The 64,896-nt window shown below is 32.1% G+C and overlaps 1 protein-coding gene across 1 annotated transcript; it reads left to right on the plus strand.

Moving 5' to 3' along the window:
• The first annotated feature begins 11,882 nt into the window (after positions 1–11,882).
• Positions 11,883–36,626, plus strand: LOC132699757 (uncharacterized). Its single transcript, XM_060666639.1, has 3 exons — positions 11,883–11,970; positions 35,671–35,784; positions 36,030–36,626. The coding sequence occupies exons 2-3, from the start codon at positions 35,677–35,679 to the stop codon at positions 36,261–36,263; spliced, it is 342 nt and encodes a 113-aa protein (XP_060522622.1). The 5' UTR covers positions 11,883–11,970; positions 35,671–35,676; the 3' UTR covers positions 36,264–36,626.
• Positions 36,627–64,896: the final 28,270 nt, after the last annotated feature.

Genomic DNA, 64,896 nt, shown 5'->3' on the forward strand with positions numbered 1-64,896 from the left:
TTAGAAAATAGTGAAGGCATCACATCAAATCTTATACGAGCCTGTGCGAAGGAAAGTGGTGCAAGTTAGCTGTATTTTTTTAGGGTCAATGTCACTTTGGACCGCGAAAGGCGATTCATAAACAGTCTCAATGGAATTTTGAATTAAACAGCAATATCCTGTCGTGTTATGTTTTGGTATTGCAGTTTCGGTTTATTGATACCAAAAAATTGTCTATCTATCTATCTAGCTGGTTTTATTAACGATATCATTTTAATTTATTAACATTAATACTTACATTTTTGGAGAGACATTGGATTTCAGGTGCTTTTCAGGTGTTGTAGACTTTGTTATATTTGAGGTGCCGGAAAAATATTATCCAAGAACGGGGCACGAGATAAAATTATAAAATGTTTGTGTTGTATGGATTGCACTATGCCTTTTCAGTGTTCGTCAAAAGTGAATTTGTGCTCAATTCTGCTATATCTCCGGTTTAATTTATAAAAAATAACTGTATTATTTAAACATTTAAACACTGTGCATTAGGCAGTTTTTAACTCAGAAAAAAAGTTTTTTTTTATTCAAACCATTTTATAAATATTTGCTACAAAACTAACCAATACCAAGCAAATACTGAAGAATTTCACAAATTTGTGAAAATATTCACTAACAATGTAAATAGAAAATAGATGTAGATGTAGCCCTCCGTTGTTTTAATTAACTATTAAATTTGATTAAAATTGGTCAAAATTATAAAAAAACCTTTAGCGACTTTTACTTTTCGCAAAAATGGTAATTATTTTTTTTTGTCTATTTTGCAAATTAGGGCTATGCCAAAATCAAATTCGAATTTGCCTTTAATTTAAATAGAAGAAAGAATATGTTTAGCTCCCGTATCTAAACAACGTAGACCTTATGTGCCCACGTTTCTATGAATTTTTTCCACAAAAATTAATCCTAATTAACGTATAATATTGGTTATGAGACAAATTCTATCAACAAAAGAGTGGACGGACAAGGGTTATTTATGATGATTGTAAGTGTCTTGGTATTTTAGTTGGACAGGGGTTGTTTATATTTTGCACCAAATCTACATTCTAATCTTGAAAAATTAGAATCAAAAATTTATATATTTATTTATTTTATTGATTATTTTTTGGTAATTATAAAATATAAGAAATGCTTGCATTGTTTGAAAACATCATATATGTTAATTTATTAAAAAAAAATTATTTCTGATTTCAAGAAAGTTTGCCTATATTAAATTGAGCCGCTTTTTCAATATTCAATTTTCTAAATTACTAAAACTTAAAAAAAATCTGTATAACCACGAATTCCGTTAATATGCATTTATTTCCAAATTTATATAGTCATATATTATTTTATTGTACAGTGTGTCCCACTTAAGAACACCGCTCTAAGATCTTTGTTTATAGTTCGATTTTGATAATTTTTTTGTTGGATATGTCTCTGAAAAATGCACTAAACCATGTTTCAATTATTGTTTCAACCTAAAGGCATGGCCAACTGAGACTATTTAACAAAAGACAGAGAAGAGAGAAGTACTCTTAGGGATTTTAAAAAAAGTAAATTGGTAACAAATTCCTATTCAGGAGTACTTAGAACCCAACTGCACCAATTTTTATAATGTTTCAATACAGGGAGTTTGAAATATCGTTTGCTTAAGGCGATTACGGTTTGATTTTAATTTTTTTTTTGTTGGAAAGATTTCTTAACAACGCACTAAAACCTTATGTTTGTTAATACATCAACTTGAAGTCATAGCTAACTGGGACTAATTTTTGATGTCAAATATCGAGAACGGCTACTATTGATTGCTTTAAGAATAAAATGTCAACGAATTCTTACTCAGGACTACATAAATCCTAACTATACTAAGTTCTAATACAGGGTGCTCGAAACCTCGTTGACGCCTCGCTTACCCTTGTAGAATGTTTGTTTATGGCTCAATTTTGATAATTCTTTTTTGTTGGATAGATTTCATTGAAAGACACTAAAAATTTTCTTAAAATTGAGTATGATTAGATATAAACAAAATAGATTTTACAACGCTATATTTTTTAAATTAAAAAGGATTTTTAATTTTCATCTAATAATGACAAACTCTTTCCTTTGTAAAACCAAGTTTGCCATGGAGAAGCGAATATTCGACAGTGAAATTCACTGGCTAGTTTATTAATGCTGTTGTTTTAAGATGATACTAAAAAATTTATGTCCCTTAAAAAGTCTTTTTTATAATTATTTCTGTAATTTGTATAATTAAAATGTGTAAGATCTTAAAATAACATACAAGATGATCGTTATTTATAAGGTTAACAATATTTATTTCTTTAAAACATTAAAAGTTTTGGTCATTGGTTACTTTTATTTATATATTTATTTATTAAAATTGAGCCATAAACACACATTCTACAGGAGTAATGTTTAATATTTCGAGCACCCTGAATTTGAACTTGGAAATTAGTATAGCAGGGTTTTATTCTTAAAGAGATCCGTAATAGCCCTTTTCGATATTTTACTTCAAAAATTAGTGCCAGTTATCCATGACTTCAGGTTGATGTAATGAGAAACATATGGTTTTAGTGCGTTTTAGGAGAGATCTATCCAACAATAAAAACTATTAAAATCCTACCGTAATCAGCGATTTTACAACGATGTACAGCCGCTTAAGGGTACAAACGCATTTCAAACACCATGTATTGAAACATTATAAGTACCCCTGAATAAGAATTTATTTTTTAAAATCGCTTAATAGTATTTCTCTCCTTTCTCTCTTTTGTTAAATAGTGTCAATTGGCCAGCACTTTAAGTTGAAGCAATAAGCGAAACAAGGTTTTAGTACATTTTTGAGAGACCTACCCTACAAAAAAAAATCTAAATCGAACCATAAACAAAGATTTTACAAGGGCGTAAGTATTACACACTGTATATTATATATATATAATTAATATAAATAAAATGTCACATTCTAGTCGCAAAAACTGCCAAGCAATGCGATTATAGAGATTTACAACTTATTTTTTTCTATTCTATAACTACTAAAAGATACTATGTTCCACATCTTTTGTATTTCACAATTTTTTCGAACTCTTCGTGCAAAATAACAAACATCTTGTCGGTATGCATTCATCAGCAATTAGAGAAAATACTTTTATCGTGCCTGCAGAACGCTATAATTTGTATAGTCATCGATATAGATTGGCAAGGATTAAATAGTACACCATAACGGCAGACATAAAGGCCATTAACGATTAACGATTATATCCCATTTCCTCTAATTTTATTTACTTTAATATTCGCCTTACATAACGGTTTCATCCAAATTCAATTTGCCATAACGCAAGTCGTAGGTTAGAAGCCGGGTCGAAAACAAGCCTCCGTCGGAAAACTCTTTATCCGCCCACAAATCCACGGTGATAAAAAACTTTTCGTACACGTTGCCTGGGAAATTAAATTGCATTATTTCACGTCCCATGTATACGCATAGCTTCGATGCGATTTACGAAAATCTCGAGCTGGGAAAGAAAATGAGCCTGACATTGAGTGAAATTTAATACGAAACTTTACCCCGTGCAATCGGCATTGTTCGAATGTCACAAGGCAAATGTGAGATAGTAACAAAAACAAAAATAATATTTCAATCAGACGCGGGTTATCTTGTTGCGACGCGGCAATTCGAGAGAAAAATAAACGCGAATCGAGTTGCCGATACGTGTGAAAAACAAAAAGGTTGCCATTTTTAATTTGAAACAAAAGGCGGCAGCGGGCGCGTGACGTTGCGTTGGAGAATGAAATATAAATTATACAGCGCAGTCTAATAATTTCGCAATTCTCAAAAAAACATCCGTGTCACGTTACACCACGTTGTGGTGTGAAAGTGTTATTTCCCCAAAAACTATTTTTTTAAAATGATATTTCACCCAAAAATTTAATAAATTAATAAAAGTAATTATTCTCTTTAGTTTTGGTTAGTTCATTAGATTTGTATTCATTGTTAAAATTAAGGTTTATAAATTCGCTAAAAGAGAGATTTGATCTAATTTAATTTTAGATTGTTTTTGATCAGCTTTAGCGCAATTGCCCAAGTTTGGAAGATTTTATAAATAAATACGGGGAGAAAATTTTATCAATATTACTGAGCTACCCAACTGCCTAATTACTGTTTGTAAGGTAATAATAGCATTATGTCATAATCAAGGTTGAGAGTTAATACTCCAAGCTCAAGTTTGAATTGCCCCTGGAACTCCTTAATATTGAAACCTTGAGGCAAATGGTAAATACGTGTTCAAATATGAAATCAATGATCAGAAAGGTTCAATAAAATTTGTCGTTTGATCCAGATTTCTCTGATGAACGACTCTGCAAATGCTCATACCTGGTTTGTAAACGCGAACAAACATATTTCTCTGCATTGGAGTCCATGTACTTGTTTTGCTATTAACAACGGAGGTTCAGGTTTGAGCATTTTTCATCAGAGAAGTCTTAATCAAATGGTAAATTTCGTGGAAAATTTCTCATCTTTTAGTATTGATTTTTAACTTGAAACTATATGCCTCGACTCAGAGTTCCTTCCCCGACTAAAGAGAGTAACTGAAGTCGAAACAAGCCACCCGAAAACGCAATTGACTGGTTTTTTGTCATAAAGATGTTTCACTATGTGCGGTGCATTTTGTTTTGGTTATGCCTTTTACTTTTTCACTAAAACTTTGGGTGATTTTTCATTGCATAACGGAAGCTTTTGACATTTCTGGGTTTCATCAGTTTCGAGAAGAAATGAAAATTTTGGTTTTATCTAAAATATCTAGATTGTAAGCCTTTATTTATTATATCTTGAATATAAAGCAAATAAAATCGAAATGTTAACCAGGCGTACAAGGAATACCGATTTATTTCAGCTGTAAAATTGAATTGAAAATAGAATATTAATCTCTGTTATTTTCACAACAATATTTTGAAAAATAGTTATCATACTTTTGGAAATTATGTATTTTGAATAAATTAGAAACATTTAAGGTGAACTGCTGAAAATTGATCTCACTTCTGTTTAAATTTAATTTTTATTTTGCAGAGGAGCAAGCTTTTACAAAAAATTGTAGGTTTTTTGGTCCAAATAAGCCTAAAATTGATTATTATATTATTGTCGTTGATGTCGTTTTGCAACTAGAAATACGCCGAGATGTTGACGGTTGATGCCTTGGATTGAAGCTACAGTACGTTATTGACCTAGCTGACCTAGCTTATGTTGAAACGCTAAGTTCCTTTTTTAAATCTTTAGAATATTTCGTTTGGTGCTAATAAGCCTAAATTTGATTATTATATTATTTTTATTGAGGAAAAAATTTGCAACCAGGAGATGTTGATGGTTAATGCCTTGGATTGAAAGAACACTATTTTATTACCTAGGTTATGATGAGGCGCTATGTTCCTTTTTTAAATGTTTACAATATTTCGTTTATGAAGTGAAGTTCCTGTTTATTTGTATGGATATATATATATATATATATATATATATATATATATATATATATATATATATATATATATATATATATATATATATATATATATATATATATATATATATATATATATATATATATATATATATATATATATATATATCCTTTTTGTTAACTTCTATGTAAGTCACATTATATATTTTTTTTACTATTATAATAAACGTAATCCCAAAATATGAATAAATGTCTTTCCGTAAAAAGTATAATAACAAATTTTTTTCGAGCTCTTTAGTGGTCATTATCAGATAAAAAAAATTTGATTCAGGTGAACGAAGACCATCAATTATGGCATATCGACATTTATTTGAATTGTTGCAATTTTGGTGTGCATTTTGTCTCTGGTAAGTTTGTTAAACCAATAATAAATTATCTGAGTCATTTTCGTCGAGCAAATTGGTTTAGTCTGAGTGATCGCCAGGATGAAACGTTTTCTTAGCTGTTGATGCCTACTGAAGCGATCGAAACATATTTCAACAAAAGAAAAATTGTATCTATAAGTTTGCTATGTCTTTAAAATATTACTGGAAAAACAGTTATTCAAAGCAACAAAGAAAACACTGTTCAAAATATACTCGATCTGACATTCCTAAGATTTTGGAATGGACTTTCTCTGTCTGCGAAAAATATTAAAGATTTTTCTCTGGATTACTATGCCGCTGATTTATTTCAAAGTTGGTTTAAAAACAAACTAGTTCCAAACATTGCTCCTAATAGCGTCATTGTAATGGACAACGCAAGTTATCACAGTAGACAGTTGACTAAAACTCCTTCCTCATGTGACACAAAAGCAACAATCCAAAACTACATGTATAATAACGACATTTATTTTCACGAAGATTACACCAAAAAGCAATTCATTGAGGTTCTACAAAGCTTGAATCTACAAAAGGAATACGTCTGTGTTTTTCCCCATCTTAACTCCAATATCCCCAAACTTAAAGAAACCTAAGTTTTTAACATCCCTCCACAAAGTTGGGCAAATTCTTTTAACCATATAAAAAAGCAGAACAATCGTAAATAATAATATAGAACAAATAATAACTAGAACAGGCGATGATAGCGGTAGTGATACTGCTATATTATGTGAATAATTTTAAGTAATTTAAGTAGGTAATAAAAATAATTTATAATTTTATTTTAGATATAAACATAAATATATACATAAATAAATAAATATTGTTTAGTATCTTTCCTAACAAAACCCCAAATAATTAAATTCTAAGCAAAGTACGGATCTGTTCGGCCATATTTCGTTCTTACAGCTTGCCCGGGTCTTTCCTTAATTCCTATCAGTTAGTCACTTTCTTATATCTATGAACAGACTTTACAGTCTGCCTCAATCTTCATAGTGTTGGCTTTCGATGGACCCTCAACAATAAAACTTTAACGATGTTATTATCTATTGCTATTGTGTAATCCCATTAACGAAAAAATTGACAAGTGACAAGGCAGTGGTGGGCCAGGTATATTTCATCCTTTCTGATATAATTCCCTCAGTGCTGACTGTTTGTGACAGTGTTGAATAATCGTTTTAACTGTGCGTTTCGAAAAAGTTATTTTACGAGAATATAAAAATGTCGCGTCGAAATCATTTGTCGCTTGATGCAAAATGTGTATCAAACTTCAATCAGTAAAGGAATTATTCAACAAGAAGCTTTAAAAAAAATTTTTTTCTTACAAAAAAACTCCAATATCGTCGATAAATTTATTACTTATAGTGGAGAATTGAAGAAAATAAATAAACCTAGTGATTTTCAATTAGGACCTAATAACAAGGAAAATTTATTGTCTTTATCATATGGATAAACTGAAAAAGAAGCGAGAAGAAGATGAAACCAATATAAATATAAGTTGTGCCACCCTGCATAGAGTTGTTTGTAAAATGGGATTTAAGTACCGCAAAATAACCAAAATAGGCAAGTAGATTAAATATTAATTAATTAAATTACATTCAAGAAATTAAAAGATATACATTAGACAATATATCCATATATATCCTTGAAGAAATGAAGAAACATGATTCGATACACGCCGCACTCTATCCAAAGGATTGTTTGATTCCAGTTAAAACGAAAGGAAATAAAGGAAAGCGCCTCACCATAATACACGCTGTGTCAGAAGAAGGATTTGTCCTAAACTGTTTAATGTTGTCTACAAAGAATATTAAGGATTCTAGCTTGAATTACAAAACAATCTTTTAAACAATATTCCCAATAACAGTGCGTTTGTCGTGGATAACGCAAGCTACTACAGCCGTCTGCTACGCAAAGTCCCAGCCTCATCAATATTTGTTAGAAAAATATATTTATTTTTTATTCATTTATAAAAAAGCGCAACTTTTGGAATTTCTAAATTCATATGCAATTACAAAACAGTACGAATGCTATAATTTGGCTGAACAGGCTGGTTATCCTGTTATGTTTCTCCATAACATTGCGTGTTTAACCACATAGAGCATTTGTGGAACCAAGCAAAATCAAAGGTCAGAGCAGAAAATATCACTTCTACTTTAATTCCCAGTGCTATAAATTTGATAAAAACATTATAAAAATTGAGGACATTTCTATACAAAACAACATAAATCATATTATAATTAATATCAATGACGACTCTGATAGTGAAATTGAATTAGATTTGCACATTTAGAATAAAAATGTAATTATGTATAGATATTCCTAGCTATGATTTTTTTCTATATACATTTAATGTCATTGTTATTTCTTGGTATAATTTAATAAGATTATACCCACCTAAATAGGGGAGGAGACCCCGTATCATCTGCTCACCGAGTGCCCTGCCTTGACATGGGCAAGATTGGGAGTCTTCGGAACGGCCCTGATCGATCCGGACTCAGTGCACGGTATTGGGCTAAAGGATTTGCTGACCTTCTACAGGAGGGACGGCATTCTGGACGCCCTCTAGAGCGGCCTGGGGGCACAACGGGCCCATCTGGTGGCCTAAGTGCTTGGACGCCCGCGAGGGCGCCCCCCTTTAATACCAATACCAATACCAATACCAATACCCACCTAAATAAACATAAAATATTATATTATTACCAAAACCTTTGAGAGTTGACCTACGAGTTGAGTTTTATTGCCGTCGGCAGGTAACTTCCATAATTGCGGGCAAAAGTCAGCACGATGGAGATTGAGACAGACTATACAATCTCAGTCGGTTTTGTTCCAATCTTACACGTGAGTCTTTATTGCTTCGCAGAATGTGCCCACTACGACTGATTTAAAATTCCTTACACCATTAACTTTTTCGCAACTGCAATCTAAGTTTTCTTTCCGTTTTATGTGGGGGTACGTTTAAAACAGTTGCCACGGGAAAATAGGGTCAACTACATTTTATATTTATGTGTGCGCCGCACCATTAAATTTATTGGCATCAAATAATGGTCTATCAAACTAACGTCTCTAAAGTAGGATGTATATTAACCAAGTTATATATGAATTTAAGGACTATATTGTCCGTACATAGAGGGCGTTAAAAATTAGTGGAGACAATTTTTGAAAAGACCTTCGTAAAAGTGAAGGTATAAAAATTCTGATCCAAAAATTAAAAAGATATCAACAAAACAAGAGTAAAGAAAATATAGGAAATTTAAATATAGGAAAAAATCTAAGGAGAAATTCCTGTTAATAAATTAAAGTAATATAAATGATAAATAAAATAGATAAGGATGGTAATATAATGTAAATTTTGAACAATAGGAAAAGCTCCACATTTTTCAATTTGTATAAATGATCATCCAATTATGCACGATTGTTGCTACAGTCCCAGAAAACTACTATTGCCTGATTTGCAAAATATTTAATATCTCACAATCATGGTCAACGAAATAAATGAAAAACAACGGCGTTGCAATCGCTTAGGTAAATCCTCTCTTTGACGGTTTCAAAAAGCTTAATTAAACCAGCTTCCATCGCTGAAGCATGAAAATCAAACATTCCAATTTAAACTTTGTACTGCTACAAAGAGTTGTCGATTAAGAAAATTCGTTGCTAATTTAGCGAGAAACTGATTTAAACTTGGTGCGCGTTCCGCAGCTCTATTTCGATGATATTGTGCTAAACAGACGTGTTGTTACCAAATTCTCAGCGCCACACTGATCAAACTTGAACTGTTTGAGTACAGCTTACTACAAGAATTAATTTAGTTTAATTACCAATTAAATTTTATATTATCAAACCATCTAAAACAGTTTTTTATCCTTGATGTTGACCAAACATTTTATACAGGATGTTTCATAACAAGATCCGATTTCACGTTCTTTTTTCTGGTAATTTTCAAGCTGAAAATATATTTTTTTTATCATCACTTCAATAAATTCCAAGCATCACCAATAATTTTTAGGGTGCGTAGTCTTTCCCTGCATGATTCAAATCAGTGAAAATTGAACAAATATTTGTAAAATATACATTCGTATTAAAACTAATTTGATTTCTGTTCATCGGAAGGGAAAGGGTCAAGAAACCGAATTCACCCCAAAATGAACGGATATTTTAAAATTAAACTTTCACTTAAAGGAAAAATAGTAATTAAAACTGAAAAATCTTCTGCGTCTTAACGCACAGTGGACAAGTGTAAAATTTCTAAATATATCCATTAAGTTATGAAATGAATGGTCAAAAAAAGATTTTTGATCCTCCAATCTCAACAAACAACAACAAAAACCGAACATTATGCAGTGTCATGTCAGCAGATAACAATTTCCTACTGAAAATGCTTGTGTGAATTTAGGCAATCATTGTTCTATAGATTTTCGCGTAATACAACCCACATTATATCAACGTGGCAAAATACTTTTTTCCTAACATATTATTTTCTATAGCTATTATTTTAATAAGAATAAGGGCAATAGAAATGGTAGGACTTTTTTGGAACTCCTTGCTGTTACTTTTTTGAAACATAATATTTGCAAAAAATCAATCTAATCAACAACGGTGAAGTTTATTATTAAAACCTAGAACTGGCTTTTACTTGATGAAAATCCATTTATCAAAATAAATAAGAACTAAAAGTTCAGATTTTCAAGAAATTATATATTTTTACATAACAATTTTTACGAAACACTTGTCATGTAAAAATATATAATTTCCTGAAAATATGAACTTTTAGTTCTTATTTATTTTTTATTAAAAACTCTTTTAAAGAAAGAAAAATTGATACAGTATATGAATTTACGAAATGGATATATCAAAAATTGTCCTTTTACCGATGGAAGCTAATAATTATCTAAGTCTTTAACGTTTCTGTTGCATAATACGTTACTTGCATTATTATCTTCTTGAAAAGAATCACTATCATCTTAAAAATTGACATCGGAACAAACCAAAACAGACACAAAAATGCAATCATAAAATGTGCAAAACAATATGGTTTGATTCCATTCTTGTGGCGACAGAACTGATTTTCCGTATTTTAATTCAGTCAATCACGTTCTACATTATAAAATGTAAAAACTGTGCGGTGTCACAATTGTTGTAGTTTAGCACTAAACAGCGCAAAGCCATTTTATTTGTTATTTATTTATTTATTGTTACCAGAAAATAAAATGCTTCTTTAAAAAAAGGTGTGCACTAAATACAATCAGAAATAAGAGAGGATTGATCAAAAACAAGAAAAAAGACGCAACTCCATATTAAATAACTGTTTAATTAGTATTTAGAACCAACACGCTTCTCAAATCGAATAATAACCAACTGCAAAAAACCAAATTTTACGTCCAAACTCTAAATATCAAAAATCCTAAAGTGCCTGACATCTCTTCTGATAGGTCGAAATTCATCATAGTAAAATGCCCATGTTTTTCTTGGATATAATGTCTTTCATTAGAACTAGTCGGCTATTGCTAACCAAACTAACCAGAACTACTTAGTATGTTCATGTATTTATTGTTTAGGTAACTAACAAAAACAGCTTCCTGGTCGAACAACAGGGCTGGCACAAATCGGACAACTAAGTAACATAATTATTTTGTGCAAAGAATTTCTTCTCCTTTCGTTTTACTTTCTCATGTACAGAGCTTATTTCAGATTCGTGCTTCTAAATTCTTGATCCCTTTTTGTCTTGCTACAAATTGTGTACTTCTAAATTTTATGTTTGCTTAGAGCTCTGTAAGAAAAATCAAAGGTTGCGGTGAACTTAAACTTATTTAATTTTAAACGTGAAAATGTATTGCTGGCGTAGGGTTTCTTGAAAAATATCATCTTCGTCCCACATATGGACACCAAAAATTAAAATGGCAAAGCGTAGGTATTGGATGATAAGGGAACTTCGTCAGGCGCGTTCACGGCGCTTATTGGTTGACGTCTGCGGGCGTCTCGACGCTTATATAAAACGGAAAATCAAGCGCAACGTGTTCGCATATTCGCACGTAGTGAAACGCAGCACAGAAAGCAACAGGGGGTTGAAAGTGAATTTTGTGACAGGTTTCAGATTAAGGGTGAGTTTGAAGCTTTACCATTTTTAGAGAAAAGGAGTATTTATTTTATGGCATCAAACATTTTTTTAGAGCCATATCGGTTGTTTCTGGACTAGGAGAATGAAACAAAAGTCATTCGTAAATGCGCTTGATACGAAATTTCCACTTTTTTGTCATTTGTATTGTACACGAGTCAGTGAATATTAAAGTGGTCAGGTCGTCATTTTTCTGCAAGTATTTTTACTGTTAAAAAATCTGACTTACTCCTTATTTGCTTTTCAGCAACTCATATTTTCTTATATTACTTAATAAAATTACAAATTAGTTTTTACAAACAGTTTAAAAAATACTTTACTTTACACGCCCGCTTGTTTGTATTTGATATTGCCAATTATTTGCTTTCTGGTGTTTGTTTATCTACTGAATTATTTATAAACAGATATATAATCGCAATTTTGTCTAAAAAAAGTATTATTTAATGAATTTTCCTATATGTCACAGGGTGATTATTAATTATTGGTTTTAATGTTCATTTAATTAATTTAATTAATGTTGCTTAAAAAAGTTGTTTTACAAAATTGTTTTACTTTTTTAAAAACACATGCATCGATTACTTCAAACCAAAATATTTCGGTTGGTCCTAGCGGCTTCTACTTTTTTTCCAAAAATGTAATTAAACAACTGATCAGTCTTTGGTACCCCCTAGAGATAAGAGCTTAATTAAGAATAAATTCAAATTTCAGATCCAATCCTCGTTGAGAAATCGGTATTATTCAGAAATTATGCAGAAAAAAAAAAGAAACAAAAACTTCGACAACACGTTTAGCAGTAATTTTTTTCCTAAAAATACTTGAGAAATCACCTTGTGAAATATCGAACATTTATTGAATAACACGCAGTAAGTGGTTTTTAAAAATTTAAAAGCATTATCATTATTATTATTATATTATTAAAAAGCTGCAATTTTTTTGCTTCATTAAATCTGATAAAATTAAATTAATACACATAGCATATATAATTATAACATATAATTATGCAAATGTTTTTTAAGCTTTATAGATAAACAGGAGTTCGAAATTTTTTTCTTTTACCAGTACCGTGAAAAATACTCATTTATTTAGTATTTGGAGGCACGTTGTTGCCGAAACAGCTGTCATAAACGAGTAAATAAATAATTCGTGAAAATCTGAACATCGCTTTAATTTACCTTGTTAAATGGATTTTCATTAAGCTATCTCAGCTCAGTTCAATATAAATGTATCCCAATAAAACACACTAATTTTGAGAGGAGAATCCAAAAGTGAAATAAGATACAGCGGTGCGTCCTTTTTCTAAAATGCCCAATTATGCTCTGATCTCCATTTGGTTCCCAGAACGACGCGACGACGACATAACGCACAATATAAATAAATATATTTTTCATGGTATTTTAAAAAATATTTTAAAAATTTGAACGGTGAATTTCATGTATAGTATGCAACACTTTGAGTAGTTAAGCTACTATGGTTCGACATGTAAATGTTTAGATTAAATGAATATCCAATTTGAACAAAATGAAAAACAAGCCTCATCTAAGGGGTCAATGACGACCGATTTTCTTACGTTCTTTGTGCAAAACCTAATTGACAATGAGAGAAACGCTGATTTGATCCACATAGGCAAAAATGGGGCTGCCTCGTTTATAATATATATAAAATTTTCTGTGTCGAAAGCCGGTGACATTCAAAGCGACAATACTGACGCATTTTCCGACCTTTCTCTATATCAGCGCAGATGTCAGTCGCATCTATTGCTATCAAGTACGCGTCGATGTTGATTGTTCTTAGAAGTTCAAACATGCACAGCAGTAAAATGGGTCCTGCTAATATTTTGTGAAGATTTTTAAAATTTTATTATTAACCGGTAACACTTTGCGTAAATGGATAAATGGATAATGTGGAAATCGTTACCATAAATGGTTTGAAAGGGTTGATCCTCCGTAGAAAATTTGTCATTAGGACTATTTAAAAAAATTGATTGAATTTTTCTCTTCGCTAACTTTAAGGTAATCTCAATGTTTCTATTATCGGCAGAAACGTTGTTTTAGTAGCATGCTTAAAAAAAAGGTAGTTTAGAAGTGTTTCCCGGAGCTTCGAGTTCTCAAGTTTTCCAACCTTCTGGACCTTTCCCTTATGAAAAAACATTGGGCCTCTCGCTTACATTAGTAAGTAATCATAAATCAAAATGGGCCCCTGTATTGTGAACTATTACAGCAGCAAAGAAAATGGGGCCGCAAATTAAGTACGATTTTTCGTAGTTCTCTGTTTACGTCATATAGTTAATTTTCGTTTGTGATGGCGTCGTTAATAATGGCGAAATTAAAACGTAATTTTCTGATTCTGAAGTTTTTATAGCTCTACCGCGATATACAACTACCACTCATATCTTATCACCAAAATTAACTAGAATCTCATCGTGACTAATTCATGAGAGTTTCGTTTCGGTAAAATTTAAAACAGCTTTGGAAGTGCCTCGTGCAAATTTTCATTTCAGCATACATATTCAAATTTTAACGCTGATTTTACCTTAAAAGGCGACTCGGAAATTACTCGACGTTTGATAAAATTGAAGCGGATTTACAAAAAAATTGGCGTGCCAATAAAATATTTATTTGCGTTGCCCGAGGGGTCGTAGACAAACATATTTTTATTTCAATTTCGTCATAAATGTTGAAAGAAAAATTTGCACGTTAATACGAAAAGGATGTTCTACGGGGTATAAAAAAACGGCAAATATGTATTGACAAATTTGGAGTTGTAACAATTTAACCTACAGGTATCATAATTCATGCGGGATATGTTGCATAATATGGAAGCACATAACTTTTATTTTTCATTTTGCCGAGGTCAAAATCGTATAAATCTCTGGTAATGTGGCAGGGGAAATATCAAGAAACCCCATTTCTCTTCGCTTTGCAATATATCCTCTTATTCTAAGGGACCCGAAACAAAAAAAAAAGGTCAAACCGAAAGATTATGTAACAACCGGCAAATAATTACAATATTTCTGCGTAGCCTCAGGTTCTTAGGAGAAGAATTGAAATTACATCGTGTAAATGAAACGAAATGTTGTTTATTTTGGTTGAAGTTGGTACATTTGTTACTCGGGGATATGAAGAATTGGGGGGTGGGGGGTGTCTAGGATGATTATTAGCCTCTTCGAAGTTGCTTGACATATGCTGAGCCTGTCGACCGTCCTGTCTATCCGATTTTAATACATAATAAAATACCTGTTAGTAAGTTTTTCACTTGTTGTAATGATTGAACATTTAATTTTAATAACCTGCTCTTAAAATTTTAGTACCATATCAAACCATAAAGAAGAGAAATATAAAAAAATTAACCACCTCGTTCATTGTTCGTCTACAACTCGATACGTTTTTATCGATACTAAACTATACTGTACGGATTGCGGATTTGCTCCCCCTTTTGTAACGTATTGAGAAAACTAAACATGTTTATTATTACATAATTTTAGTTAGTTTATTTATTTTTTTAGGTATTTATTCATTAGGGACACTACAGGCGAATCTAAACGGTGTCTACAGGGTTACATAACACATACAAAAAATTAATGAGGTATAGACTCTGATTGTTTTTAATTTAATCAAATATGAAACAAAAACTGCAAATCATTAGGAAGCTTTTACAGGTATAACAGTATCTATAAGACTTTTAGAGGTATTTTGTGGTCTAAATGATGTTATATATCATATTTCCAATTCTTACTATTCCAGTGAGTGGACAATTTTTTTGCTGAATTAATACGATCTGAATATTTAACGGAATTTAATGAATTTTATAGCTGCAATTGACAATAATATAAAGAAACATTATATCCGCCATCCTTCTTCTATTATCTAACGGGATAATATTGAAGTGTACGGGATCAGGACTCAAATGGAATTAATTTTTCTAGTTTGCTTTCAACCTTTTCGAAGCGATTTATGTAGACTCTGTACTTTTGACTCCAAACCACACTATCAACCAAAACAAATAGTTTGGCATATATATATTTTTAAAAACAAATTGAAAATGAGTACAAAAAGTCTGGAGTCTATCAGGGTCGCAGCTGCTGGGTGCTCAAGCTAAATAATGGAATAAGAAATAAACCAGAGACAGAGAGAGAACAACAGAACAAAGAACTTTCATAACGAATATAAAATAGTTTCTTATGCAGAAAAAAAACATTTATGTTTGCTATTTGAAATACTGAAAACAAAATTAACCTCTTATTTAATAAAACAAAAACTATACGCTACATATTTACATTTTAATGACAAAAATAATAAGTAATCGATTGACTGGAACGTACTCCTAAAACATTAACAAATTATAGATCCAATTATTATGGAACATATTTTACTATTTTTTTCTTTAGCAAGTTTTTTGTGCTCTGGATTTTACTGCAGTCTTTAACTGCCAAAACCGAATAGTGCTAATTCAAACATTCATCAATCATTCAATCTGTTCCTAACTGTGCATGGGATTTTCATTAGTCGAAGCTACTATATCTGATATCTGCTTATTTGAAATATGCATTTTTGTAACTAATCTTTGAAATATTATCTCTCCCAAAGAAGTAATACCCGCCCCTTAAGTTGGGAGTTGATGCAACAAAGATCAGTGCTGTTAACATATTCAAAATTTATCGCACACTTAACTTTAAATTACTTACCGTGTGGCGCGATTAGTTCTAAATTCCCGTCTAACTTCTTTCGAGATTCAAAAAGTTCGTGCATTTAGAAGAGGCAAACGAAGTATAAGCCTGGTTACCCGCTTTATCATTGTTCACATTGTTTGAAACTTTTTACCGCTCGCTTCACTCCTCTTTAAGAAAATTGACTCGGTCTATAAAACCTAATTTTGTCTTTTATTATGGGATAAGGATACTGATTTTTGCAACTTTTATCTGCTTTTATTTCAAAACGATAAACGTCATATATCATAATTTACGAAAGTTTTCCTTCCACTATTGCCGGAACTTATATATTATAGTAAATTATAAAAGAAATTTGATAAACGCCACTTTAGTCACGAATATAATTGGTACATTTTCCTAAAACAGCACATTGTGACGTGTGTTATAGCTGTTAGAATTGACAAAAATAAAAATACTATTGCTCAAATCGATCTAAAACATCTGACCAGTCCCAGATCCATGATTACAGTACCGGAAATGTTCGAAGTGATTCGAGACCGTGGGTAAGGAAGCCGGCCCACACTTTCCGAAAGGTGTATTTTTACGTATGGAGTAGAAAAACATATAATTTAATTGGTTTAATTAATGGAAGGCTAAAAAGAAGAAAAAGATTGAGATAAAAATAAAAAAAATCAAATTTACAAAATTTAGTAGTGAAAGATCAAGACATAAACTGATTATCATATCAAAGGTACCACGAAGTCATAGACTATATAAGTTTTGCTTATGATTATTTAGTCCAATTTGGAGTTTTTTCAAACTCAAATCATTTATCAAATCTTAATAAAACTCGAGCTTGTGGTTTGATACAACAAAGAACATGCTTATATCCCCATGAACTTTTACTTTTTTTAATAGAATGAATAAACAGAAACTAAAATACTGGACACTGGAAATGGGTAAACAAAAGTTATGACCTACTTTCAGAGGCCAAGTACGTTTTGAATTTAAAAAACAAATTGTTTACAAAAAAATTAATTTTTAGGATGTGATTTTTTCTCAAAAATGTATACAACTAGGAGGTAGTAATCAATTTTTTCTACTCCCGTCTGTAAAATACCTAATTATCCTCCGATCTAGCGTGCGGGAAGCGTCACTTTACCACGTCAGTTTTGTTTCCCATGAATCCGAGCCACTTCGGACATTTCCGGGATTTTACCGCACGGATTTGGGAGCAATCGGATGTTTTCGGAGATGTTTCCCACGCTTTGTACTTTGATGTTTGTCAATTCTGACGGTCATGTTAGTGAATGTATTCGTGTTGTTTTGCGATAATGGACCCAAAAACTAACGATCGTAGAAAAAGTATAGTATGCAACACGTTCTGTAAACTTTTTAACTCACTCATTTATTAAAAACTCGCTCCGCTCGCGTCAAATAAACTCATGAGTCAAATGCCGTTTGCCGCACTTGTTGCATAATATACTATTTTCTACTGCTGTCTGTAAAATACCTAATTACACACCGATTCAGTTTCGTTTCCCGTGGATCCGAGCCACTTCGGACATTTCCGGGATTTTACCGCACGGGTTTGGGAGCAATCGGATGTTTTCGGAGATATTTCTCACACTTTGAATTTTGACGTTTGTCAATTCTGACGGTCATGTCAGTGAATGTATTCGTATTGTTTTGCGAAAATGTACACAAAAACTAACTGTCGTAGAAAAAGTATAGTATGCAACACGTTCGGTAAAGTTTTTAAGTCACTCGTTTATTAAACACTCGTGTCAAATAAACTCGTGAATCAAATGCCGTTTATCGCACTTGTTGCATAATATACCATTTTTAAACTTTCACTGCTTCCATTTTAACCAATAAAACGAGATAGAAACACATTTTTGACGAATAACAGCTAATTTTGAGTAATCCTGCATATCCTTTTTAGAACGAATACGTCAAAATTAATTGATAGCAGAGGTTTAAAAGCAGACGTGAAGAAGCGAGAAAAAAAAACTGCATTTTCCGGTGCGGTCCGGTCTTTTACAGTTTTGTAAATATGGACCTCTGGAAATATTCCACAATTTTCTTTATCCTTTCGTAGTGTCTATTTTTTTAGCAGTGTTTATTTTTTGTAGTTATGGCATCATTGGGTATCCTAAAATTAAGTAAAATTTGAATTTGTAGATTTCCATGATTCTGTGTAAAGTATTCTCATTAATGTTCTTGCTCTAGCTGAATTGATCTTCAAAACTGAAATTTAAAATTTTGCAGTTGTTCGCATATACTGTTATGCAATAAGCTAGCTAAAAGATTGATTGCTAATAAAAGACCGAACGTCAAATTTACTGACGCAATGCGATCACCCCCAGAGTTGTGGCGGACGTAAAATATGATGGCAATAACACTTTTGCAGCGGCCACACACCGAGCGTTTCTGGAATTCGGAATCATGTAGTTTCGTGGCGAGGCCGCCGCGCCATTTTCTTCCCCATTTAACCAGCATTGCAAAACTTTTGCCAAAACAATTACGACCACACCAGAAAGTGCGAGTTCACTGTGGGACATTTTATGTATAGTGGGTTTCTAGAGTTTATTAATTAACTTTCTTAAATATTATTCAATTAAAATGTTCAAATTTTCACAGTTATTTATTACTTTATGACAGCTGTTTCGAGAACACTGTGCCTTTATTAAATATAAAATATGACAATATATTTTAAAGGAGGTAGTAATGGATTTTTAATTAGGGTTATAAATTTAAATTTAACAACGGAGACGCCTTTAAATCCAATTTGTCATTAAGTTATAGATTCGAATATCTCATTTTATTAATCTCAATAGCTTCCAAAAAATTTAGTTTTTGCTTCTTGTTTCATTACGTAAAATATCATTTTTATACGCCCTTTTATATTCGATAATGCCTTTCTTAGCAATATACCTGTTTGCCCGATATAAATGTTGAAATTGTATGCTTTTGAGTTTTTCGTGATTTGGTTTCATTGTTTTTTAAAAATTTCTCATTGATGTTTTCAGTTTTAAAAACAAATTTAAGACTAAATTTAGATAGATGTTTCGACATTTTCTGGCTAGGTTCTCCTATATATTTTATTGTTTTGTAAATTTAGATAGGATAGATAGAGTTATAATCTTATCTATCAAAGAGGATTCGTAACCATTGTTAAATGCTATTTGTTTTATAATATTTAATCTTTGATACAAAATTTTCTGTGGAAAGTGGTATATTAAGCAGTCTGTGGATCAAAGAATAATAGGCAGCCATTTTGTGTGGCTGAGGGTGGTTTGAATTATTATCAGTTACTAAGCCCGTGTGTGAGAATGGTAAATTTTATACGCGTTTGTATGGAGTTAATATGACTCAAAAAGGACTGCAGTTTTCTTTACGTTCCAGCAAAAAAATCTTTTACTCAGAAGATGTTTATGTTTGATATTTTTCTCATTGACCTTGAAAATTTCTGCAAGTAGTGGGCTAAGCGGGTTTCCAATAATTAATCCTTCTTTAGCAATATAAAATTGACCATTAAATTTAAAATAATTTTGGTGTAAACAAACTATTAAACTATTTAATCCAGTCTAGTCCAAATTTTGTTTTGGTATTGACATTGACATTCCAAATTGGATGGCCTAACAGAAATAGTTCGAGAACTGACATCTCTAAAATCATCTGTCAATTAAATTAGGAATTAATTCCTAAGATATTTCAGTATACAAATGGCCCCCATATAAATAAATTTAGATGGAAATAAAAATTTGATATTTTCGAATTTTAAAAGAAGTTTTCTGTGAAAATTTGCACGAGGAAGGCAAATCCGTAATTCAGAACTGCCATATCTGTTAAATCTCAAAGATACGACTACCCTGATACGTTTTTGTCTCACTGGGCATAAATTTTAAGTCCAAAAATATATTTTGAGGCTTTTTAAAAATTTAAAATTACAATTAAAATTTAAAAATCGAAAATTATGTTTCCTTTTAAAAACCTTAAACAAGGAATAAAGTATTTTAGTAAAGTCATGTTCTGTATAATCATTTATATATTAATAAATAGTTCTTGTTGTTTTTTTTTAATTTAAGTCCAATCAAATCACAATTTAATAATAAATAATAATAACCTAACTGGGGCATTTTAAGTACTCTAAAATATTTTATCTAAACTAACTTGAACTAACCAGAATCTATTTGCTAAGAAGAAACACAAACTTTTATATGGCGATTTTACGTTTCAATTAGACCTTTGACAGAAAACATCTTAAACTGCTTTGGAATTAAAATATGGAATTTTTCGTTTAAGTTTACATTGCTTAGGAAAATAGTTCTTTCTAAATCCTTGAAAATTAACAGATATCACCAGCATGAATCACCGATTCGGCTTCCTCACCCAAATTTGCATGGAAGAGGTCTTTTAAAATTTGAAAATAGCAAATGGGTAAAAGTCTATTTCGAGATACTCAAAAGGATGTATATTATAGGATTTAATCTTAAAAAATTTGTACATTGATTTTTTTTGAAATATGGAAAAATTCCAAAAATATCGTACATGATGAAAATCTGAACAAATATTCAATTTTTCATAGAAAAACACCTTCTTGTTTAGGACTTCTCTGTCGGTTTTTAACTTATTTGCATTTAAAAATTTTTATGTATATTTTCTGTTTTTTTTTTAAACTTGAAAGACGAAAAGGTACAGGGAGCAACAAAAATCAATATTTAACGATAACAAGTTTAGTAACACAAAAAATTGTTCAAGATCTACGTCAATACATTTTACAATACACTTAAATGTTTTTGAATGTCAAACAAAACTTTTCTATTATTTCCAAGGGTATTTAGGAATTTAAGTGTGACAATATTGAGAAGGCCAGGTTTAAAACTGTTTGGTGACTAAAGAAATTTACTTGTTCAGTCAATCAACCGATGAGGAAACTGTTTATGTAACAACTGGTGCACCATGGAGAGTGAGGAGTGGTACATCTGCTAGGAGTACGATTTGTACTGAAGCAAGTTGAAATAACTAGGTCTAGTTATACTGACTGGCCGGAGAATCGAGCGCCATTTGTATGAGACATATTAAACTCAATTATACCATTTTGTTTTCTAGTTTCTCTACTCTAGTTATGAATCACCCTGTAGAAAGTGAACCATAATAATACTAATATCTTGACTATACCAAAACGTGACTGTAATTGAAATTAAAAGTGAATAAAAGGGTAATAATAAATCTCTTGTTGGGTTGTGAATTTCTGCTCTTTATTATGATGGTGAACGATATATTCAAAACAATCAAATAATTTAAAATAAACGAATCTTAGCTCGGTAAAAGAATGCAAAATTGATGCTGAGTTTTAAAATATGTCACACAACGCCGTCTTAGGTTAGATTAGATTGCCTTCGGAACTAATGCAAATTGGTGCCAGTTGAGCCTCTAGTTAATTTCGCAATTAACTGACAAAAGAACAGTTCATTAACAACAGTCATGAGATCTATTCAATAATTGCGCGGACCCCTAAGGTGTTTTCCGTCTCCGACGAAAGAATTGCAAATTTGTCTAAAAACTTACCAAGAATTTGTAATCGACTCGTTGCCTGCGTAGAACGAAGAGATAATTTAATTTATCATTAGGCATTAATTATATATTTTGCCTTCGTTCGAGAACTATCACTCGCGTTTGCAGTTTATGTTATTATGGTTACTCAAAGACCGGTTTCAAAAAAAGGATTTTTATTAGTTTTGACTAGTTTCAGGTATTTAAATTTTGACAAGTATCGATAAATATAATATTCATAATCTTCCACAGGCTACTGTAATACTATTTGCAAAACTTCTGGATTCCTGCCAAGGTTTTTGCTGAGTCGAACATCAGAGCTTGACTGAAACTGGCTCGCCTTTTACTCTGTACCTACTTATATATTGTTTGAGGGGGCGGAGCTAAATGAGGGGCATAGACACCGTCTAGGATTACATGAAAGAGCCTTAAGACTAAGGCAAATAAACGCATCAGCACTTGCTGCACAGAATCACGAAGCCGGAAAAATTTTATTCGATAAAACTAAAATTCTTGCATCTCAGAGTCTATAGAAATCTATAAAAAAGCTAATAATCTTAACCGCGACTCAGGTCTTTACCTGTCACCAATATGGGAATCAGTAATCCTAGACGGTGTTTATGCCGCTCATGTAGCTCCGCTCCACTTAAACAATATATAAGGAGGTACAGAATAAAATGCGAGCCAGTTTCAGTGAAGCTCTGAAGAATCCAACAGGATGATTGGCGAAACGTTAGCAAGTTCGACGCAGAAGTTTTGTAAAAAGATATGTATGTCATTTTTTTGAAATTGATGATGAATTTGATTCAATCGGTGTTATCTGTTTATGGTATCATTAAACAAATAGGCAATGCCAATGGCGATCAAGACAGTCATGAAAAATACTACATAAATGTGACAAAAACAATATAACTGCCTTAACAATATATAAAACTACTAACCGAAATTATTGTGGCTTTAATAAATAATTTAGAATGAAGTAAATGAATTGAATTAGTATTGCTTTTATTTTTATTTCTGTTTCGTTTGTCTAGAAATCTTCGATATCCATTGCAGGCTGAAGCATCAAATTTCGAATCAAAACGAATTTGACTTAAACGGTATGTTTTTCCCGGAGAGGCTTTTGGGGCAAGTGCCATCAATTATTTTGGAGGTCATCCTCTGTAATGTATACTTTTGCTGCAATGTCGTCGTTTCCGCCTACACCATCACTCTCATCGTATCACATATCGTCATCGGGAATAGGTAGTTTATATAACATTTATTGAAAGGGGACATCGAGTACAAACTCTGGGTCACATTTCTCAAAATATTAACTGATATATACCATATAAGAATATTCAAATGACCGAAATGTAGGATACAATTTACCAATAGCAATTAAAATTTTAGATAAATAGTCATTTACATCACTAGTTGATACTTATTTATTTAGGTAGGTGTCAACTTGAGATTAAAACTCTCGAAAGTCACTATCGAAAGGAGATTATCTGAGAAAGACTTGCTTGTGTCGACAAGCCATTTTTTGTTAATTAGTATCATAAAGAAACCTTCGCCCTATGAAATACATAGTGTAGTATCCCAACAGAAAAAGGAATCCAATAAATATTTCCTGACATTGCCGTACAATTTAAAAAAGATTCTTAAATTGACAAATAAGATTACTTTTTTTACTATTGTTTGAATATTTCAAAAGCTAGCAAATATACTCTAATAGAAATAATATAATACCTATCCAAAAAAGTACAAAAGCTGAAACAGCCAAAAATTCTTTTTTCAAGCAAATAACAATACAATACATGAATGTATCTAACAAATAATTTGTTCAACATTATATATGTTACAACATGGTTGACGCTCAGAAGACTAGCAGAATTCAACATGATTGGAATCCCAGTATACCAATTACGTCCTTATATGACACATAATATTCGTTAAAAGTAATACCCAATTACTAAAATCTTTTCAAGTACATCATTATTTTGCAATTTTATTTGTTATAATTTTAAAGCTAAAACTACCCTTTCTATAACTTTATTAGCTTTAATGCCGAGGTGTTGCACACGGTAGATTTGATTGCTTTTTTTTTCAGTTTCAGATATTATCTCGCGTGGATTTTTAGGAGCCATAGAAAAAGATTGATTGAGAAATTTTCTACAATGAATTGATCGGAAAATATATTAGGAAATTTGAAACAATTTCAAAACTATAATTTTTGGCATAGTTTTGCTTAAGTTTTCTTTGAGTTTTTACTTTAATGATATCTAATATTCTCATGGGTTTTTTCAATTGTTTCAATTTATGCCGAAAATTTACAAAATTCCGTGCTGCTCCAACCTCGAAAAGAGGCCAAACAAAAAAACAGATAAACATCCAATCTCCCCCAGGTCTGTTAAATTGCCTGTAAAGGCAGTTCAAAAAACAATCGAGTAACGTGAAAGCTTCGCGTTATGTACCGTTGTCAGAAATTAACACGTTAGACTTCGTCAAATTGAAATTTGGGCATGTTGTCGCCAATTTGATACGATGGTGTACAATTCGTCGCTCTGATTTCTGATGCTTGGCTCTAATTAGCCCTGGGCCCTTTATTACCGCACCCTCGTCTCGATGTAAATTGAATTAGCGGAGGTACTGTGAGTAATTTAGGATAATCCGCGAGGAACAATTATCCATCATTCCTTTCCGCGGCGATCATTTTGAATTACTTGTGACTCTTCTGTTTTTGTCTATGACCTTGCTTTGGTAGAGATCGACATGTTATAAGAGTGGGTAAGAATAGGTATTATTAAAAAAACTCGAAAGATGGTCCATTCTGTCTTCATGGTATTCAAATCTAAGGAAAATTAAAAAATACATATTTTCAGTGAAGAATAATACGTTCAGTTTTCAACGGGGATGTGCATATACATGTTAACTCTTAGGTTCGTTGACATTACTCAAACCTTACATTTCCTAAGTTCTTTTAATACCGAACAAAGTGTTTTTTCTTCTTGGTACTGGAAAAAAATCGCTGCAGATATTATATTGGCATAACTACAAACTTAAAAATATACACAAAATGTAGCAGTAGTAGTAGTAGTTTAGCAAGTGTGAAAACCAAGCAAATCGTTTGTTATAACAAAAACTGAAACGTTGAATTTCACCGTATTGTTTCTGATTTATTAGTTGAAACTAATTAAATTATGTGTTTAAGGAAAGGAAAATTAAAAATTTAGTTAATACATAAGTTTGTAACATTTTGTTACAGGCTAGATTTACCCCAAATCAGAAAATTGCTTTTAGTTAAATATCCAAGTTTAATCCAGCGGTATTAATTAACATAATTTTAACAGGTACAAATAATAGGCATATACAACTATAAAAGGGATAGTATTAGTTTCATCTCCTCTATATTCCAGCTCACGCCTCGTCTTTCCTTCTCGTCCATGTAAACACAAATGGTGCATGCGCCAGTAAAACACTAAAAAAAGAAAACAATATAAACAAACGCAATTAAGGTTAGAACTTTCAAAGTCAGAGCACTCTCGCGTAAAGTAAAGGAAACCAACTTACCTATGTTGTCTATGTTGTCATGCTGCGTTGGATTGATGCACTTGATTCGGCATTTTTCCCCAATAAAAATCATCTTTCATTCACGAAAACATTTTAATCGATCGCAAGCCAAATGTTAATCAATAACGTTCAATTCGTCCGGAAGTGACCAGAGTTGCGACCGTCATCGCCAGGGAATATCGAATCGATTCGATGTTTTTCCTCGACCAATGAAATCTTTTTGTGTTTTTTTGTTATTTTCAATATTAAAAGAAACAAGCTCGTATCGGGCTCTTTTTGATCTAAAACGCTAACGCGGATATAACCCATCGGAGTTTCGCACCCATATTTTAAGGTTGATTCAGTTGCTATCACGTTTTGTGGATTTGAATATATTGGGTAACGCGAATTTGAACAACTTCGATAACTAGCGAGGAAGGCCACTAACAACCTGGTAAGTTATCTTGAAATTTCACTTTTTGTTCCAAATCACATGGTCTCTTCTGGCGCGGCATGATGTAACTGGGTACTTAGGGTGGTTCTGCGTCCTTTTAGGCCTTTTATTTCCGCGCACTATAAATGGTCCTATCAAAATAATAAGCACTAGTTTGTTCGGACATCCAGCGGCAGACATTTACTTTTGTCCATACCTCCAAGAAGGTCGTCTAAGGTGAAAAGTTCGTGTCTCGACGACCTTTGAAACTGAGGACCGTCCACTCCAGAATATTCTAGACAATCATGCTGTTTAACATCCACCAGATGAAAATAGAGCAATAGCACTAGAATTTGGTATTTGTGAATAATTTTACACTGTTCTTAAGCGGATTGATTGATTGATTTTGAGCTTTTGTGTATTACATGCTTGTTATGTGACCGGCTTATGTAAGGATTGAGCGCTCAAGACCGTAAAGCTGAAAAGATTATTTATAACTTTGGTAGCTTATGCTTTATATAACACCACACTCGTACTTTTGGTTTTTCCTCTTTTTCTTTTGGAGGCTTTGTTTAATAACAATATACGCTTGCTATTAACTTAAGGACTAGACTTTTTTTTGTAGCTAATACTCCTCCTTTCCCGTTTTGTAATAAATCAGTTTTTCACTATTCGAGGAGCTACGTCCGGTGAAAAACGGGTGGCGCCAAAATCTCTCTAATTTTGCTTACGTTTTACCCACCCCCTCACCAACTGGGTGGCCAAGGCAGAAATAGGACGAACTCCTCAACTTTAAACAACTTTCGAGTAGTGAATCACCGAGTACAATTATAGTCTGACCACCCTTAATTGAATACCTCAATAAGAGTCTACCTCCCCGTTATCTTTTAGCATTTTCTTTCAAGTTTTTTTTTTTTAGCCAGTCGAAGTGCCAATTTAGGGGGTTTTTCTGGGAAAAAGTTTAAATTGCTTGAATAGCTTGTCAGCTGCTAAAACACTTATGATCATAATATGAAGATAGTTGCAGCAAACTTATTCGAATTTAAGAAAGAAGTGATTTTTCTACTTTCTTTTAAAGCCAACCGTTTTTTTATTTTTGAAATTCAATTTAATTTATTTTTTAATTTAAATTGGTATTTCGTCACAAATTAGCTTCTCAATATTGTAGTTTCACTTACTCTCGGAGAAATGGTATCGGTTTAAAATGGAGTCAAGGTTATACATTTCACATACATAAATTCGGACTGTCTTTTTCTTAATGAATTAATAAAATCCAAAGGATAAAAGTTCGACGATCAAGCTGGTCCCTCGACTACGCCCTCATTTTTTATATACCTGTAACGGCTAACCGTTTTCTATAAGCCTAGGTCTTGGTAGGGAGAGATTAAGGGAATCAATAATTACATTTTTTTGAAAAAGTGCAGGTTATGTAGAAAGTTTGTTGCAGATGTCGAAGATTGGTTTACTATGTATCGTCATGCCTTAAAATTTGCACATTCCAAAAGAACAAATTATTATTTAAATGTGTTCCAATGCTGAAATATATAAAACTAATATTAGCTTCCTCACTATAAAAAATTAATATTATAAGAAAATACATCTGCATGGCGTGCCAATGAACTAAAACACTAACCTTAAATATTTGGGATTTAGTTGTATTGACTGATGACTATTAGGTTTGCTTTCTTGCTGCTATATACAAAAAAAATAAAAGGGAACCAGAAAAAATATTTTCGACTTTTATTTTTAAAATTACGATACATAAATATAAAAAAAGAATAAAAAAAACACTTATTGTTATTCACATTAAAATTTGGTTTTAATTATTTATATTTATTTGTTTATTTTATCGCGTCAGAAACCCGTCACATTTTAGTCGGGGATCTAAAATCACAAAAAAAATTAAGTGACTGTCCTAGAAGGGATAATGTTAGTGGAGATACAGCAAGCAAATTAAATAGAAAAATATACAAACCAAGCATGCCGGCTAAACTTGAGTGACGTATTGCTCATAAACAAATTTTTGCTCGGTTTCACATGACTTCACTTACGAGTCGAACTAATATCAGGGTGGTTGTGTATTCAGTGTGATTATGTTAACATTTATAACAAAATTGCCAGTTGATCATTTTCCCGGGTTTATCTGAGATAAAATATTAAGATCGATTGATTCCTGTACTGCAAGATTATTGGTTAACTAGGCGCAAGTTCGACGCTAACCTCGACGCTAATGTGTTGTTGGGATATTGTGATTAGCGCGATATTACATTTTATGTTTGTATTGTCATATACACCGCGATAATTTAAAACTACTTTATTGCGACTTTAATACATTATCATGAGGAGGCGGGCGTGCATAAGATCAACTTATGGTGGTGATAGAAGTAAAAAAGTAAAACACAAGAGCGTTTTTTTTTTTATTTGAGAAATCGTTCTCATAAATATCTTTGGTAAAAAACTCCCTCAAAAATATTAATTTGTAATTGGTAAACTAGATTCAGGCATAACTTAAGCAAAATGCTGTTTATGATTGCAAGATTTATGAAGTATGCAAGTGCAAACAAAAGTACTAAAATTTCATTTGTTCGGTTGGGAGGAAGAAAGCTATTGATAAATGGAATGAATCACCGATATAATAAGAGCAAAAGAAAAAACGAAATTAATCATGTAGGTTTGAATTATTCAAATTTTTTCGCAATGTCGCACTAAAATTCCCCACAGAGATAGATAGGGGGCTCCATCTAACCAAATACAGCAAAACAACGATAGCCTAGTTTCCTGAAGTGCCCTACATAATTAGATCTTGTGCAACATGCGTTAAGAAATTTTTTCCCAGTTGTGATAAATAAAGAAAGGTGTGTTATCGCTCATCCTTGTATAGTAAAAAGTGTAGAAATATTTTCTAGGTACATTCGGATTTATTTCGAATCTCTTCCAATTTTAATATTATAAAGAAATCAGTCACGTGAGAATAACAAAAAAACAAAACACAAACAACAAAGGCAGGTCGAAACGAAGACTCTACCTATAAAAGTATCTCCGTTTCGTTTTTCTCCGCTCTGTTAATTTGTCAGTAATTAGAGGAAACAAATGACGAACTGTCACGCCAATTTTATTCCTACAAAATTAACTACAGCCGGCGGAGTATATATATATTTAATTTGGAAATAGGAACGATTATCCTAATCAGCTTTGATCCATTTGAGGCAGTTGTTAATTGGCACTTGCATTCTCTCCTGCTCATTTTAGCATTCCTGTGGTCAATTATGAAGTGCATTCTGATGGCCGTCGCATAGACAAGATTGGAATTTCACTTCAGGACAGTCCAGTCGTTAGAGATCTGAACCGTTTCATTGTACCAAATTGCAGTGTATGTCAAAAATTTGATTTCGTGTAGCTCTATTAGCCCTTTTCCTTAAAAAAAAGTGTGGTTAAGATATTTAACGTATGAAAATCGTTATTAGGAAAAGAAGAACCAATGAATGGGACCATGGCATTTCACTCGTGTTCACCGCAGACCATAAACTTTTCATGGTACTCTTCTAATTACCACATCTACCGCAATGTATCTCCAGAAAGATGTGATAAACTATCGGCATAGTTACACTATCAATTCGGTTAGTGTCTGAAACTTTAATTTTCAGATAGCAAAAATCAAAGCACTGCAATATATTCATGCAAATAATTATGGGTTCAAAATTGATGGCCTTTATGCAGGATTGTGATCTCCTAAATAGTCACCAGCACTGATATCTAACTTGTTGTTGATAACTGGTTTAAAGGAAATAAACTTATACCAAAACAAAATAAAACTAATGTGATTATGTTTTATTTGTCCTGACAACTTAAACTTTCACGAAACAACTTGAGATAGAGGATCAGAACAAAATTATTTGGCTTTATATAAACGATTTTTTATTATTGGCAAAACATATTAACTCTAGATGTCAAGAGCTTGTGATATATAGTATAAAAATAGTGTCATCATAGTATGTTCAAACTCTCAAAATCTTGTACCATGCTAACTTTGAATCAGTCCTGAGTTATCTTCTGTGGCAGTAGCGCTAAGATACAGAAAGTTTTTATAGTTCACAAAACCATGGTAAGAAGATTAAGATATATAGAGGTGCTTTAAGGGAATTAGGTATACGCGATGTATATCTATGAATGCTTTGAATAAATCATCACTTCAATGAAACAAAAGCTTCAAATTTTTTACATCCATAGCACAAACTGTAACTGAAATATATTAGTAATATAATGTAATGTAAGCTTTTGGAGTCAAACTTGTAATCTTATAAAATGGTTATTTTTTGTGATATCATTTCATTTTACGTATTTATTAATTTTGTGGGTAGTTGCGATTTGAAATAAAGAAATATTTTAGTAATATTATATTATGGTTTTAGCTTACTTATCTATTATTCCAAATTAGAAAAGGATATCGCTTTACCGTCAGATGCAAGCCTTTGAATAAAGTAGTTCAATTCGGATAAACCAATATTCAGCTGTTGCATCTAATTACATTTTTTGTTTGATTTTAAGATTATGAATTTTTGGACCAAACATTAATACGATTTGCATGGATTTCGACCAAAAATTGAACAAAAACTATATCCACGATAGTCTGTAAACGGACAGTACAAATTGAATATGCCTGACCGGATTCAGTTATCTGTCCGAATAAGGCCACACATCCACGTCGCTCATTTTAAGGGTTATTCTGGCTTGTGTTCATTGGTGAAAAAAGCTTTTATTGATTTATAGTTTATCGTTTCCAAGTGGAAACAAATAAAGAAGCGAATTGGCGGAAATAAAATTTATCTTCATGTAATGCCAGTCCGAAATGTCTTTCGACATCGTAATAGGAGGTTGACCGTCGATATAAACAATAGGAAACGATTTATCTACATTTCCGGTGCCGCTTTACGGTTTTATATTTCCGTATTGTCCTTCGAGATCTGGTCGTTAAAAGTAAAATTTTGAAATTTAAGAGACCGATGATAACAATGGGGCAATGAAAGCTCTCCCCAACAAAGATTAATGAATTCTATACTGTGCATGTCAATAACAAACATTTCAGGTGTTTCTGTGAATGACCCAGGAAATGACGGGTGTTGAATAAAAGGGATTTCTTGCACTTCTATTGTTTTTATTGGTTATTGTCACATCGTTTGAAATCGAACTGCTGTCAGTTAGTAGCTCTGGCGGACGAGGAAATTCAAGGATGTTCCGGAAATACGCAAATGAAAAACTTCGCAGTCCTGACCTTGGTGATTTTGCAATTTGACCCGAATAGACCTGTCTGCACATAACTGTTTTTTGATTAACACTGGTATTAAGTTGCGTTTAGATTGAGATGGATAGTTTTGGTTAATTTCTTCAGTGTCTTCAGTTTTTTTGGGTAAAATGATGATAAACTTTTATTTCTTGCTGGGACCACTACACAATTAATTTCATGAAGAGTATTTTGTTAACTGAAAATGTGTAAAATTTCCAAGTTTAATTTTTTTCCTGTGGTTGGGCAACAGCACATATCCAAACTAACTTAAAAATAACTGCCCGGCTTTTATGCTAAAGTTGTCTGGTTAATTAATGAATCTACACAACCTCAACCAATTTTCGTTTCAAACTCTTACGAATCAACGAACGTTGTAGAAAAACTGCGCCATATTGGAATAATCTTTTATGAAATTTAAAAGAAGCAACACGAAAGTTTGAAAACCGTTCGAATTGTTTAAGGTTAACTAAAAGGGGAGCCGAGTTAGAACAAGTTGAAAAATACAATTAGTATTGGGAAAGTATCCCAACAATTAATAATTTAATATGAATAATTTTCAAATATACGTGTTTCTAAATATAATTCTAAAAATAGATTATCGTCTCGCAATTCTGGGTACACCATATGCTCTTGGCCGAGACCGATCCTTCTCCCTGGCTCTGGCGGTGACAAGCGTGTCATTATAACTAACGTCAAAAAACCACTTCACTTCTCTGTTTCCTCTCTGTCACGGGGTCCACGCCACCTGCAAATAAATAACACAAATTCCATCGTTTCTTTGATAACTGTACAATTTCGCGGGAATTAAATAATTTTTGTTTTTTTGTGCTATGTGTAACCCACGATTGTGTGGTTAAACGTGTATATGGAGTCGTTAGAATGTGGGTGTAGAATGGAATTTCCACTTCTATATCCCTAAATCAGTATCAAATTTCGAAATAAAGTTTTTAGGACAGTAATTCCTACATTATATAAGAATTGTGCCGTTAATGAAAAACGAAACGTTGTTGAGGCCATTTGATACTGGAAACCTGATCGCAGATTGGTTCACAATATCTCATATATCACAATATTATGTCAATGTGGTTACTTATGTAATGAGTTTTACAAAGCAGATAGACCGCGACATAATCCCCACTTCCCTGAAAAGGGTATGGCGAATAAGAGTAGTTTTTAGAGAATTGCTTATCTTTCAATTGGTCGCTGTATGCAACTATAGGTTCAGAATTTTGTATTAAGAGAAAACATAGGACAACAGTTTTTGACAATAATTATGAGTTATCTCTTTTAATAATTATGAACAAACAGTTTTTTTTTAAATAGTTACGATGTGATAAAGACATTTCATACTTTGTTTTCATTACAATTATTCCAGTAAGGGATGGATTTGTATAATGTATAATACAACCACCAGGTTAGAATTTTGCACTTGATGCAAACCTTGGAAGTCGCTATTAAATCCCCTGAGCATAGTGGCGTCGGTACCAGCTCCAGTCTGGTTTAAATTAGAAAAAAAATACTTTCTTTCGAAACTGCTTAAAATAGACTTGCATATGCATATGGCCGTACGAAAAATTTAGAGGTCCTTTATTTAGTAGATTTTCTGACAGGTCAAACTGAAACTTTAAGACTATTAAGGTATTTTTGATATATATTATTCTTCATTTCATCGTGGAAAAACTTAGCCCAACTCAGCGTATATAAATTATATAAATTATTCCTTGGTTTTACCACAATCAGAATTCTGCAATTCTGTTATACGTTCCTAGCCTGTCGAGAAAACTATTCACTTAGAAAATTTTAAATTCACCTTCGTACTGAAGAAATTAGATTAGAGCAGCAGCAAATGTAAGATGCATTTCATTATGGAATATATCTAATAATATACTATAAATTTGAATTTTTGCTTTTTTTCTTTTTAATCTGTGCAAACTTAAATGCATTGCTCATTATAATTAAGGTCGGAAATCTTATTCTGTAGATTCCCAAAGATGAACTTGATGAATGGGAGATTAAATTTTGCTGAATGCTTGGGTTGGGTATTATAACCAATCAATTATTAACCAAAACTGATCTTAAATAAAGGTGAAACGGTTCAGCGAGTCTTTTTTCGTCTTCGCTGTTCAGTATACTTTCGACGTCCATTTTCTTCAGGTTTTGCTTTGAGCAAAGCAACAATAAGTAGGTTTTGTGCAACGTTATGCCGTTCCTAAATCACCAAACTATCAATCAGAATGTTGCATCCTCCTGTCGAGCGTAACGATACATCGCGTTGTTGACAGGAGCTAAATTAATCCCGATATTGATGAAAGCAGTGGGGCAGTCGTACAGCTCCGCTCATAGGAGATTGAATTATCATTTTATATTACATATATTACTATTTTTAAATAAATATTTTACTGTAAACTGGTTACTGAACTATGATGCTTATTTTGACTGAAATCAACCCTAACCAAAATTAACATATATCATTGTTCTGCTACTAATCCTTTTTTTACATATTTGCATAAGTGCAAAATAAGCCTAATATCATAAAATATGAACGCTATGCATATATTGCCACTAGACCCGATTTAGTATGAGTAATTACTACTACTAGAGACTACTATATATTTACTACTATATATTTAGTTCCGCCACTCATCCACAGATGGAAGCGCGGTTTCAATTTTATAGTATATGGCATATTGAAATTTTTTGTGGGTTTTAGTCAATTTATTTTGACTGGCTTTAACTCAATTTGGGGAACAGCTTATACAACTATATATAGGGCGTTTATCAGAAATTCGGGCATATTGGCTGTCAAATTTACTTCTCATGGGTGACGGGAAATGTTTATATTATAGCAGAAACAGTACTTTCTAGAATATACTCTCACAAAGTAGTAAAACTGCGTTACGTATTTTACCTATGATTCGGGATGAGTTGTGCGTTCAAATATCTCAAATCTACCCATCAGATAATAGAAAATAAGACTAGTTTGTGTATTAAACAATTAACCAAATATTCAAAATCGGCCGTAATACGAAATCGTGACGAAAGGCTACTTATCTTATTTTTGGTGGTAATTACATCATTTTGGCTAAACTAAGAAAGAATATATTATGCAACAAGTGCGGTAAACAGCATTTAAAAAGTTTACCAGAAGTGTTGCATACTATACCTTTTCTACTACCGTTAGTTTATGGGTATATTTTTTTAAAAAGCAACAAGAATACACGTGGGAAAGTGACGCTTTCCGTGTATGATTAGGTATTTTACAGAAAAGAGTATAAAATAGAAAAAACTTTTTTTTTCGGTTTTCACTTGATTTTTCGACTTGAAGAAATTTTTTTTTGGGAAATACGCGTGTATAGCTTTTGTAGAGCATAAAATTTGCTACAAAAAGTTCCTATGCGTACATTCTCCCCGACCAACAGCTTTTAAGTTATAGAGCTGTGAAAATAAATGTTCATTATAATCGATATCAAATCATTTCTAAATTAGGATTTATTATTTTTATATTAAATAGCAATTAATTTTAAACAAAAGAACGCTTTATTTGAGTTATTATATGATTCAAGTTTCTAATTTCCAAAATTATTTTGGAATCGAATAGAGAAAATTAAAAGTCAATTATTAAAAGAAATTATAAGTAATAATTAATTATAGACATTTAGACATGCTTGTAATCCATTGACCACTCTAAAATTTAGTGAACGAATATAAATTTTAATTAATAAATAATGATATATGGAAGTGTAATTTTTTATGTTATTTTGGAGTTTCTGTTGAGTCAACAGAAACTTTTTGCATCAAATTTTATGCTCTACAAAAGCTATACACGCGTTTTTCCCAAAAAAAATTTCTTCACGTCGAAAAATCAATTGAAAACCGAAAAATTTTTTTTTCTGTGTTATTTAAATAGGAAAATGAATTATTAAATGAGCTAAGCCGCTATTGCACTTAAAGCCTTTTACCCGGCGGCATAATTTTTTATTTTCTATAAAGTATCAGATCACCCTAATGTAGAAAATGTGTTTATTTCCTTTTTTTTTCTATATACTCGTCATTTTTCAAATTTTCGCTACACGTAGAAACAAAAGCTGTACACTGTACAAGCTGGATTTTCGTCGTTTATTACCTTTAAAGGCTTTAGTTTCGAAGGGTACATAAAGAAGATACGTAATGAAAAAACTGAGTCAAGAAAAACCTGTCTCGACCCACACGTTTTTCATCGAAATGATTTCGGTTTCAGACTAACATGCAGTACGAGGTATCGCAGCTGATTGTGAAGATTTTCTTCATTTTGACGGTCTTTTCTCTGGTAGCGGCCAACGCCAGACCTCCACATTTTGGTGACACTAATCAGGTAGAAGCCAATTCTTACTTTCTTAGTTCACACACTTTTTAATGTAGAAGATTTTTTTATTAAAAAAAAATAGGCCATAACGAATGTGCATAGATACCAATGGACGTGCCTGAGAAGGAAAGGGGCAATATAATCTGATTTTTTATTATTCCTGTCTTTATTTGTAATATTTCCATTAAAGTCTATGTTTTTTTTTAATTTTGTTTAGAGCCTGTGATATAATTAATAATACAATATATTATCAGGCGATTTCGCAAGATGCGGGACAAGAAGCGGTGTCCAATTTGGTTGATCCCGGCCTTAAACCCTGGCAGATGGACCTCCTCGTTCAACGAATGGGAGAACTGAATCAGCTGAGTAACCAGCTAAATGGACAGGACTTTAACTTCGATAGAACTCTGAGGAGCGGCAACGAAATCAAGCGCCAAAGCCGATACCGTCTCTGCTACTTCAATCCTGTCAGTTGCTTCAAAAAGTAGATCTGGCTCTCTATAGAATTTTCGATCTTTATTTTAATTCTCTGTTTGAGCTGTGTATCTCCACTTGTCTTTTAGTCGACGCGTCTGCCAAAATGCATAGACATACATTAGTGCGACATACACATTTAAAATGTAACATTCTTTTTCGGTGTATGCAGCTGAAAATTATATATTCAAAAAATTCAAATCTTAAATTTATTGATGTTCAAATACTAGTAGATATTTATCGCTGTGTTTTAATATCCAGAAGTAGAAAGCAAAGTTTCAAGAAAGTGAGAGAAATTTCGCCTGACGATTTTTGAATCTTTGCGTTTTACTGTTTGGTCAGATAATATATCTATGTTTCAAGATCGTGACATTGATAGATGAATAAAATATAAATTTAAGAAAAGAAAGTGTAGTTATTTCAGTGCACTGTGTTTATCCACCGGTCATAAAATTGATTCTCACTATTTCAGTCTTAGTAAAAGTTGAGCCGTTTTGAAATCGAGAAAATTACAATTTTCCAGGAATGGCAATTTGTAATTGCAATTTTGGAGAGATCCTGGTCAGTATATTTATTTATTACCCTGCTTATCTAAAATTTAGAAATTATGTGGAAGAAAATGAAATATAATGAAAGATGAAAATAAACTGAAAAAAAGCCTTTCGAAAAAGTAAAAATTAATTATTTTATTACCGTTTAACCGACTTTGTACCTCTTACTGCTAGTGAGATCAGCAGATTTTAGAGAGTAAACGAAAAATACTCAAATTTTTCACTACCTTTGCTTCCTACCAACGTTCGGTTCAATCGACGTATATTCAAAGTTGGTGGACCAGTTAATTTCGAACTGCTTTGATAATTTTTTTTTAAAACTTGTTATTCTAGTTCTTCCAACACTTATTAAACTGGCAGCGATACTTAATTATTAAAAAATTTGCAGCAAAGTAAAGAATATATTCTTGTTCAAACTTATAATGTGTCTTGATTCCTCTTACATGATTTTTGGATGTTTTTTGAAGTGTATATTGCTGAAAGCTTCTGCAAATCGTTTTATTTACATAATAACAAAATAGCACCCCCGCTTCCTGAAAACAATTGATCTGCACGTTTACCTCAGAAGTCCAAGGTGAGGAAAATTTTGCGAATTTCACCATAGGACGTCGTATTTCAAGAAAAACTTCTTAAATTTACAACAATGCTTATAATTGCCGGTGTCCGTAAAAATAAGGTAAATGCAGGTTACTCAATTCTTGCGATAGGCACTTATTCCTTTTCTCAAGACATGCGGCGGTTCACGCACAACAATTCTAACGCAGAATATATATTAAAAAATAGCACCTCCCTCCTTTGACATTTCCAATCTCCAAGTTAATGTTAATTTTTTTAAACCTTTCCACGTAACGCCGGTTTTAAACTTCAAACAACTAGAAATGTATGGAATTAGTATATTATGCAACAAGTGTGGTAAACTTGTCAAATTTGAACAAACGTGTTGCATACTATACTGTACATTCTGCAACCGTTTGTTTTTGCGTATATTTTTGCAAAACAAAAAACAAGAAACTCACGTTGAAGGTAGTGGAAATAGTATATTATGCAACAAGTGCGGTAAACGGTATTTGATTCACGTGTTTATTTGACACGAGCGGAGCGAGTGTTTAATAAACGAGTGACTTAAAAAGTTTACCGAACCTGTTGCATACTATACTTTCTCTACGACCGTTAGTTTATGAGTACATTTTCGCGAAACATCACAAATACATCCGTGCGGTAATATCTCCGAAAACATCCGATTGCTCCAAAAACCCGTGGGAAACGAAACGGATGTGGTAAAGTGACGCTTCTCGCACACTAGATCGGTATGTAATTTTATGATTTTTTTATGAATTCCGTTAGCTCTAATTTCAATCGAGGGGCAATTATAAAGATTGACATATGACAGTTAATTATATGATAAGATTGATTATATGACAGTTAGTTCAAATAGTTGGTATAAGAGTCTGTAGAACTAACTCAAATGCACAAATCACATTATAAAAATCAACTCAAAGGAATAAGAGGTATGGTTAATAAAATGTCATTTTTGGCTGAATGAATTTAATTTCTCGGTAGAGAGAATTTTTCTATTTCAGTTATGAAAGTTATTTAACTGACGAACAAATGGGTATTGCCAACCAATGAAATCATATTGATTAATACTCTCTAAATAATATACCTACTCCGTTTTTCATATTCATTCTCTCAATGCACTTTCACTTTTAACTTGGTTTTTTTATCAGTTTTTTATTAGTGTTAGACTTCATTTTGACTGCAAATTGCCTAAATCCAATTTTTGTTGTCAACTAGTATTTGTAATTGGTGCCTAGTGGCGCACAGTTGATTAAGAGATGACTAGCACCTTTCTTCTTCACTACACACCAAATGTTGTCGTCGACCAATGTTATTATATGGAGGATGGCTCATTGTACCACAATAATGTTTTTCCATATTAAAAAAACAATTTTTTTTATCCAGATTTATAACATTTCAACTCAAAAATTTGATGCTAGATAAAATACGGTGTGTACTCTTTTTGTCTTTAACCCCTCACCTGACACCAACCGTATTTTTTCTATGGCTGCGAACCAATGTCCAAAATAAAAATCGGAAAACCAAGACGAACGTTAGTGCATAAATTATCTAATTTACAGGAATATAAAAAAGTAAAAAGTAAAACTTCCGAATTCATGAAGGATGGAGATTGCAATTAATATGTTGCCTGTCAGATGCAGTATCCTAGAAAACATGTTTTTCATTGATAAGGCGAAAATTAATTCCCAACGTAGCATGGTGCGCCATCTGTCCAGAAGTAGGTCACCTACCACAGCAACGTCAAAGTACAGAGAAAATCGATTAAAAGTGGGAATTCTAGACGGGTTGAGTTTTTACTTTCTACGCTAGGGGATAGTGATGGTTTCTAACTCTTGATAAACTAATTAGAAATGATTCAAAGAAGTTAAATCATATGCAGATATAAAATTTTTACGAACCTTCCCCAATCACATATAATGTAGATATTATTAGTATAATACAAACTCTACAAGTAAATCGAGTTTATCTGAATCCTCTCTCTCAAATTGGAATCGACATTAATATTCCTGAAACGTACGATTCCGTAGATCTATGAAATTTGAATGACGTTTTTATTATGCGAACGTTGTCAAAGTGGAACATGTTCGGGATATTTTAAGTGTTCCTTAAGCTTTTCGCATTCTGCAGAGTATATGTTCTTGTTCAGCGTTATAGGAAGTGAGATCAATTCTAAAGTTGCGCTCTTGCAATAAGCCCAAAAGTAAATTTGCAAAATCGTTCATCCGATTGGCAAAATTCTTTAACCGGCAGACGCAGAAGATTCAGTGCAATAACATTTATTTCGGGCATTTTTTCGATTATATGCAGGGTTTTCAAATAGACTAAATTATTAGCCGCAAATCAAACATCGTAAAAAATATGGCTGATTGATTCAAACGGTGTCATAGGCAGCATCAAGAGCTACAATATTTGTATTTGCGGTTTTCGTCTGTCACATACGCTGCTCTGGATATTTGAAAAAATCCATATTGAAATCGTTATTTCGGGAGCTGTCAGGACGCGATGACGTCATTGATTATTACGGCGCGCTGTATAGTTTCAGAAAAAACTTATTTTCTCGAAAACCAAACACTATTTTCAAAAAATTCTTGAACCAGAACGCGCGGAAAATCCAGTGCTATAACTCTACTTCGAACAATGATATACAGGGTGTGTCGTTTATGGGCAAAAAAATTCCGTTTTTGTGAGTAAATTATTGGCGATAAATGAAAAACCGTTAAAGATGGGACAATTTTATTTGAACAGTATCGTTAACCGTGTCGTGAGAGAGTTTCAGGTTTCGTCAATGATACAGGGCGGGAGATAATTGAAAAAATATCATTCGACAACGCTATTATTTTTGCAAATTTTAATTTTTACCAATGTTTGCTGTAACTTCGACGAGATGTGAAGAACATTTTATACAGGGTTCATGCACAATTAAATTACATCGATTTCGCGAAAGTTCGCACGAAACCGAGAAGTTCTTTCCGTTTATAATAAAAATCTGCTACGCGCTACGAACTTGCCCCACCCAGTGACGATTTTTCGAACCCAATCTTGTTATTATTATTATTATGTAATATATTTTTTATAAAATAGGTAGGTAATAGGACATTTCAAATTTGCTTTTTATTTTTCTTCAATTTATTTGCTATCTAAAGATAGCATAACCATTTAATAATAAAATTAAAAATTGGTTAACTAATTAATATTAAGAAGTAGATGAAAACTAAACTACTTTAATAATAAAAATGCACCTTGATGTTATTTTCCTATCAAATAATTACTTAATTTGGAAAACTGTAACAATTTCCTTTTCAACAACAATTTGTTTTAAATAATATTATTTATTCTGCTTATAATACAAAATTTCTCTTATGATGTCGCAAAATCATTTTATCGAATTTTGTATTGCATTGTATGTACTATATTACTAGAGATATAATCTAATAAACGTCTTGTTTATCAAGATATTTTATTGAGTCTACTTAAGAAAATAATGTAAAATTAAATATGTGAATTTTCCTAAGACCATTGACGTTTAATGAAAATTTCGTTTGATTTAAAATGACACATGAATGAATGAATGAATGAATTTGAACTTATCAGTTATCAGATAAAGTTAATATTAATCTAAGAAGGCAATCAGAAATGAGCTAAATCTTCATAGACGTCGAAAGTTCTATATGCGCAATAAATCAAAAGTTGTAAACCGATCCAAATAATATTCGTAAAAAAATTTACGACAGTTGAAAATCGATGGGCGAGTTAATAATTTAAAGGTCTTTATGGGAATTCGGAATCGTATCCCGGCTCCTGTATTAGAATACTTAGCGCAAATTCGGGAATTTTAGGAAAGGTTAATGGTTAATAAAATATTCAGAATCTATCTATAGGGGACCATTTCGGAGGCATGTGTGAATCTCGAGCGCTGTCTGAGGAATTTTCTGAACCAGAGTGGAATGCAAATTAAGTACGTAATACCTACGGTCTCGCCAGAGACCCAGGAGAAACCTGGATTAATGAATTCGACAACATGTGGACGGTAATATTTGATTCCGTGAATACATTGAAAGTTGTTTCGTGGGCTGAATATGTACGGGAATCGAGAAATTTACTAAAGTTTGCAATTTGCACTTTAAATAATTAAATTTACGGGTATCTATAAAACAAAATGGTTTTAGATGCTTTTGCTTAAAAATTGTTTTTTTAATCATTTTATAAATTTTGCCTATTAATAAGTTTTAGGAAAACTCTAGTTCCTAGGTGACCGATAAACAAGAATAATAAACTGTCCAATCATACCTTCTATGAACAAATATGCTTGCTCTCGGGTTAATGCACTTCCAGAAATTATTCTGTTCTTCCTGAGCTTTTCTTGGGAGGTACCACTGGCCTTAATTTAAAATAATTTAAACACGGTGGTCTCTCTTAGTCCAATCATTCTTCAACATCTTTCTACATTTTGAAATCAATATCTATAAATTAACAGGATATTATGAAACTTCAACACGCCATTAGCGCTTTTGATCAAGATAGAATAGAACGCTCTCTCGGTTTTTTCTTTTCTTTTCTTTTCCTTGAACGAAAGGTAATAGACGAAAAACGGAAGAACGGGCAGCACCGTTGTCTAATACAAGTCAAGTAATACAGTGTCAAAATAGCTCATTTTTTATTTGTTTTACAGAAAAATGTTAAATTCAAAAGTTCTAGAAGAGACTAAAAGAAAAAGTTTAAAATATTTTCAAATATACATTAATTCTTATTCAAAATTAAACTGTCGGTAACTCAAAAAATAGTAAGATAGGTATAGGGGATGCTTAACAAAATTGGAAGTATAATATTTTTGACTTTTTCATGAAAATTAATATTTTTCAATTTGAATCAACCTGTATAAACGATTCGAACTAACTTCGGGCAACTATAAGATAAATGACTATACCACTGTTGGAAACGGCGTCAAAAATATAGGGTATAAAACACAGGGCATTTTTGACGAAAAAATGACGAAACCGCTCAGCATAGACCTTAACAACGATTCAATGAATCGGCCTGTATATTTAACAATAAGTTTAAATTGTTTGTTTTAGTCCCATCTACAACTTTTGTATTTTACATTTTTCTTTAAAACACATACTAGATATATTACTTTCACAACCTATTTCGACGCCCTGTATATCTGGACAATCGGTGCTCTAGAAATTCTGTCAGTACAATTTTTTAAATTTTTAATGTTTAACGTTATGATATTGTGACGTTTGTAAACGGCATTTTTTTTCTTTGAAAATTGAATTTTAATATGTACTTAAGGGAAGGATAGTTTGCTTAAGTTTGTGGTATTGTGTGTTTATCATAATGGAGTTGAGCAGTATTTCAGAATGACCATCTATAGAATGTGGAACTTTTGTGATATTTTGAATTTTTTACCAATAAAATAAAGTTCCCATATTATTGTCTGATAAATATGCAGGCAAGCTTGCAGGATACAAGAATATTCCAAACGGTATGTTCGAACAAAATTGTAATTATAGTATCAGCAGTTGGTAATGAAAAAATATTTTTTATGTTAAATATTGTTGACCTTAAATAATTCTTCAGCTGTGTTATTATTAAGCAAGATATCCTCCAATAATAATGCATTATACTTATTCTTTCTAAAATTTACATTTGAAAAGTAAGAATTGTTAGAGGAAATTGTCATTTCCTTGGTTCTTTCTTCAAACTAAGTTAAGACAACGGTCAGGTAATAAAATTCTATTGGTTCATTCAAGAATAGGAATTGCTGACTCCCAAGAGATTAATTGATTAATTTTCTACCTATACCTATGGACAATCCTTAACTGGTGCTGTTTTATTAGTTCGCACCATTTAGAAAAACTAAATGAATTAAATATTCTACAATGAAAACTATGTCAGTGCGACAGTTTCGCAAAACAAACAAGTTAAAATTTATTGAGGCATAACGTTAAAGTCTAGAAATAGATTTATACCTTGAGACAAGAAAATCACATTCTCCAGTATAATAATGATAATATATAAACGTCACGTATGGTAAATCTCGCAGCCTCAGGCAAGGAAACTGACGTCGTAAAATGACACTTTCCGCAAGCCCGATCTATGTGCAATTAGCTATTTTAGAGAAGAGAGTAGAAAAAAGAATTTGAAGTGACGTCGAGGCAATTGGATTAAGTTAAGCAATACTAAAAAATGATATGATAATAATAATAGAAAAATGCGTTCATTTTACTTCTAAACGTGTCGTATTAAATAATATTAAATTTTAGATGACATAGAACAAAAAAGATTTTTTGAAAATTAATTCAATCAAAATAATATTACTAAAATGTTTCATTCGGGGTTTTGATTTAGACATTTTCAAAATAGTGTCCTTGACTGCCACTATTGGTGGAACTGATGTTGGACTCACGCCGACAGTCATAGGCCATTGGAGCCAGTTTCCGTTACTTTTGCTTCTCTGGATAGACAACCGCTGCTGGCTTTCCAGCGAATAAAGCAGTCATTTGTTCCGCATGTTCACCCTGGAGGGCGATAAGCGCGACTTTGCGAAGGGCTGCATGATTGACTGGAAACGCCAACTGGCGGAATACTAATTAGCCGTTGTTAGAAGGCGCGCTAGCACTGACAGCGGTAGCATGTTATCCGTTTTCAACACGTCATATCAGTGTCAACGGCTTTGTATTTCTCTTCCAGACGACACGACGGACGTGAGCTTTCAGTGTTACGCTTTTCCCTGGACAAATTACGCGGAAAGTATTGCGTAAATTATTCAACGGCGAGTCACCGGGTTCGAATTGTTTGTATTCTGCAGTCACACGCGTCTTCTCTATAATACCGTGACGTCTTCCGAGTTGCATCTTGATAAAAGGGCATTTGTTCCTCCCTTTCATTTAAAGAACATTTTTTACATAATAGGCGATTATTAAATCGCTTTAGAGTAGGCGTTATTTCAACTATTTTATTAAAAATTTGTCATAAGCAAAAAACGGGAATGACAATTAAGGAATATTCGTAGCGAAAACAAAGTGCATATATTATTTCCTTTAAATATTTTTTGATATCATATTTATATAGTCCGTAATTTAATAATGGTTCAGTATTTCACAGGGCGATTTCGCAAGTACTTTTAAGGTAAAAGGTTACTATAAACCTTTGGTGTAAATTGCATTTTCGTGGTTAGGTAATGTAGACTGAGTACGGTTGTAACAATTTTCACATAATTGCATAATAACACAGGCGCTATGGCTTGAAACTACGATTAAACAATTTTATATGGAAGTCTTGTCATTTACCTTGAAACCAAAATCAACACAACGTGAATAAGTAAAATAATTTTACCGTAATTAATCATTTTGTAAAGTATGTGCGACTGTTACATTCGACCCCATACCAGGGGTGGCTGTAACACTGATGGGAGGCAGTTGTAACATACAGAAATAATACGCAATTTGAGTATTTAAGCTGGTTTTAATACTCAAACAATCACCATATTGCAACTTTAACTAATTACTAATACTATCACAATACTTTAGGCACATTTTCAGTCTGAGAATGTTCTTAGAGCTAAACTTGAATTATTAGTATTCAACAAAACTAATATATTTCTTATAAAAATAATCTTTAAACCTTCTTTAAGCATCAAAAATAAAAAAATATCAACAAAATCTGAGTCTCACTCAACTTAAAATTAAAAGTATTATCGTTTGTTCCTTAAACTTAATCAGACTCATTCCTTACAGTTTTTTTTAGAAATAAACGTAGATAAATCTCAGAAATAAACAAAATAATTTTCTAGGATCCTAATTAGTATCACTAAATATACCAACAATACTTGTAATGAGAAAAACCTGAAATCAAAACTAAAATTATCAAAAATATGTTTTTCTTAATCTTAATCAGACTCAGTGCAGTTATGGCATATGTAATATCTATTCCCATCCGTACATTGTATCCAGCTCTCTGGAAACCGACTTGATGAATATGATTCTAGACAAACAAGATAATAACATTCTTCATTTGATGTTGAATCAGGTGGTGAAATGGCCTTGTTTGTCGTTACCTTCCGCCTTTACTATATTCTTCTTTCTATTGGATGCTTCAAATACTTTTTTCTTCGTTTATGTTTTTTTTCAACCTTTTCTGTCATTCTTCGTATTTTCTTACTGCTTCTTTTTCAGGAGTATCTGTGTAGATCGCAGATTTTTTTGTTTTTCTACCTCTTGTTCCTAATTTTCTAGGAGGAGCTTTTGGGAAGGACCGTAATGCTTCAGGCGAGAAAAAAGATTGTCTACTTGTGGACGGAATTGCTTCTAATTCCGTACAAAAAGCAGCAGCACGAATGTTTTGAGAAGATACTGGTGATTGAGTGTTAGCAATTGCTCTATTTTCAGGTTCAGATGGAAGCACTGTGCTGATTGAAGATGATCTATTTTGAGAATCAAATAATGAACCCTTTGAGGCTATCTGTTCAGTTGATCCTCTTATTTCAGGCTCAACGAGAGGTACTGCGGTGATTGATACTTCATTTAAGAATGACGGTGATAGCGGTGGTGTTTCACAATTAGTTCCAAGTTCTATGCGCTTATGATTAGAAACGGCAACTTCTCCTGTAGCATTTGGTCTGGTTGTCTGTCTCGAACGATGGTGCTAAATCAATTTCATAGAATAATCCGCGGTTGAATGGGAATATCCCTGTCTTTCGAAACCCAGCCTGAATATTAGTCTGAGTAAGAGCTAAGGGCATTGCGCTTGTTATGATGCTCGATATGAAATAAATAGTCATGGTTTTACCTGGATGATTTCGCATCCAGGCATCGCAGGTAGAGTCTATTGCTTTTTTGAAAGGTTCGTAAACAGAACTACACAATGGCTGTAATGTGTGCGAAAGGTGGGGTGGAAATGAATGTTAAACTATTAAGTTCTCTTTCCAAAAGTCCAAAAATGAATATGTATATGAGAGGAATGATTGACGAATACAAGTAAGACCTTCTGTGACTGAGAAGCATTAGTATGTTTTATTAAATGTTTGAGAAACACAATAAACTGCTCATCTTGCATCCACTCAGATGGATTACCTGGTATCTAATCCGAGGAAATACAAACATTGATGGAATTGTGTTGACCAAAGCATTAGCTGCAAATGCTAATGTGACTAAAGTGCCTTGCTCAGCAGAGGTAAGTGCAACCACCTGTCTTGAGCCACGTCTTGCTACCGCTCTGTCTGACTTCTGCACTGTAGTAACTCCCGTTTCGTCAACACTATAAATGTTCTGAAGTTTGAAGTGGTCCCTGTCCATAACGATTTGAAGGTTGTCGTAAAAGGAATTGGCATTAGTTTGATTGAAACTAGTCGCTCAAGATAGAATTGTAGAACTGACAGTTCTCGATTTACTTTTTACAAAACTTCTGGATTCCTCCTGCGTCGGTTTTTGCTGACGTTTCGCCAATCATCCTGTTGGCCTCTTCAGAGCTTGACTGAAACAGTTTCAGTGAAGCAAAAACTGACACAGGAGGAATCCAGAAGTTTTGTAAAAAGCGTCACGGTAGCCTGGGGAAGTTTCTTTGACAAATTAGTTCTCGGTTTCTTTTCATAAATGAACGGAACCACTCTTCTCCAGCCACTTAATTTTCAATCCACATGGGCAGGGTCTTCAAATTATATGTGATGGTAAGTTCATATCCAAATTTTCTGACTTCTTTTATCGGGAGACCAAAATATATGTCAGCACAACGAATCAGGTATTTCGACAATTCACTCTCTTGATCTTTGGTGAAAACTCTATTGTGAACTACGCTCTTCGTTCACAGCTTCCCTCTTTCGTTTGTATTTCTACAGAGAGTTTAGTTTATGCTATATTTTTCAGCAACTAGGCTCAAAGAAGCTTCTTTTTTTACTTCTTCATAAGCGTTTTTGTAGCTTTTACCTCTTAAAATCTTTTTGGACTGTATGATTCTAGAAAAAAGTGGTTACAAACACGAGGAATAATAAACACTGAAACACTGAAACGAATACTTACTTTTGGTTGTCATAACACAATAGGCCCATCTGTAAGCGTGATGAGCGCGCAGAGTGCGTCGCAACACTGTGATCATGTCGGGATCTACAGCCCCTGTGTCTCTCACCTTGTACCCCTTCCCGTCACGCGTTTAGTTTTTCAATATTTAAGATGTTTCAACCGTACCCCGTTACAACCGTACCCAGTCTACCCTATCTATGCACCTTATTATTAACCTTTCCCCTATTTATCATTCACGCACCTAATTTTTTGTGTTTTTTAAATGATTTTTTAAAACAGAAGACCCTACTTCAAACACATGTTTTTTATGTTTTTATTGACGCATCATTGCTCTGTCGAACTTCATTTTGCTTTTGTCAGGCCATTAGTAGCTAAGGGGATAAGAAGCCTATGTCGGAATGAAAATTTACAACATCCAAGTTTGTCATATAACAAAATCCCCAGGTATGAAAGCAAAAACAAGAATGGACGTAAAAGTTCATCTGTATCCCGATGAAAAAGTGTTTTAGATCTCACATTTTTAATAACTTTTTAATATTGGGCACTTATTAAATAACACCATATAATAGGTGTTTCTTTTCGATGTATAGAACTTTAAGTTGGCATTACTGTTCGAGATGGCGACCGATTTAACAGCTGTCAAGTGATTTATTCTCAGTTGGTTTGGCAATTCATCATGAATAGACTCACGCCTGAACAACGCTTGCAAATGGACCCAAAAGAAGATTGCCGTTGTTCCGGATTTTCATATGCGAATTTTGTTTAGCGATGAAGCGCACTTCTGGTTAAATGGGTACGTCGACAAACAAAACTGCCGCATTTGGAGCGAAGCTAATCCTCAAGTGTATGTCGAAACACCGTTACATCCAGAAAAACTGACTGTTTGGTGCGCTTTATGGGCTGGTGGAATCATTGGTCTGTACTTCTCCAAAAACGATGATGACCAGAACGTTACAGTCAATGGTGATCGGTATAGAGCTATGATTACTAACTCTTTCATTCCTGAATTGAATAACCATGATGTCCAGGAGATGTGGTTTCAACCAGACGGCGCAACATGTCACACAGCTCGTGCCACAATCGATTTATTGGAAGACACGTTTGGTGACCGCCTAATTTCACGTTATGGAATTGGCCTCCAAGATCTTGTGATTTAAGTCATTGATCTATGCGGATAAGCCACAAACGCTTGACCATTTGGAAGACAACATTCGCCGTGTTATTGCCGATATACGGCGACAAATGTTGGGAAAAATCATCGAAAATTGGACGTCCATATTGGACTACATCCTCGCCAGCCGTGGCGGTCATATGCAAGGAATAATATTTAAAATGTAATTCCACAAGATTATCTTTCAGATAAATAAAATTCATGTCAATCGAATAATCCATCGTTGTTTTATTGCAACTTAAGGTTCTATACATCGAAAAAAAAAACACCTCTTACAAAGAAAAAGCGGTAATACTCAAAATAACAAAAATGCTGACTACTATGCAATGAAGAAACTATATCTCTTAATAACTTTACAATTTTTAAATGTTATTGTCAGTTATTTCTGCCATTTAAAAAAAAATAGAACTATAGATAATGACAATTTTGCTTTGCTATGTTGGTCGTTGGCGAGGACGCAGGCATCTGCTACGGACAAAAAAGAAAACTCCCAAAAAGATGGTCACGATGCATCCATCTTCCCATTTTGAAAATATGAAGCGTATAATCGTATTAATCACCCCGGCCTCCTAATTTATTGTCTTTCAATTATCCACCGAGACAAATTGAGCGCAGTCTGGAGCGCGCATTCATTAATTTTAATAACGTATCAATTAACAGCGCAGGTGTAGTCGATTGGAAGTAAATGAAAAATGGCTTTAGAAAGTATCTTAGGCGGTGTAAACGTTCTAGAATTTTTTTTTGATAACATTTTTGGTTGTTTATAAAGTTTTAGATAATGATTGATTCCGACGTAGAGGACGAAAGAAATAACGTTTGATCAAATGAATGATTGATAATTTGCTTCAATAGTAATGTAATTATAAAAAGAAAATAATTTCAATTATGAAAAACAGTTCCCGAAATACGTAAACATCTATATTATTACCCATATTTTGAGATATTTGGTTTTATATTATACATATTAAACATTTTTGTGAAATGCAACAAGTTTCTGATTTGAAGCGCTGTGTAATATGGACTTATATTAAATATTCTTTAATAATAATAATTCTGTAATTTTAATATACGAAATAGAAATGTCATTAAGGTATAAGTATATATCCGGGTGTCTCATTATAAAATATTATATTGATATTTTTGTAATTATTAATGCTACAATTAAATTTAATTGAAAAAAATTAGACTATTTTTCTTCATAGCGAATCTAAATATAAAATAAAAAATTTAGCATTTTAGCACTCGATTACATTCTTTCTCCTGTTCTCATATACAAAGGGTCCCACCGGAAAGTTTATCGAAATGGATAAGTAAGAATATTAGACATTTAGCGTTATACTAATATCGCCGGGAAAAATAGGTTCAATATGGGCGTCAACTTGCTTATTTTAAATAGAACACCCTATTATCTGCTAACAGTACTTTGTACTGTATGCAACCTAAATATAATATAAAATATGCATTTTTTTCCATAAATTAATTTAAGTGAGTAGACAGAAGGAGACAACAATTTGTTTGGATAGCCCGGCTCAAACCGGAAGTGACAGTTAATTTTCCATGTAGCCCAATTCCAAAAAAATAAATAAATAAGAACTAAAAGTTCAGATTTTCACGAAATTATATATTTTGACATGACAATTGTTTCGACAACACCGGTGTCTTTATCAAATGTCACATTTTTTTTAGTTCTTATTTATTTTGATAAATGGATTTTCATCAAGTAAAAGCCACTTCAGTTTAGTTAAATTCCAAAAAAATATGTACATACTTTTAATTATTAAGGAATAGTTCATCGAAAATCCGACTCAGGTGGCTTTTACTTGATAGAAATCCATTTAACACAAATTAAATTAGAACAAACAATGTTCAGATTTTCACAGTTTTTAATGCTTTGTCAGCTGTTGTGGTACATTATGTAGTCTGTTGGTAAAAAATCATAAAAGGCAGATATTTTGTGTTTGTAAAGGTGATCTGAGTTATTATGTATTATTGTGTCCGTATGTGAGGGTTTATGGTAAATGGAAAAATCTAACTTGTTCTGTAGTTTAGTTATAGTAAAATCCAGAAAATTTAGAGAGTTATCTTGTTCCGTCTCTGTGGTAAATTATATGCGGTTTAGCATCGAGTTAATATGATTCAAAAAGTAATGCAGTTGTCTTTCGGTTCCAGTGAAACAAGTAAAAACATCATCTAGGTATTTATATCACCGGAGAAATCCTTTACTCAGAGAATGTTTATGTATGTTATTTTCCAAATTGTCCATTAAATTCAAAATCATTTTGGTCTAAACAAACTATTAAACTATTTACCAAGTCTTGTTTTATGATCGAGTTAACTTGTCTCCGCGTGAGAATATGTCTAATCTTGTTACTTTCGAAGAATGGATGAAATCGAATTTTTCGAAAGTATACGCGCTTGTCAACGAAACTTATATCTCGGCAACGGTGGGTCCTAGGGGACCGCCATTTTTACAGAAATGATCAGCGTCGAAAAATAAAACTTTTTTCTTCTGTTCTCCGTTATCCGTTAGACGGTAAATACTATCGAAAAAATTCTTTAACCAAATAACGCGCAAGATCCGGACCAAAAACTTTTACTCTTGATGATTTTAAAAAAATATACAGGGTTGCAAAAAACTGAAAATTGGTCTCCCTTTGTAATGATAATTGCCCATAACAAGAAAGCTGCGATTTGGTTGTCAGTTTATTTACATAACTATATAGCCCGTATGGACAGCTAAAATTTTTGTATTTAAAGTTTTCACATACTGTACAGGGTGTTCGGGATATTCCGTGTCATATTCAAAAACGTCATAAGTGTCCCAAATATGTAGCTGGCGATTTTAAATTTGGCAAGGAAGTAAAATTCCGTACCCACATCTAAACAGTAGAATTTTTGCGCAATCAAGTATCACCAATTTTTTTTTAACAAATTTTGAAAAATTTTCTTTGAACATTTTAGCTTTCAGATAAACATGGTTTTCTCAAAAACTATTCAACCGATCGGCAAAATTTTAGAACCAGGAAGTGCAGGAGATCCAGGACTATGACGCTTATCTCAGACATTTTTTCATTATATACAGAATATAAAAGACCATGAAAATCGTTCTTTTCGCTATTAAATTATTAGCCGTAAATTAAAATTCGTGAAGAATATGGCCAATTGGTTAAACAATGTAATAAGGTACATCGAGAGCTACAATTTTTGTATTTACGAGTTCCGTCTACCAAATGAAAATCACAATTTCTCGACCTCAATCGAGAAGCATTGACGTCATTGATTATTACGGCGTACTGCATGGTTTTAGAAAGCAAGTATTTTGTTGAAAACCACCAGATCCAGAGCTATCACCCCTATTTCGAACATTGTTTAAAATATATACAGGGTGTGTCGATTATTCGCAGGAAATCTAAAAGTTCCTTAAAATTTCCGTTTTTGTGGGTAAATTATTGGGGATAAATGAAAAACTGCTAAATATGCGATAATTTGATTTGAACAGTATCGTAAACTGTGTCGAGAGAGAGATTTAGGTTTCGTCAGTTATACAGTGAGCGCGAGATATTTGGAAAAATATCATTCGACAACGCTATTATTTGAAAAATTTTAAATATTTAACAAGGTTTGCCGTAATTTTAAAGTTCGGCGGGACATACATACATACAGGGTGCGTTCCCAATTAAATTACATCGATTTTGCGAAAGTTCCATAGTGGTTCGCAGAAGCACGATAGAAAAGCAATGCGCCCCTCAAGGACAAAATCCCCGAATTGGCTTCTTTGTGAAATTAAAATCTGGTCCGCGTTACACTCTCAGAATTTGCTCCGCCCACCGACGATTTTTCGAAAGCAATCTTGTTAATTAGTTCTAATGAATTTTTGATATACGCGTATACCGTTCGAATGGATTTTTGATAGCATATCTAGGTTTGAAGGCAGTATATTCAAAAATTTATTACTTAATGACCAATTGGATTTAAATGCGTCTCCGTTGTCTATTACTACCTGTTTTTATATATGTGTGGGAATATAGTCATATTTTGTATTTGATAAAGACACGGTGTTGCCGAAACAGCTGTCATAAAGCATTAGCATTGTTCTATTTTAATTTGTATAAGTTATCGACTTGACGTTTATCTAATCCTAGCCAATTCTTGGGCAAATAAAAGGAACCACTCAACAAAATTAAACAAAGACTCTGGAAAACATTAGATATTGGCAATATCGCTTGTCTAACGTCAACCAGCTGAGACGCAGACGTCGTCCAAAATGGAAATTGTTAGATGCAATTTGGAGTGCAATATTTTACCGTAAAGAAGCTTGACGGATGTTGCGACTTCATTTGCGTCACCGCACGGTTTATTAGACAAGCAGGAGGTCTGCGCCCAGGAAACTTCAAAACCTGAAAATGTGTGTCCCGACAAAATAACGTTCATAAGATGCAATTTGTGAAAGAGTGTTTGCTGATGTCTGTATATACGCTAGAATTCTCGTCTTACGGTTACGAGCGGTTTGGAATTGCTTTCAGCTCGAGATTCCGCTGCTAACCGTATAAATATTTTTAAAGGAAAGGCATGCAAGGTGAGCCAAATTTTCTTCATTGCTTAAACATTTACTTTAATAACAATTAAAATAATTTACAAACTGAAAGTTGTGTAAAAGTATTGACCTCAATACTCCAGGTGATATGTAAATTCTCCATGAAATTCAATGAAAACTTTGAAAGTGAAATTTTAATTTATTAATGAGAAACGCTAATTGATTTTAAATATTTTAAATAATTGATGATCTTTCAAGCATATAATTTGGAATTCTTCTCTGGCATTTTAGGTGACCTAATTTCCTACTTGGCCTTCATAAAGCTAGTGGAAATAATCAACCAATCATGCAAAAATTCATTGTTTTGGTTTGTTACAGTCACATTCTTAAATATTATTTTTAATTAATATCTTCATTAAACAGTTTTATTCGAGTAGCTAATCCGGAAATGTGACATTAGTCACGAGGTTGATTTTCTACGAGCAGATATGCTTATTATCTTTTTCGTACTTTTTTTTTATTTATTTACAATTTACAAATCTTTTACATTCATTAAAGGCAAAAAAAGACAGCAGTATAACAACTAGAAACCAGAACAAAATGTTACAATAACGGAACACATCAGAACGAAATGAGCGGAGGCTATCGACAAAAGGATCAAGCTTTAAACAGTTGCACGCTTTCTGCATTCTAGTAAGGGGTGAATAAACTCCATCATTTGCGCGATGGTAAGGTATGCGGAACATTGAATTATCACAGCTTCTGTAATATGCGTTAAATTGTATGCTATGCTATGTATGCTTAAAGAGAATAACTAAATCACCCTGAGATCTTCTGGCTTGAAGAGTATCAATATTGAAGGTCATAATACTGTAGTTGATCTGATACCCATTATTGATATTAATATGCGCCTTTGAAGCCAAAGATCTTAAATATACTTTCTGAACGGCTTCGATGTTATCTATATGGCAGGCATAACATGGAGACCATACCACAGATGCATAGTCTAGAGCGAACCAAAGAGATATAAAGAAGTTTAAGGCAATGTGGAGTAAGTTGGCCACTATTGCGTAACAACAAACCCAAGAACTCGCATTGACCTGTTTACTAATTCCGCAATATGTTTCACAAAATTTAGTTTAGAACACCCATGTCTTTATTACTAGTGACGGCCTCAATCTCGATTCCATCAATGCTATACTGGTTGTGAACTATACTCAACGAACGACTAAAGCTAATACTACAGCATTTCTTTACATTAAACGCGAGGCTATTAATCTTAGACCACATGCAAATACTATTCACGTCTCTCTGAAGCAGTAGAGCATCCTCGCGCGATCCAACCCTCTTGAATATCTTCAAATCATCCGCAAACAAAAGACAATGCGATTCCGAAACTACACTAACAATATCATTTATTAACAAGTTAAAAAGGAGGGATCCAGTGTGAGAACCTTGGGGGACTCCCGAAAAAATATCCATTTTACTTGAGACATAATTATTAATACGAACCAACTGAGTACGACCAGACAGAAAACAATTGCACCAGCCCAGTCCCAAGCCCATAGCTCTTAGAGCTATGGGGCTCTTAGCTTAGAGAGAAGATGCACATGACCCACCTGGTCAAACGCCTTCCAGAAATCCGTGTAGACACAATCCACCTATCCAAACTTCTCAAAGGCGTTCAATAAAGATTGTTGGTAGGTTAGTAAGTTTGTTACGGTAGTCCTACCCTGTACAAATCCATGCCGTTGATCAGCCAGAATTCTCCTGCAATGCCACGAAAGTCTCTCACAAAATAACTTATCAAGCAGTTTTGGAAGCACGGACTGTATTCAAACGCCTCTATAATTAGCGACATCACTTTTATCACCACTCTTGTGAATCGGTACCAAATAGCTCACCTTCCAAAAGTTAGGAAAAATACCTGAAGACAAGAACAGGTTAGAAATATGCTGTAGTGGTCTACTCAAGGTACAAACACAATTCTTAATCGAGACTGATGGAATCCCGTCCGGGCCATGCGAAAATCGAGTCCGTAAGTTCATAATACTCTCAAACACATCAGTAAGTGAACCACTCATGAAGTTAAAGTCTAAACTATAGTCAAAACTATAATTAGGAATCACACCCTCACACTTTTCATAAGTAGCCAACAATATCCTGACCACAGTCGGCAGCTTCGTCACCCAAATTCATATTACTGGGATATGCACTTGACCTTCGCAAACTATTTGTGTCATTGGGTCATACGTGACATCCTGATTAATTCGCATTATATATGCACTGTAGCACTCACTACGCAATGCCTTACACTAATCCCTTAAGCCACAGAAATAAAAATAATCAACGTTGTTAGTTTGCTTGTATTTTGTATGCGCAGTTTTCATAACAATTAAGTTCTGGAGTTCATGACTCAACCATGCAGGGAAATTTTTAAGACTTAAATCGCTTGACAGGAACAAACATCTCAATTGCACCATACAAAACAATATAGAAATAATCGACACATCTGTTAACATCCCGCGGGTCAAGTGCACCCTCCCATGGTATACAAGACAGGTAACAATTCATTGCATCAAAGTTACAATTTCTAAAATCATAATAAAAGACATCATACTTTAAACCAACCTCACTATCAACATAATCTCATAAGCCAGGTGATGCTCTGTAACATTCAATATGCTCTCGGATGCAACACAAACCTGAGCCAAAGGCAAACTCATAAATGTCAGATCTAAAAATCGACTAAACTTATTAGGGATACAGTTAGCTTGACCTAGATTATTTCTATTCTTTGTGTTTGTGTATATTTTGCAAGAAATCGCGAACGACTCTGCTGAGTAAAATGTGACGTGACGAGAGATGGGAAATTTTAAACCTCAAAACTAACCAATCGAAATTGTGACTAAAATGGTGTATATCAAACTTTTTGCGTAATATACCATAAAAAGCATACATTAACGAACTAAACTAGAACTAACTAGAATACGCATACACTGACGCATGGCTTCTTTCTCTGGTCTTTCCTCTGTAAGTAATTAATATTTTTGTATGCTAGTGTGAATATCACGTAAGGATGTCCCTGAGAAATGACGAAGTAAATTTTAAAATCTTGACTCGGTCGTGCTCTGACAAATGCACACGTAGCCTTTTAAATACCATATTTTGCGGCGCCTCTGACATCGAAAATATATTGTTTGGCACACATCTCGGCACACATTATGCAAAATTCATAAACGCGAAACGAGCGGTGTATATACAAGCGGCGAATGATTTAGTGAAACGAAAGCCAAGATTTATGGACCCAAATGAAAACGAAAAGAATCGCGAATATCAACTAATCGATAAGGACGAAAAAAATTACAATAAAATCTGCCTAAAACACTGAAATTTGGAATTAGTCGTACCTCCATTGAGACTGAGTAGGTATTGTAGTTTTCCAGTATCGATATCTGCATTGCAACTGCGTCAATTGTTGCTATACGAAATAGTTGAAAATATCTCCAAGCGCTCATGTCTCTCAAATTTAATAACGCCAGGGTATGGTAAATCATGCTACATGTATAGCTTTTTCTTATTTCGTTTTACTTAATAATAAATAACCAAATGAAAAAAATTTAAAAAAAATATCGCATCATGTCAAAACGGAAAAATCAGTTCTTTCAAAAGATTCAAACTTTGATCTTTCCCTACGTATTATCCCAAAAGAAGAAATCATTTCAAATGTTCAGTCTATTCTAAACAAATTACCATCTCAAACAGCAAGCAGCATATCGTTAACTTAAAAAAGATCCTACTTCATATATGGAACGCAACCTTAAATCTACCATTAAGGCTTCTTCTTTATCAGACTCCGTGAAGGAATCTGTCACTCTTCATGACCGTTTACGGAGAAAACCGACAGTTGCGTGCTTAATTCCATTGAACCAATAAAAAATATTGCATTGCAAGATATTCTGGTTAGTTTCGACGTAGAATACCTCTTTACTAAAGTTCCTATTCCTGAAACTCTCTCTATCATTTTAGATATATTGAAATCTAAGAATCTGGAAGCAAACCTTAATTGAAAAATGCTTGTCTGGAACATGTTTTTCTTATAGCGGTCAAATTGTTGAATAAAGGTCGGGAAGAGCTATGGGTTCTCCACTATCACTAGTCAGCGCGAATATATTTATGGAAGCCTTTGAGAAGAAAGCTTTCGACACCTTGCAGGTATGTTATTGTTAAAGCAACGCTTTACTAATTACATGAATTATTTATTATTTTAATTTATTATTTTGCTAGTTTTAAGTTGAAAATAAAAATAGTTAAGTGCGTATTTTACGAAATACTACAAGTCAATGGACAGATTAAATTTTCTAAATATTTGTCTTACTGAATTTTGTTGAACTCTTAAATGTATATTAAATTTAAAAAAACGATTTATACTTACTTTCTTATAAGTAATAGAAGAAAATGGCTATCTAATAGAAGAAAATGGCTATCAAGTTTATAGAACTATTAATTGACATACAAAAGTTGCTCAACACTTGGTTTTTAGTTAAATCGTTACAAATTACGCAGCTGAGAGGGGGTTGAGGGAATTATTGTTTTTGCAACGTCAATAATAATTTTTATAAAACTCCTGGATTTCTGCTGCTTCGGTTTTTGTTGAGTCGAACTAGCTAACGTTTCGCCGATAATCCTGTTGCCTTCTCCAGAGCTTGACTGGAACTGGCTCGCATTTTGCTCTGTACCTGATTTTATATTGTTTGAGGGAGGGCGGAGCTAAATAAGGGCCATAAACACCGTCTCGGAGGACTGATTCCCATATTGGTGACAGGTAAAGAACTGAGTCGCGGTTAAGATTGTTAGGTCGCTTATAGGTTTCTATAAACTCTGGCTGTGAAGTTATTTATTTTGTTGCACTTAAGAATACATTACATGCGTCAAAAAAAAAATAAAAACTCGAAACATACAAAAAAATAGTGGCGCGTAAACGAATCACTGGGAAAAAACATTAAATATTGTTTTGGGGCACATAAGATGTAATATATAATTTATACATAAATATACAAAAGAAAGTTCAAATTTGACAGAAAACAACTAAAAGTAGATTGTTTTCCAAATAGAACCTGATTTGATGCAAAAAAATGCATAATATTTTATGGTGCGTGAGTGCACCACTGGTAACACCCGGTTTCACTTTTGGTCATATTTTACAAAGCATGAAGCATGTAAATGCACATTACACTTATTACAACCGCAAATTGGGGCTTCATTAGCATGAAAAATCATGAGGTGACCTTGATTATCACAACGCACTTCATCTATGGTAGGTGCAAGGTTTCTTTGAGTAATTGTTTTATCAGTTTTTCAAAAGTCGCAAAGCAATGTAAAATTTAAAATCAAATCAATCACTTCCTCATCAAACAACATAAAAAATATTTCAAGGGAAGTTTTTCCAGAAAGCCTATTTTTTAGTTCCTCACATGATCTAAATTCATCGGATATAGGTGTGTGAGTGTACTCAATCTGACTTTTCCTCCTTTTAACACTAGAAGCAAGACAGTCGTGTGCAGAAAGCATACGACTTCTTTTGAATTCCAGGGCTTTATCATCTGATGAGTCCCATTCAGGTTCAGTAGTTGATAAATTACAGAAATGTTGAAGGACAGCTGTATCATTCGGTGTATGTAACTCGAAAGTTCCAACAATAACACTTGGTTCCCCAAACTCTTGTAGATTAATGTTATGGCTCTTATCTTCTTCGGCAGTCAAGCTATCCACGTCGGGTAAAATATAGACCGCGTCAATATGTTCTGGAAATATTTTTTTACGATATTTTTAGCATAAATTCACAAGTAATGGAATACTTACGACTTTCATTGTTATTGTCCTCATCCATCACGATCTCCTTCATAGCCGCCTCTAATTCCTTTTGAGTCAAATACCTCGGAAATGCCATATTTTACGAACTGTAACGTTCACTGCACAAGGCACAAACTAATACTAAAGAACACGCTAATTGTTTGATGTTTATTCTACATGCGCTGACTTGTCTCGACTTGCAATAACAACGTTTTGTTTCACAGAAACCAGTGGTGTATTCACGCACTAGTAAATATTTTCAAAAAATAATGTATGTTTTCTGCGATATAACCTACATGGTATAGACTTAACAAAAAAGGCAATACAAATCCCAAATATTTTTTTTTACTATTTTGGATTTACTTGAGAATGTGACACAAATTTATGTACCGCTTTTGTTAACTTTTGAAGTCATATATAAGTGGTAAATCTGGTTTTCACGTTATATTTCTTTAGAACTTTTGATATGTGGTCACTGTTGTTCTCAATGTAAGGAACGACAACAGTACCAAGTGCGGGATTGCTTTCGGCGTCATTGCTAATCACGCTTAATTTCTTTAATGTGGAAATTATTAGGGAGAAGAGCAGAGGTAAGGTGTCTTAATTCTGGGTTCAACGAGACAGTTTCACGGCTCTGTAAACAAGAGAGTTGATAACCGATGGTTTTTGGGCCGGATGGTGATCTGACGATGCATTAAGGTATCGGTCTGTGTGCGTAAATTTTCTGTAAACACAATGACCCAAAGTTAGGTCAGATTTTCTGTTGATAATAATTATAAAAGGCAAAAATATAAACTATAAACCTATCAAATTTTAATTTGGCGAGCAAATTGCAAATTTCGATGGTACACAGAAGTATGTTGTTTGGTTTTGGCCACTTCCAACTAAAATAATAAGCGAAAATCTCGGGGAGATAAAGGAAGGACACACAACAGGGGGCTTAATGCACCAATAAAGCCTGGCCTTAACATTTTTAATTAAGGGAATTTAATTAATATTTTCTGGTCACTGGGAGAACCGTCAGCAGTTGAAGGTCACACCACGAAGGCGCAATTATTAAAATTCCGCTCGAACATCAAAAACGGTGCGTTAAATGTAATTGGCATGAAAAATGTTTTCAGTAACGGGTCTGAGTTAGATTTTTTTTCTGTTTAACTAATTCTACTATGCGTTCTAGTGGATCTAGACCAATGAATTTGAGGTTTGCAGTGATACGTTGGAAGGATTTGCGAAGATATTTAAAGATGGGGCCCTCGATACATTCTTCTTAGCAATAGATTTGAAGACTCCAGGTAATCAATTGCCTATTAACCCAAATCTCCAAAATATTTTATATCTCGCCGATTCTGGTTCTAATTGGTTTGTTAAACATTCTTGCTTAGGAACAATGATCGTAATTCAACGGTATACTATTTTTCAGGTACTAACCGTGTAAAGTCAAAAAGGTCTTGAAATCATTCTGTAAACAATCATAGGAGAAAATCGGTCGATAGTGAAAGTATGATGGTAATAAATTGAAATTTTTTAAGACACAAGATTTTTCAACATATCAAGTTAGTAGAACTAGAACTAGAAGTAAGTCAAAAGATATTTCGGGCCCAGTTTTATTTGCTATTAGATATGTGGAGACAACGAAATTGGAATTTCTAATTATAGAAGACCCAACATCAGGAAGAGGTTTCATTACTAGACGCCACCTATACTGAACTCACCATCCAAAGTTATGCCTAATAGATTAGCGTTGTTAATATGACCCATACGACTTTGAGTAGAAGCAATAAGTTTTTGTCAATATTAAGTTTTTGGATATTTTGGCCAGCTATACCTCAACCTTGCCACTAGCTGCCTTCATAGTAGCTTCCGGATCCCTTTGAGATAATTGATCAATATTGTCTGTCTGAAGAAATGAAAATTCACAATTAATGTAAGCCATGAAAAGTAGCGGTCCCATGACAGAGCCTTGGGGAACTCAATCACCAATAAAGTTGTACTGTAGATGTTAGATTTCCCCTCATTCCATCCTGCGATTGTTTTAAAATCAATAGTTTATGAGACACACCACCTCAATCCTTACTGAGGTCAAACCATTGTGTGATATTTATGCGCCACACGAAAGGTAGAATATTGATATAACGATTTCTTATGACGATCATGAATTAAATTGTCAAATCATAAGCAACATCTGTGATTCTCCAACGTTTTTCTTTCATATGAAATGGGTTGCGCTTTGACAATTGAAGCAAGCTAACTACAATCACTGCGTGCGGAAAGTTAATAGAGAAGCTAAAATGCTGCACGCGCGTAAAAAGCTGATAGCCTTTTACATAGAGCTGGCTGTAAAAAATGAACGTAGTTGGTAATTAACTGAGTTGCAACAAACACGGCGTTTCCTGTTACGTGACATTCGTACAAATAACAACCTTAGAATTTGTATAGCCAGATAATTTTAGAAAATTAATTAAGTTCTAGCATGCAACGCCGTACGTAGGGCGTATAGGCTGCGTCGAATATTCTTCAGCCATGAAGTTCTAGACGTTAAAATAATTTTAAATTCGTCACGTAATACGTTGGAGTTTATTTAATTCTGAAGTGCAAGTGGCATATTTAGCTTTCTACTCCTTGAAATTTTGGATTCAAATTACTTCTATTCGGGTTACATTCGATTCTAATATAGAACAATGAAATGTTCCCTAAAGTCAACAAGGGACCATTATGCAGGGAATTTTTTAAGTTAAATATCTATTTTTGAAAAGCAAGTAAATGTAATGCATAAATAAAATTCCATTTACTGCATGTTACTGTCACAGAGCAACATTTTTCAGGTAAAAATCTTATTTGAAATAGCTCGATAAACTGGTATGAAATAAAACAGCTTAAAAAATACGGAAAGATTCTGTTGTGACGAGTTCAGTAAACCCTGAAAATCTTGCATACGCTGCAGTTTTTTCCATGGTGAACTTTACGATACAATACGATAATCAGTTATAGATGCATGTCAATAAAATATCCAAGTGTGTGCTCCCTATTATATTATTAAATAGATATTTGCTTAAACTTTCAGTAAGTACTTTTTTAAATTTTCAATGAACCAAAGTAATGTAATATTTTTTCAATATTTATTATGTTTAATAAAAATAAATCCGGAAATGAAGGTAAAAAACCATGGCTGAACGATCCCAGGAGTCGTGACCAATAGAAGTAAAAGAAGAAGAAGGTAAAAATCAAGTTACGAAAAAGATGCGTCCAGAACTGCTTTTTTAAGACGATATTTCGAGTTTAAGTATCCAAATTTCTCAGTTAAATTTTGTGTGATGGTTCCCTCATTCCAGAGTATTTACGGACAGCGTGACTGCTTGTATCTGTCATTTGCAAAATTTTCATTTCTAAAAATTACTGCTACTTGTATTTTTTGGAGCGCTTTAGTGTTTCATTTTTTTGCATTAATTCCGAGTCTTCATAAACCCCATTTTCACAATCTAAATAAAAAAATTACAAATGTCCAACTATTTTATAATGCCACCTACAACCACCAGCCGAATCTTTTATAAATGCGAAAGTAAGATCGATCACTGTTCTTTCGCTTTATTCGAACTATACGCGCTTTCCCTGTACAACCCCACCGATCCAAAGCGATATATACGAAGTATCTATCTCAAATTTTATAAGTAAGTTTTTGTGGGAAGGTTCTAGAATTTTGTGTATATAGCAAACTTTTTGTGTGCTTTAAACCACACTCGGTCGTTCTTAAATAGTGCTCATATAAAGTTTATTTTTGAGATGTCCGAAAAATGCTGAAAATATCAAAGACGGATTTTTGGATTGCACGATCGAATTAAGTGTTCGTTCCAATACGGTTTGTTATCCGGAAACCTTAAAGTACCTTAATTAATTGTTCACCAGTCAAAATAAACACAGCAGCTTCCAAAAACATAAAACTAATATTTCTACATTTAGAGTCACAGTAAAAACATATAGCATATTTTAAAAACTAAAATGGTGTAGTATACTTTAACACCAAGCACCCTTAAACAACTTAAGAATAATACTATATTGGTACTGGCTTATGAAATTCCGGTATTGGTTAGTTTTGGAAAATCTGTAATCATTTTTTATAATTTTTGTTGTTTGTTGTGTTTTTTTAATTTTTGCCTTGTTTGTTGTCTGAAAATATTAAATAATAAATATTAAATATTAAATATTAAATATTAAATATTAAATGTTAAATATTAAATATTAAATATTATGTATTATATATTTAATATTAAATATTAAATATTAAATATTAAATATTAAATATTAAACATTAAATATTAAATATTAAATGTTAAATATTAAATAATAAATATTAAATATTAAATATTAAATATTAAATATTAAAAATATTAAATATTAAGTATTAAAAATATTAAATACTAAATATTAAATATTAAATATTAAATATTAAATTAAATTAAAATTAAATATCAAATATTAAAAATATTAAATATTAAATATTAAATATTAAATATTAAAAATATTAAATATTAAATATTAAATATTAAATATTAAATATTAAAAATATTAAATGTTAAATATTAAATATTAAACATTAAATATTAAATATTAAATATTAAATATTAAATATTAAATGTTAAATATTAAATTTTAAATATTAAATATTAAATATTAAATAATAAATAATAAATATTAAATATTAAAAATATTAAATATTAAATATTAAATATTAAATATTAAATATTAAATATTAAATATTAAATATTAAATATTAAATATTAAATATTAAATAATAAACATTAAAAATATTAAAAATATTAAATATTAAATATTAAATATTAAATATTAAATATTAAATATTAAACATTAAATATTAAATATTAAATATTAAAAATATAAAAAATATTAATTATTGAATATTAAATATTAAATAATAAATATGAAATATGAAATATTAAATATGAAATATTAAAAATATTAAATATTAAAAATATTAAATATTAAATATTAAATATTAAATATTAAATATTAAATATTAAATGTTAAATATTAAATAATAAATATTAAATATTAAATATTAAAAATATTAAACGTTAAATATTAAATATTAAGTATTAAATATTAAATATTAAATATTAAATAATAAACATTAAATATTAAACATTAAATATTAAGTATTAAATGTTAAATATTAAATATTAAATATTAAGTACTAAATGTTAAATATTAAATATTAAATATTAAATAATAAATATTAAATATTAAATATTAAGTATTAAATGTTAAATATTAAATAATAAATATTAAATATTAAATATTAAATATTAAATATTAAAAATATTAAATATTAAATATTAAATTAAATATTTAATATTTAATTTAATATTAAATATTAAATATAATACATTAAATAATAAATAATAAATATTAAATATTAATTATTAAATATTAAATATTAAATGTTAAATATTAAATATTAAATATTAAAAATATTAAAAATTAAAAATATTAAATATTATGTATTAAATATTAAATATTAAACATTAAATATTAAATATTAAATGTTAAATATAAAAATTATTAAATATTAAATATTATATATTAAATATTAAATATTAAATATTAATTATTAAATATTAAATGTTAAATATTAAATATTAAATATTAAATATTATATATTAAATATTAAATATTTAATATTAAACATTAAATAATAAATATTAAATATTATATATTAAATATTAAATATTTAATATAAAATATTTAATACAAAATATTAAATATTAAATATTAAATATTAAATATTAAACATTAAATATTAAATATTAAATATTAAACATTAAATATTAAATATTAAATATTAAATATTAAATATTAAATATTAAATATTAAATGTTAAATATTAAATATTAAATATCAAATATTAAAAATATTAAAAATATTAAACAT

This window comes from Cylas formicarius, unplaced genomic scaffold, assembly GCF_029955315.1.
Source record: "Cylas formicarius isolate icCylForm1 unplaced genomic scaffold, icCylForm1.1 PGA_scaffold_3__17_contigs__length_32017465, whole genome shotgun sequence".
Lineage (NCBI taxonomy): Eukaryota > Metazoa > Arthropoda > Insecta > Coleoptera > Brentidae > Cylas > Cylas formicarius.

What these genes read in the sequence shown, in the direction of transcription:
- LOC132699757 (XM_060666639.1), top strand. Translation starts at nt 35,677, where the DNA reads ATGCAGTACGAGGTATCGCAGCTGATTGTGAAGATTTTCTTCATTTTG. An exon ending in ATTTTGGTGACACTAATCAG is followed by an intron (nt 35,785 to 36,029) that starts GTAGAAGCCAAT and finishes ATATATTATCAG; the next exon opens with GCGATTTCGCAAGATGCGGG.